The following is a 72,089-nucleotide window of genomic DNA, read 5'->3' as shown; positions in this document are numbered from 1 at the left end:
AACATGTTGTGTGTGTACCAGGAGTCCTCTGGCCCAGATGGAGGAGGAGAGGAGGGACCACGTGACCAAGATGAAGAAGATGGAGCTGGAGATGGAGCAGGTGTTTGAGATGAAGGTCAAGGAGAAGATCCAGAAGCTCCGAGACTCAGAGGCCGAGGTATTATTAGGTTTCGAGAGCCTATCAGGCTTCGAACCCTATTACATCTCTACACTTTCACTATTATTATTATTCTTCCGCCGTTTTTGCCAGTTCTGGCCTAACCGCCTGGTCACTTCTTATGAAATTCGGCAATATGGTAGAGGGCTATGCCAAACGGCGAAAACCCGAAACTCACAACCATTGGCCAAAGGGTGGCGCTGTAGCACTCAATTGAAAATGCCAACTTTGAACAGGTACAGCTCATGCCCTGTTCGACCTACAGCCATGAAACTTCGATACACACATGCGTCTCCTCATGCCTAACAACTTTCACTGTTTGACTTTTGACCTCTGACCTTTAGATCTCCCACCATTTCGAATTCTATGAAAAGCAGTAAAAAGCAGTAAAAATGTCACTTCTCCTGGGATTTATGAGCAATCTGTACGAAACTGTATACACATGAACTTTGGACCAATGCCGACAGACGTAACTTAGCGGATTTTCCATAAGTGAAAACGTTAAGCTTTTATAAGCCAATGAAAATTGCAGCTTTTTTTAAATTATTCATCTGCCCCTAACACATACATGCAGACTCACATTTGTTTGACACTTTGCAATATTGTAGAGGGTCCTTCCAAGTATCACTGAAACCAATCTTACTCCAATTGGTCAAAGGGGGGCGCTATAGCAATTTTTTGAAAATGCAAACTTTAAACAGGCAAAAGTCATGCCTCGTTTGGCCGACAGCCGTTAAACCTGCTTACACATGTGCCTTGACTCATGAGGAACACATGTATCACTTTGACCAGTAAGCTCTGCCCTTAGATTGTCTGCAATTTTGAGCAGTTTGAAAAACATTTAAATCCAGGATTTCTGAGCAATTTGCATGAAACTGTGTCAAATACATGTTTGAGGCCCTTTTTCACAGGTTCAGGTGTGTTGGTTCAATAGCTTGATCGCTTAATCATCTGCCTTGAAACCATAGGGTAGCCGGTTCGAATCCCACCTCAGGTAGACTTAATTATAATTGCATTGCACACAACATGACTATATCAATGAATACATGTGCAATTGTTAAAGATGACGAGAAATGCATACTTGAAAGTAGTTATTTTCAATGTATGACTTACTTCATTCGCGCTTTTGTTTTGTTTTGTTGGATTCTCCCTTTTCACTGTCTAAGGCTGTGTATTGGATAGCTCCACCAGTAGAGTGTGAGTCTCATGTGCCGAAGGTCCCTGGTTCGAATCCCACTTATTACAGTTCACATTTAAATTGCATTGTACAAAACATGACCCTGTTAATTCAGACAAGTGCAATGTTTAGACAATAACACGAAATGCTTTTGAGAGTAGTTTTTTTTTTATGTATGACATACTTTCTTGTGAAAATAGCTGATCTACAATCTCACACTGGAAGAACCTATAGGACGGAAAAACCTATAGATATCAACAGACACCATCAGGGAGGCCATATCTTTAGCTCAATGAGAAGAGAGGCAGCCTGTGAATCCATAGGTCGCTGGTTCAATCCCTGTCCCCAACAATGTGTTAAAGTGATCATTATTTGGAATTCTTTATTTTACAAATAGTGTTTCTTGAGGTTAGGTCGTTTTACTGAGGTTAAGGTCAGTCAGGGTGGGTATAGAAAAGAGCTAACTTTATTATTATTCTTCCGCCGTTTTTGCCAGTTCTGGCCTAACCGCGTGGTCACTTTTTATGAAATTCGGCAATATGGTAGAGGGCTATGCCAAACGGCGAAAACCCGAAACTCACAACCATTGGCCAAAGGGTGGCGCTGTAGCACTCAATTGAAAATGCCAACTTTGAACAGGTACAGCTCATGCCCTGTTCGACCTACAGCCATGAAACTTCGATACACACATGCGTCTCCTTATGCCTAACAACTTTCACTGTTTGACTTTTGACCTCTGACCTTTAGATCTCCCACCATTTCGAATTCTATGAAAAGCAGTAAAAAGCAGTAAAAAGCCTACTCCTCCTGGGATTTATGAGCAATCTGTACGAAACTGTATACACATGAACTTTGGACCAATGCCGACAGACGTAACCAAGCGGATTTTCCATAAGTGAAAACGTTAAGCTTTTATAAGCCAATGAAAATTGCAGCTTTTTTTAAATTATTCATCTGCCCCTAACACATACATGCAGACTCACATTTGTTTGACACTTTGCAATATTGTAGAGGGTCCTTCTAAGTATCACTGAAACCAATCTTACTCCAATTGGTCAAAGGGGGGCGCTATAGCAATTTTTTGAAAATGCAAACTTTAAACAGGCAAAAGTCATGCCTCGTTTGGCCGACAGCCGTTAAACCTGCTTACACATGTGCCTTGACTCATGAGGAACACATGTATCACTTTGACCAGTAAGCTCTGCCCTTAGATTGTCTGCAATTTTGAGCAGTTTGAAAAACATTTAAATCCAGGATTTCTGAGCAATTTGCATGAAACTGTGTCAAATACATGTTTGAGGCCCTTTTTCACAGGTTCAGGTGTGTTGGTTCAATAGCTTGATCGCTTAATCATCTGCCTTGAAACCATAGGGTAGCCGGTTCGAATCCCACCTCAGGTAGACTTAATTATAATTGCATTGCACACAACATGACTATATCAATGAATACATGTGCAATTGTTAAAGATGACGAGAAATGCATACTTGAAAGTAGTTATTTTCAATGTATGACTTACTTCATTCGCGCTTTTGTTTTGTTTTGTTGGATTCTCCCTTTTCACTGTCTAAGGCTGTGTATTGGATAGCTCCACCAGTAGAGTGTGAGTCTCATGTGCCGAAGGTCCCTGGTTCGAATTCCACTTATTACAGTTCACATTTAAATTGCATTGTACAAAACATGACCCTGTTAATTCAGACAAGTGCAATGTTTAGACAATAACACGAAATGCTTTTGAGAGTAGTTTTTTTTAATGTATGACATACTTTCTTGTGAAAATAGCCGATCTACAATCTCACACCTTTTTAGATAGCAACGCGTCGTGAGCTTGTAGATCGACTATTTTCCACTAGTTTCCATTCCGAAATATATTGAGCAGTTTGAAAAACATTTAAACCAAGGATTTCTGAGCAATTTGCGTGAAAGTGTGTCATGTGTGTGAACTCCCTTTTCACTAGTACAGGTCTGTTGGCCCAATGGCTTAATCATCTGCCTTGAAACCACAGGGTTCCTGGTTCGAATCCCACGTCATGTAGAATTCATTATAATTGCATTGTACACAACATGACTGTATCAATGAATGCATGTGCAATTGTTAACCAGTAAACTCCGCCCTTAGATTGTCTGCAATTTTGAGCAGTTTGAAAAACATTTAAATCCAGTATTTCTGAGCAATTTGCGTGAAAGTGTGTCATGTGTGTGAACTCCCTTTTCATCAGTTCGGGTCTGTTGGCCCAATGGCTTAATCATCTGCCTTGATACCAGAGCGTCGCCGGTTCAAATCTCACCTCATGCAGACCTCAACTCAATTGCATTGCACACAACATGACTGTATCAATGAATAAACATGCAATTGTTAAATGAAACGCTTATTGAGAGTAGTTGTTTTCAATGTATGATGTACTTCATTCCCTCTTTTGTTTTGTTTTGTTTTGTTGGATTCTCCCTTCTCACTGACCAAGGCTGTGGATTGAATAGCTTGATCAATACAGTGTTAGTCTCATGTGCCAAAGGTCCACGGCTCAAACCCCACTTGTCACAGTTTACATTTAAATTGCATTATGCAAAACATGACCCTGTTAATTCAGACATGTGCACTTTGCTCTCTCTCTCTCTCTCTCTCTCTCTCTCTCTCTCTCTCTCTCTCTCTCTCTCTCTCTCTCTCTCTCTCTCTCTCTCTCTCTCTCTCTCTCACTCTGTCACAGTCTGCCTGTCTGCCACTCTGTCACTGTCTGTCTGTCTGCCAGTCTGCCACTCTGTCACTGTCTGTCTGCCAGTCTGCCAGTCTGCCACTCTGTCACTCTGTCACTCTGTCACAGTCTGTCTGTCTGCCTGTCTGCCACTCTGTCACTGTCTGTCTGTCTGCCAGTCTGCCACTCTGTCACTGTCTGTCTGTCTGTCTGTCTGCCAGTCTGCCACTCTGTCACAGTCTGTCTGTCTGTCTGCCAGTCTGCCACTCTGTCACTGTCTGTCTGTCTGCCAGTCTGCCAGTCTGCCACAGTCTGTCTGTCTGCCAGTCTGCCACTCTGTCACTGTCTGTCTGTCTGCCAGTCTGCCACTCTGCCACTCTGTCACAGTCTGTCTGTTTGTCTGTCTGCCACTCTGTCACAGTCTGCCAGTCTGTCACAGTCTGCCAGTCTGCCACTCTGTCACTGTCTGTCTGTCTGTCTGCCAGTCTGCCAGTCTGCCAGTCTGCCAGTCTGCCACAGTCTGTCACAGTCTGCCAGTCTGCCAGTCTGCCAGTCTGTCACAGTCTGCCAGTCTGCCAGTCTGCCACTCTGTCACAGTCTGCCAGTCTGCCAGTCTGCCACTCTGTCACAGTCTGCCAGTCTGCCACTCTGTCAAAGTCTGCCAGTCTGCCAGTCTGCCAGTCTGCCACTCTGTCAAAGTCTGCCAGTCTGCCAGTCTGCCACTCTTGTCACAGTCTGCCAGTCTGCCATTATTCTTGAAACCGCTCATTGCTGCTTGCAGCTATATTTATTATTATTATTAACTTAATTCATGTTCACATTATTCATAACTAGTCCATATTATTAACATAATCCATGTTCACATTATTCATAACTAGTCCATATTATTAACATAATCCATGGTCACATTATTCATAACTAGTCCATATTATTAACATAATCCATGTTCACATTATTCATAACTAGTCCATATTATTAACATAATCCATGTTCACATTATTCATAACTAGTCCATATTATTAACACATCGAGTGCCATAAACGGTCGGGACTGTTTTTGACCCAATTCTATTTTTATACGTGGGGCGCTCAAACGAAACTTTGGGATCATCCAAGGAGTTTCTGAGAAGGAGAGGCCAGATGTGGCTCCATGTCAAAAATCCTTCCGGTCGGCGTTTCCAATGCTATCTCCTTGACTAAAAGCTTAATATCTCCATTTCTTTTTAACGTGGTGGAAGTGAGCCGTTTTCGATCGGCGATCACTCTGCAATGGAGGATCGCGTTGGAAATATTATTGTTCCAGGCGTTAGTCGGGACCCTCCACCGTCTCACACGCACGCTTTGTTTACATGCACGTCCTCGTCGGGGCTTCTACAGCACGAAACGTATCAACGTAAGTGGATGGAAGAAATGCAGGGACTGAACGTACCCTATTTTAATAAACCTCTGGCACCCAATGTGTTAACATAATTAATGTTCACATTCATTATAACGAGTGCATATCCAGCGATGTGCGCTGCCATAGCTGAATGGTTAGTGAGCCCGCCTAGAGAGCCAGAGGCCCTGGTTGCCCCAGGTACGATTCCAGGCCAGGTCAGCATATGTGTCGATGAAATGAAATGTGTCCCTGAACAAGACTCTTAACCCCTAATTGCTCACAGGTTCTCATTGGAAACAAGAGACCGCAAGGACTTTCATGAACGACCTGTTAAAAACAATTATCCTTATCCTTACAGCTGCAGAGGCGTCATGAGCAGATGAAGAAGAACCTGGACGCTCAGCACAAGGAGCTGGAGGAGAAGAGGCGTCAGCTTGAGGAGGAGAAGAACAACTGGGAGGGTCAGCAGAGGCTGCTGGAGCAGCAGAAACTAGACGCTTCCAGGTACAATTTATAGGCATTTATCACACTCTCTTTATCCAGAGTGACTCACAGGGAACAAGGTAAACGCATACATAGAATACAGAGAGACAGTGTAGTGTCTCAGTAAACTATAGGATCATAGAATACAGAGAGACAGTGTAGTGTCTCAGTAAACTATAGGATCATAGAATACAGAGACAGTGTAGTGTCTCAGTAAACTATAGGATCATAGAATACAGAGACAGTGTAGTGTCTCAGTAAACTATAGGATCATAGAATACAGAGAGACAGTGTAGTGTCTCAGTAAACTATAGGATCATAGAATACAGAGAGACAGTGTAGTGTCTCAGTAAACTATAGGATCATAGAATACAGAGAGACAGTGTAGTGTCTCAGTAAACTATAGGATCATAGAATACAGAGAGACAGTGTAGTGTCTCAGCAATACAATATCAAAATAATAATCTGTACATTGAAACTATAGAATGGCATTTTGTCATCTAAATTACATTTTTAATATTGTGGTCAAGAAAAACAAGTACAAAACCATGATAACAACATCATATCTATATGTTAAGTGCTACACGCCACGCTGTTTGTGCATCTTATTCATATTGTTGTATGGCGATCCCAGACTAAGTTTGAGGTGTCCCGATTATTAACGGACACCTGAGAGAGCCAATCAAAAGCAAGTATTTTCCATGGCTGATACCACACCAAATAGAAATACTAATCACCCTGTCTGTCCCCTTGTGTTCACAGGACTCTGGAAAAGAACAAAAAGAAGAAGATATTTTAAACGTTTCAGGGGGACCATCAGTTACAAGGAGGTACACAGCAAAATCTGCAGGTTGTTTTTTAAACAGGATTTTGCTGTGTACCAGTCAGTTTGCCAACCTGTGTACCAGTCAGTATGCCAACCTGTGTACCAGTCAGCGTGCCAACCTGTGTACCAGTCAGCGTGCCAACCTGCCAGCCTGGACGGTCATTTAGTCTGTGAACCAACTGGACTGTGTACTGTCAACCAACCTACGCCAGAGTGGCCTACCTGCATTGTCTGGACTGTTAATGACTGCCTCAACCCCCTGTCTCTTGTCCTTTCCTGTCTGTCTGTCTGTCTGTCTGTCTGTCTGTCTGTCTGTCTTGAAAGAACAGTTTTCCCTTCGGTTAGATGTTCATGAGAAAGGCTTGTTTTTTAGGACGGTTGTACAATCAAGATTGTGTCGTTGCTCACGGTTCAAAAAGCACAAAGACTTTGTTTGACTGTGTTTTCTGTGGCCTCATGGCTACAGGCACGTAAACCGCTTTCTGGGAACAGCTTTACCGTTTTGTTTTGTTTTCGCAAAGAGATCAGATCGGTTTGTCTTTTCTTGGTGGTGTGGTCGCTATAGAAACTGGTCGGATTAAAGACCAGTTTTCTCTTCTTTTTAACGCCAAATTGTCCAGACGAGGGAGAATGCCTTTTCTGCAGACCGACCACGTTGATTAACCACTCTAATATTTCTAAATTCTCCAAGAATAGCCGATCGACAAGCTCTCTAAAGCTTGTTGATCGGCTATTTTTTAGGAAAATAGAGCTTTAAGTGGTTGCCGTTGACTCTAACCTCAGGCAATGTTTTATAACTGTTTGTTCCAGTTAATTTTAGGTTGTTTTTTTATCCCTCTCACACCCAGGATGTGTAGTTTATGCTTTTCCTTCTCTTGTAATTTAAATTATATAGCCGTGGACAGCAGTGTTTTTTTTTTAAACTTCAATTCATGTAACATGTTTCTGATTTTTTTGTGCATTTTTTGTTTTTCTATATTATATCTGCCTCTCTATAGAATTTGTATCTTTGTATTTTTTCCCCCTCCCAATATTTTTCCAAACCGTTTGTTTTCAAAACCTTGCACTCAGAGACTGTTTCTAGTATCCCTGACTTCACTCACACTGAGTGTAACAACAACCGTAACGATGATAAGAAATAACACCTTTAACCCCATTGAGACCTGAAGCCGATCCTACATGTCTCCTAAATCCCAACAGTATTCTGAAAAAACGTATGTTTCTATATCACTGGTGCTCAATCTTTTTCATGTCAAGGACCCCTAAAATTATATGTATTTGGCCGCGGACCCCCATCAAAATATTTTGTTCCAGGGACCCCCCAGAAGCAAAGATTTGAGTTAAAAATGTTCGCTTTAAAAATATATATATTCAAAGATTTGCACACATTTTCACGATTTTTCAAAAATAGCAGATCTACAAGCTCGTAGCATAGCCCAATGTGTAAAATAAGGCTTTTTAGCTCAAATCAAAAAATGACACAGTTCCAGGTCTTAATGGGTTAAGCTTCTGTTCACAGAAAGACATTTAGTTTCTTTAGCCGTCAGCGTCTTCCTGCCTTTGCAGCGTCTCTAGTCCAGTGGTTCTCAAACCTTTTTCATGTCAAGGACCCCCAAATTGACACTTATTATTACCCCGCGGACCCCCATTTGAAAAGATAAGCCAGGGACCCCCCATAAGGGAAGGTTTTTACGGCTCTCTAGCAGTGATTCTCAATCATTTTGATTTCAAGGACCCCCAGTTTGACATGCATTAGGGCTACGGACCCCCATTTAATGGTATTTCTATCTCTGGGACCCCCATTCAAATTGTAAAAACAATGTTAATTTAACTCTGAGAGTGTGCAAATGGAACCAAATGGACCCGTTAGGGTCCATTTGGTTCCATTTGTTACACTCTCAGAGTTACAGACCTGTAAGGGTCCATTTGGTTCCTGTCCATCATTTAGCTGGGGACCCCCTGGAACCCCCTCAAGTACCCCTGGGGAACCAATGCTCTATATGGTAACCAGCCTGGAATCCACACTGACTAGCTCGCTCAGCGCTCGTCATTGCTGATTGGATAGTGCTCGACGAATCACAGTAGGAAGGGAAGTGAATTTTACATTGGAAGGCTCTGGTCCCCCCCCTCCCCCCCTCTGCCCACAGACCAATCAGAACCCTCGGCTCCTTGGCGTCCGAAACTAAACCGCCCCCTCGCGCGGGAAGACCAAAAGTGAAAGAACCGAACCGCTGAGCGAGATGAACTCTGTCTGGATTCCAGGCTGGTAAACACACTGTAGCTCCTCCTCCTCCTCCTCCTCCTCAGTGCAGAGTCACGTCGGTTTCAGCGTTCTCTGGGGGGGCGGACAAGTAGCAGTGAGCTTGTAGATCGGTTATTTTGGGGCAAAGACATTTGGGTGTAGACTGAAAAGAAAAGAGGTCCAACTACGGTTGCAACGCAGGTGGGTTTTACTGAGACCAGATGGAGGGTTGAAGTGCTTAAAGATGTAGAAGATGCCATAACAGCTCTTCAAGACCTCGCACACTCCGTGTTTAATAAAGCCTGATTTATATGTCGACTCCTATATGCGGCGCTGTTGCAGGCTGAAGATGGGCCGATCTACAAGCTCACAACGCGCAGCGCGTGAGCTTGTAGATCGGCCATTTTCTGGCGGGCTGCGCGGTCGCACGACGACTTAAGAATCAGGCTGGTTACAAGAGGTTCCTCTGAAGCCACAGTGGGTCCTTCGTCATCATCATCATCACTTTCCTCACATTTTAGCTCCGTTCATGTACTGCATCTGTATTGTTTAATTTTTATGTCTTTTATTGTTTTTATTATTGTACAAAGACATAATAAAATTGTGCTGGAAATAATTATAAATGTGTTTGTCTGGATTAAGTGATGGGTAAATGTTATGTTTATTGACAAATAACATACAGTTATGATAAGAAAAAACATACAATAGTCAAAAGGATAAACACAAGAGGATTGAGAGACAGAGATGAACAACTGTCCATAGAGCACCGAAGTCTGACATCATTTACACATCCTAGGTTTGTCTACCTGGTTCGCGGTTCCCCCCCCCCATTCTGAGTCCCCATAGACGTGTTTAATATCGCGTCAAATAAGAACTGTGTTCCAAAAATAAACAAATGACCCCGGTGGTTTGACTCTTATGGATATGAAGCATCAACTGACGATGAGAAAACAATAATGTCACTTCCGCCGAATTAGTTAAATTGTCTCCAGAAACAGACTGTATCAAATATAAGTGACTGACTATCATAAACGATACAGAACCTCCTCCCTGACAATATCACTGAGACAGTTTGTTTATGTTTGGATCACAATTCTTATATGATAAGATTCTAAGATGACCCAATGTTATTCTCCATAGAGAAATGACTTTACGAACCTGGGGATGAACGAGTGACGTCAGGACTTCTGTACTCTATTGAACTCAATAGTGAAAACAAATGGCTGACAATCACAGTCTTAACATCGAGTGGACAACAAGTGGTAAAAAAAAGCTTGTTCACACTCTGTTCACAGTGGCAAGGATTTCTTGTGTACACTCAACAAGTACCATCTTTTAAAGAAAAATAGAAAATACAACAAAAGCAGTAGCTCCTCAGGATTTGTTGACAAATAAAACAAATTCTCTTTTTGTTACTCTATCAAAAGCTCACTGTGAGTGATCTCCATATATGCCTATATATGGGCACATTGATCGGACTTTGGATTGGTGGTCTTAAATGTGTCTAAAAGAAGGGGAAAAAAGGAGCCAAATGACAGTAAGTCCAACTTTGTCAACATCATCTTTTTAAATAATGTTGGTTAGTTAAGTTTAAAAGCTAATCTGTGGAAAAACTTAAATGCTAAGAGGAGGACGCATAACATCCACCACAGAAGAAGCATCCCGAAGGACCAGGTGTGAGACAAATAAATACAGTTACTGGTCTGTGGGGCTGCTGGTGTTGGGTCGCCTTTCTAAATGATCCCTGGCTAATACGCCAAATATGCCTTAATTCTTAATACATTATAATTGCCCTCTATAACTACATTAAAAATACCTTAAAAATGTGGTATATTTGTCTTATTAGCTAGTGATCCTCAGTGACCGTAGAGCCAGAAGCTGGAGAGAAGTTCACCATTTAGAGGCGGTTAGGTAAGAGATACAGTGTGCCCTTTGTCTGAGGTTTATGAAGCAGATTGGATCCGATTGGATCACAGGTGCTGTTATTAGTGTGGTTCTGTTAGTGTGGTTGCCCTAATTATGCTATTGTCTTTGGCCTAGAGATTGTAGAGAGCGGTGACGCTCTTGTCATCGGGATGAAGTCACGACGAGTCGGTCATGCCCACATAATAGAACCCCCGGGTCAGATATGCCCAAATATGGGCTCTGTGATGTCAGACTGGCCTCCGAGTGATTAGCCAGAGTGACTGGGTAACCATGACGACATGACCTTAACAAACCTGGATGCCATGAAAGCCTTTTTATTGACGGCGCTTATGTATTTTGATCTTTGTTTAGAATTGAACCAATCGAGACATTGTCACAAAGACAACGACCAGCGGCCATGTGTGAAGAACTGAACACAAAGGTGTTTTCTCTTTTACCAGCGACCGCCAAGGACGATGGACCGTCTGCCCGGTGTCCTGAGGGCCAGCAGGACGACGGACCGTCTGTCCGGTGGCCTGAGGGCCAGCAGGACGACGGACCGTCTGTCCGGTGGCCTGAGGGTCAGCGGGACGACGGACCGTCTGTTCGGTGGCATGAGGGCCAGCCGGACGACGGCGCTGACATCCTGACCGCCACGGTGGAGGCTCTGAAGGCGGGCCACGTGGTGGCGCTGCCCACCGACACCGTCTACGGCCTGGCGTGTCTGGCCCAGAACTCGGAGGCCGTGAAGACGATGTACGACATCAAGGGACGGGACGGACGCAAGCCGCTGGCCGTCTGCGTGGGCGCAGCGCAGGACGTTCACACGTACTGTAAGGTGAGCGTTGAGGCGGAGCTTCTGGGCGAGCTGCTGCCCGGCCCGGTCACTCTGCTGTTTGAGCGCTCGGACGCTCTCAACCCGCTCCTTAACCCTTTCACCGCGCTGGTGGGCGTACGCGTGCCGGACCACGCCTTCCTGAGACGCCTCTGTCGGACGTGCGGCGAGCCGCTGGCGCTCACCAGCGCCAACGTGAGCGCGCGCCCCAGCGCCGTGGCCGCGCACCAGTTCCGGGACCTGTGGCCGAGGCTGGCGGTGGTGGTAGACGGCGGGCCGATAGGAGACCAGAGCCGGCTGGGGTCGACGGTGGTCGACCTGTCGGTGCGCGGCAGATACAGCATCGTCCGGCGTGGCCGTGCCTTCTCCTCCACGGTGGATCTGTTGGAGCGTAAATACGGACTACAGAGTGACGGCTGAACCCTTCCTACTGAAATAGTGAATGGTAAATGGAGCATTTATATAGCGCTTTTATACAAAGCACTCTACATAGATGCATTACATTCACCCATTCACACACACATTCACACACACGTTCACACACACGTTCACACACCGGTGGAGGAGGAAACCATGCAAGGCACCTCAAAGACGGACGCCTGGGGGTCCCTGGACCCCACACAGGCCCATGCTGCCAGGTCACTGTGTCAGATGGAGGCCTACCGGCAAAAAAGGCAGCCTGCTCACAGTCCCCCAGGATTGGCCGTGGTGGGAGCATAGGTGTAGGTGTAGAGGGGGAAAAAGATCAGACCAAGTAAACAAAAAAAAGTTGAATCTGAAACGCAATTTTATACAATATAGAGTAGGGGGTCCCTGCTTCATCTCTCTCTCAGCTAGGGGGTCCCTTGGCCTGAAAACGTTGAAGAGCCCTGATTTAGAGGTTTCCAGAATAAAGTCACATGAAAGTCAAAGTCAAATACATGGTCAACTAAATAGGATAAAAAAAAAAACAAGAAAGCCAATGTTTCAATTGGGGTCCTTATGTACTCAATTCATAGTGACATTAAATGACAGACACTACTATGCAGAACATCATATAAACAGTTTAGAGATGAAAAATCACACGAGTGAGTGTGAAGTGAGCGGTGCTATTTATGAGCGAGGTTTTAAGTTAATGTCATCATGTGTCTCGCTAGCCAATCACAGCACGTCCTGCAAAGATAAGTAAGTATTCAGACCCTTTGCTGTGACACTTGTATATTTGCACCACTCGGTGCTCAAAAACAACAGTGGTCATCACAGTGATGGAAGCTCACTTCAAAACATTTTTTTTTTGAAGTGAACTATTTTTAGGTTATTAATTTCATCATGGTCTCGCTAGCCAATCACAGTACCTCACAGCCAATCAGCCAATCACAGTTCATGGAAAGAAAAACTTTCGCCACTGATGGGTCCCAAACCCACTTTTAGGAGCGGCTACACCGCTCAAAAAATAAAAAATATGTAGGCTACAGTAAGAACTATGTGTCTGAAGAACAGCAGATCTACAAGCTCTGACTGAGCTTATAGATCGTCTGTTTTTGGCGCGCAACACCGTTATACGACGAAATATATATACACACGGGGGCTTTGATTGACAGGACGATGCCCCCCCCCCCCACCCCACCCCCACCCCCACGCTATGTGCCGCGCACTGCGCATGTCCGTTCTGGCCCGTCAGGTCAGGACCGGATGCGATTCACTTTTCAGATTACAGATCCGGTCTAGAGCGGATACGGAAACGACCCCTGTGCGCGTGCTTTTAAATGACCGGATACAGTAGGCGGGCTTTAGACCGGATGTGGGCACTGAACAGCCAATAGAAAGCAGGCCATGCATTGCACACAGCCTGCTGGTGACTGGAGGTTTAGATAAACAAAGCTGTAAGTCCATCTCTGTGTGAAGCTGGAACTAAGAAGCTGTTTACTCGGGTATTGTTGATATAAAAGCCTTTTATTTTATTGTAATCAATACGTTTGGCATCATTAATGAATGAGTGTATCGTGTTGTTTAGCTGCGTGTCTCCAGTAAACCGTTAATGTGTTTAATTTAAATACGTTGACTGTGTGTGTGACTGTGTGTGTCAGTGTGTGTGTGTGTGTGTGTGTGTGTGTGTGTGTGTGTGTGTGTGTGTGTGTGTGTGTGTGTGTGTGTGTGTGTGTGTGTTGTTGACAGTTAGCTCACGCTAGCTACGGTAGCTAACTAGCCAGCTAGCTTAAGTAGCTACATAGCTGCTGTTGTTGTTGTTGTTGATGACAGCTCGATTATTCGTTCATTTCAGTGTGATAGGTGGATTGGGCGATATATCGATGTTATATCGATGTTATATCGATGTTATATCGATGTTGTGACAGGAGACCAGCTGATATTATGTTGGATGAGTGTTGTGTTGTTTTCCTGCTGATGTAATTATCTGAATGTGACTGAATAGCTGCTCTGTTATTGTCCTTATGTAAAGCAGTGGTTCTCAAACTTTTTCATGTCAAGGACCCCCAAATTGACACTTATTAGCCCGCGGACCCCCATTTCAAAACATATGCCAGGGACCCCCATAAGAGACGATTTTTTTGCAGTGATTCTCAACCATTTTAATTTCAAGGACCCAGTTTGACATGCATTTTAGGCTACGGACCCCCATTTAATGGCATTCATATCTCTGGGACCCCAAGTCATACTGTAAAATCAATGTTAATGTAACTCTGAGAGTGTCCAAATGGAACCAAATGGACCCGTTAGGGTCCATTTGGTTCCATTTGGACACTCTCAGAGTTACAGACCCATAAGCGGTGGCCTAGTGGTTAGAGGGGCGGCCTTGATACCGGAAGGTCCCTAGTTCGATTCCCCAATTCATCACATCGATCATGAATCACCGCTGAATAGCCCTTGAGCAAGGCTTCCATGCAGGGTCTGGCTGGAAACAAGTTTCGTACTTAGTCCGACACCCTGGGTAAACAACAAACTTTGCTTTGCTTAGGGTCGATTTGGTTCCTATCCATCATTTAGCTGGGGACCCCCTGGAACCCCCTCAAGTACCCCTGGGGGTCCCCGGACCCCACTTTGAGAACCAATGATGTAAAGCCTTAGTAACTCTTAGATTCTATGTTTAATATCTGGCATCCCGCGTTACAATACCAACCTTTAAAGTCTGATCTGATTGTAAACAACGTTAAACTCAACATTTCAGCTGTAAGGAAAGCTTTACTGATTGATTTATTGATGTAATACTTTATTAACAGTTTGCAAAAACAAGTACAGAGGTAGTTCAATACAAAAGGATGCTAAAAGGATTAAACACAAGAATGCTTGTTTCCATTGGGGTCCTGTGTATTCAATTCATCGAAACATTTTAAGACAGACAATAGCACAAATATGCAAAAACATCATAGAAACGGGTAGTATTAAATCAAAAAGAAATTATCTCTACGAGCTCTTGTCTTATTGGATCTCGCTCATTTGATTTTCCTATGTGTCTCAGTAGGTAGCTGATATATTACACTTTTACCTTAGCGCTAGGTATACTCTTAGTTGCTTGTTTTAGAAGAGAATGCACTTCAGACTTCTGGTGATTAGTAGTTTCGTTCCCTACCTATGTTGAATGCACTAACTGTAAGTCGCTTTGGATAAAAGCGTCTGCTAAATGACTGTAATGTAATCCCTTTGAGCCAAATCTGGGTTGAACGCGATAAGCTTGTAGATCTGCTATTTTTATATTTGAAAATGTGTGAAAAACAATTCAACATGGAAACGATTATGCAAAAAGATTATCTCAAATAATTGTGATGAGACGATGATTATGTAATCATTGTGACAGGCCTACTTAGAAGTAGTAGAAGTGAAGTAGCTCATAACATATCTATGGTGTTTTTTTATTAAACTAAAACCTGTTTAAAAAAACGTTTAATGTTGATCAGATATTATTGGATGTATGGGCTCTTAAGGGTTGGTAAAAAGGATAATTCCTTTTAACAGGTCGTTCATGAAAGTCCTTGCGGTCTTGTTTCCAATGGTTTTGCAACTCTAGATGCCAGATAGCATTATATCATCTATAAGAGTTGCTTGCAGCTACCTCCCCTGGGTCGTAAAGTCATTTCTCTATGGAGAATAACATTGGGTCATCTTAGAATCGTCTCATATAAGAATTGTATCGTTTATGATAGTCAGTCACTTATATTTGATACAGTCTGTTTCTGGAGAAAATTTAACTAATTCGGCGGAAGTAACATTATCGTTTTCTCACCGTCAGTTGATGCTTCATATCCATAAGAGTCAAACCACCGGGGTCATTAGTTTATTTTTGGAACACAGTTCTTATTTGACGCGATATTAAACACGTCTATGGGGATTCAGAACGGGGGGGTGGGGGGACCGCGAACCAGGTAGGATGCGTAAATTACGTCAGACTTCGGTGCTCTATAGACGACCAGGGGTCTTCAACGTTTTCAGGCCAAGGACCCCCTAGCTAAGAGAGAGATGAAGCAGGGACCCCCTACTCTATATTGTATAAAATTGTGTTTCAGATTCAACTTTTTTGTTTACTTGGTCTGCTATTTTTCCCCCTCTACACCAAACACTTCTTTGCCAAAAAATAGCCGATCTACAAGCTCACAACGCCTCGCAGCGCGAGGCGTTGTGAGCTTGTAGATCGGCTATTTTTTGGCTAAAGTTCTCCTCAGAAAAGGGATGCTAGGGTTGAAGTGGTTAAAGGAGTAGTTCACCCAAAAAATACTTATTTTCTCTCAATTGCACACCACATGAAGCCTTGAATTCATGATTTTTAAAAAGTTTTTGTCACAAAGCTAATAATTTGATTCCTGTCTCCTACCGGCTAATGTATCCGGTAGGAGACACAAAGTAGATTATTTGTGTCTCCTACCGGAAATACACCCAGTCATCAAATTATTAGCTTAGGAATGCGACAAAAACAAAAACAAATCCATGAATTCAAGGCTTCATGGGGTGTGCAATTGATAGAAAATAAGTAATTTTTTGGGTGAACTCCTCCTTTAAGGTAAAAAAAACAACATATCACTTTGGCGGACCCCCTGTAGTAAACTTTGAGGACCCCCTAGGGGTCCCGGACCCCCTGTTGAAGACCCCTGCCATAGACATTAGTTATTATCACGCAGGCTGAACTTCTACCAAACGTGTAGAACAAACTGATTGAGTGTTTCCTCTGCTTCACGCTCTGTGTGTTTTCCTCGTAGGTGTGACTATGGGGAAGTCACTGTCCCGTCTTACCAAGCAGCCGTCCCACGACGACTGCCAGGACAGTCTGACGTCTCCTCTGGAGGGCGAGGATGGTAAAGCTGTGGGCGGGGGGGGAGGGGACGTGTCCCAGTTCCCCTACGTGGAGTTCACTGGACGAGACAGCGTGACCTGCCCCACCTGCCAGGGCACTGGGAGGATTCCTAGAGGTAAGCAGAGCATCATCACACAGCAGCTACTCTGGATGTAATAGTCCATATTCACGCGGCGGCCATTTTGGAATTTAACATTGCGTTGCTGTGGCAACTGGGGTGGCATTTCATTGACTTTTGGTCATTTTATCGTCTACTCAGGCCTTTGTGAGACCCCCAGACCGTTTTTAAGATGCTTTATTCAATATTTAAATATTTGATATTCATTTTATCAGACAACCCCACTTCTTATTCGAACCCATTGTAACTTCAAACTCCATTTTAACCATGTTAGATTCATCGAAAACACCCGTCCTTGGTTCTGGTGACTCACCCTGCCCTCCTAATGCGTGAGGGGGCCGTGGTTTTCCAATTCATTTTCTTTTCTTTTCTTTTCTTTTTTTATTGTATTTTATTTTTTTCATTTTCCCCAAAAAATATTAAAAATAAATGAAAAAGGTAATTGAAAAAACACGGCCTCCTCGCGTATTAGGGGGGCGGTATGACTCACCAGAACCCAGGACGGGTGTTTTTGATGAATCTAACATGGTTAAAATGGAGTTTGAAGTTATAATGGGTTTGTATAGGAAGGGGGCGTGTCTGATAAAATGAATATCAAATATCTAAATACTGAATCGAGCAACTTAAAAACTGTCTGGGGGGCTCACAAAGGCCTGAGTAGACGATAAAATGACCAAACGTTTTTTTGAAAGTGAAATAACCCTTTAATGGCAATATGACCGCCGTGTGAATATGGTCTATTATGCATTTTATCACCAATTATGTTACCGTACCTTTATCAATCCGGGAACCCCTTTTGGTGTAGTTGTTGCTGTAAACAGTATATACTGTAGAAACATACATTTTTGTAATTTATTTGAATAAGATTTTTTTTTTAAGGGGTGGGAGCAATAAGTTATGCTTCTTCCCTCTCCTTTTCAAATATGCATTTTTTTTTAATTTAACTGTTATTCTGAATTATTTGCTGTCATTTGTTATATTGTTTTAGTTAAAAATTACCTTATTCGAAATAAACTTTTCGATCAGTTTTTCAACAAACTTAGGTCAGGGTTTAGAAGGTGTTTTTAGATTCAGGTCTACATGGGTCATACTAGGGCTCCAACTAGTGATGATTTTCTTCTTAGCGATTATTATATTGATGACTTTTTAGATGAATTGAATAATAGAGAAGTCATTTATATTTTTACATTTGTTTTTGTCGCATTTCTAAGCCTGTAATAATTTGATGACTGGCGGAGTCTCCTACTGACCGATGACCCGCTCGTTATTACTGTCTCAGGAATCCAGCAAAAACAAAACAATCTCCATGAATTCAAGTCTTCACAGGGTGTGTAATCGATAGAAAATAGGTCATGTTTTGGGTGATCTACTCCTTTTTAAGCTCTATTTGTTTGACTTTGTGTCCTGCGAAAATAGACGATCTACAAGCTCACTGTGTATGCAAAGCACAGTGTAAACCTTGGTTTGGAAAGGTGTGGGACATAATATAGACCATTGGTTCTCAAAGTGGGGTCCGGGGACCCCCAGGGGTCCTTGAGGGAGTTCCAGGGGGTCCCCAGCTAGAGCCGTAAAAAAAACTTCTCTTATGGGGGTCCCTGGCATATCTTTTGAAATGGGGGTCCGCGGGCTAATATGTGTCAATTTAGGGGTCCTTGACATGAAAAAGTTTGAGAACCACTGATATAGACAGTCCCAGTATAAACAAGTAACACATTGACATACATGGGTTCATGTTTAAGTCCTAGTTGTTCAGTCAGAGCATTAAGACCTGAAGCCGATTCTACATGTCTCCTAAATTTCAACAGTTTTCTGAAAAACGTATGTTTCTATATCAGTGGTGCTCAATCTTTTTCATGTCAAGGACCCCCAAAATGATATGTATTTGGCCGCAGACCCCCATCAAAATATGTTGTTCCAGGGACCCCCCAGAAGCAAAGATTTGAGTTTAAAATGTTCGCTTTAAAAATATACATATTCAAAGATTTGCGCACATTTTCACGATTTTTCAAAAATAGCAGATCTACAAGCTCGTAGCGCGGCACTCGGTGCCGCGCTATGAGCTTGTAGATCTGCTATTTTTGAATAGCCCAAAGTGTAAAATAATGCTTTTTTAGCTCAAATCTAAAAATGACACAGTTCCAGGTCTTAATGGGTTAATGTTCAGTCAGAGCTGCAGACCCTACAGTAAACCTGCTCTTAACGTATACTGTATATATGATTGTTTTTCAGGTCAGGAAAATCAACTGGTGGCTCTGATTCCATACAGCGACCAAAGGCTCAGGCCCCGACGCACGTACGTTAAACATCTCAGCCCTGTGTGTGTGTGTGTGTGTGTGTGTGTGTGTGTGTGTGTGTGTGTGTGTGTGTGTGTCCTTTACAAATAGGACATGATGCATTTGTAAATAAATAATGCACCCGTTTATCTTAACATTGTTCATGGTGTTGTTATGTCATTTAAGGAAGTGTTTTTCTTGCTAGCCAGGAGCCAGGAAAGGTGACATACTACATTGTATAAGGTCTATGATGATAATAATAATAATAATAATAATAAACTTTATTTATATAGCACCTTTCATGACATAAATACAGCTCAAAGTGCTTTACAGGGTGAAATACAGAAAATAAAAATAAATAAAGCAAAAGTTCTTTACAGAAAAAGCAACACAAATCAACAACAAAGCAGAGAAAAAAACACATCAAAAGCAGTTTAACAATGGCATAAAAATAAAGGCAGGACATTAATAATAATAGCAATGGTATATGGACCATATGATATGCTCATTCACTAATCACTACACAATTTGCAATATTTGCATAAAAAAAAAATATCAGGTCAGGCCAGCCATCCACAGCCAGCGCGGCGCTTAAGTGATGCAGCAAAAAAAAATCTCTCCTAAGCTCAGGCCAGGCCAACCACAGTCAATTTCAATTCAATGCAGTCAGTGTTGCTTGCAGCTCAGTGCAGCTGCAGGCCTCCCCCCTACCTTTAACCCCCAAAAAGGCCCCCCTTTTGTAAGGCCCCCAAAAAAAAGGCCCCCCCAAAAAAAACGGCGCGCGCTGCGCGCGCGCAGGGTGGCCTGGGTGGGCGTGTATCTCCCGGCCAGATTTGGAGTCCCACTCCGGCCCTGCCTACACGTAACATCAGTAAACTATGCCTAACCCTAACCTTATGGCTTATTCCTAAACTTAACTCATTGATTGCCAGAATTGCCAGAATTATTTCAGAATGATGTTGTCCCAGGGCCAGTGTTTTTTTCACAGAAAACTAAAAGTGCTTAGGAAGTGAGATACAGCCTTTTTCAGTTCTAAGTTAAACAAGGAGTGGATGGAGCTGCAAATCTTCAGATGATGATGATATCTTGGGTTCTGAACATGGTTAAAAAAAAAAAAAAAAAAAAAAAAAAAACGTTTTGGGCCGAGTCCTCCGGTTACCCTGCGCCAGAGCCTTGCCCTGCGCGACACCGTCGCACAGTATGAACAAATTAATATATATGTTGGGCTTTACATCTCATTCAACCTTAATATGCAAAAGTAGGTTTTGTTTTGTTAACGTTAATTATATATGTCATGATATATGTGGACGCAAGGGAGGTTGATCACATGCCTCTAGTAGCCTGCTGCAATCGCTGTCATCAGCTTTCACCAACTTTCACCACTTTATCCATTACAGGCAGACAGTCACTGTGCACCACCCACACGTAATGGTTGTAGCCACAACTACTTTATCCTAATAATAATAATATTAATAATAGGCTTAAATGATAAAATAGCTTAATAACAGCATTTTCCCAACCGGCCACGGTGGCCGGTGGTCAGTGGCGTCGTTAGGGGTGGGCTTCGGTGGCTATAGCCACCAATGTTTTATCCAAAGCCACCAATAAAAAAAATTAAAAAAAATTAAAAGTTTTTTTTTTTTTTTTTAATTATATATCTATCACCCTAACCTAACCCTACCCCTAACCGAAATAAAGTAACAAAAAACGGGGGGGAAAGCACCCAAATCCGCGAAATCCGCGTTAAAAAACGCGCGCGCGGGAGGAGGGGCACATGCACGCGCAGCGCGCGTGCATGTGCCCATTGCCTGCGGGGCTAAGCCCCCGACCTAGTAGAGCCCTAGCGACGCGTCTGCCGGTGGTGTTTATAAATAACGGCCAATTAAACATTTTATCGGTCAGTGGCCGGTAAATACCGGTTAACGGAATCCCTGGTGCAGATACCCTGTGTACACTTATACTGTATGTTGGTTTGTTTACTGTTGAGTGAGAAAACATTGTTACACATTAAAGCTAATCATCCTCGGGGGTCCCGGCCCCCCAGTTTGTGAACCACTGGTCTGTTTCATCACAACGTTTGAATCCTCTCCCAGGAAGCTGTACGTGACGGCGTCCGTCATGCTGTGTCTGCTGCTGTCCAGCCTGGCCGTCTTCTTCCTCTTCCCTCGGACCATCGACGTCTCCTACGTGGGCGTCAAGTCCGTCTATGTCAGCTACGACCAGGAGAAACGCATCGTCTACCTGAATATCACGGTCAGCCTGTTAGCATGTTAGCATGTTAGCCTGTTAGCCTCATCGTCTATCTATCTGAACATCACAGTGAGCCTGTTAGCCTGTTAGCCTGTTAGCCTGTTAGCCTCATGGTCCATCTGAACATCACGGTGAGCCTGTTAGCCTGTTAGCCTGTTAGCATGTTAGCCTGTTAGCCTCATGGTCCATCTGAACATCACAGTGAGCCTGTTAGCCTGTTAGCCTGTTAGCCTGTTAGCCTCATGGTCCATCTGAACATCACGGTGAGCCTGTTAGCCTGTTAGCATGTTAGCCTGTTAGCCTCATGGTCCATCTGAACATCACAGTGAGCCTGTTAGCCTGTTAGCCTGTTAGCCTCATGGTCTACCTGAACATCGGGTGCATTTCTCCTTTCCGACATGTCGCCTTTCCGACGTTGACGAACCCTATACCTAACCCTAACCCTAACCCTAACCGCACGCGGAAGCCACTAGTCGGAGTGGTGAGATGTCGGAATGGAGAGTGAACACCCTGAACATCACGGTGAGCCTGTTAGCCTGTTAGCCTCATGGTCTATCTGAACATCACGGTGAGCCTGTTAGCCTGTTAGCCTGTTAGCCTCATGGTCTACCTGAACATCACGGTCAGCCTGTTAGCCTGTTAGCCTCATGGTCTACCTGAACATCACAGTGAGCCTGTTAGCCTGTTAGCATGTTAGCCTCATGGTCTATCTGAACATCACAGTGAGCCTGTTAGCCTGTTAGCCTGTTAGCATGTTAGCCTCATGGTCTATCTGAACATCACGGTGAGCCTGTTAGCCTGTTAGCCTGTTAGCCTCATGGTCTACCTGAACATCACGGTGAGCCTGTTAGCCTGTTAGCCTCATGGTCTATAAACATCACGTTGAGCCTGTTAGCCTGTTAGCCTGTTAGCTTCATGGTCTATCTGAACATCACGGTGAGCCTGTTAGCCTGTTAGCCTGTTAGCCTCATGGTCTACCTGAACATCACGGTGAGCTGCCTGTTAGCCTGTTAGCCTGTTAGCCTGTTAGCCTCATGGTCTATCTGAACATCACGGTGAGCTGCCTGTTAGCCTGTTAGCCTGTTAGCTTCATGGTCTATCTGAACATCACGGTGAGCCTGTTAGCCTGTTAGCTTCATGGTCTATCTGAACATCATGGTGAGCTGCACTTCTGTGGAACGTCCATAGAAGCCAGCATGTCTTCTATGGACACCTGTCTGAAGATAGCCGATCTACAAGCTCCACAACGCGTCTGAGCTTACAGATCGGCTATTTTAGGGTATTTGTTGTTTTAAGATTAGAATATTTGAAGTGTTCAAACTAGCAATACAATACGTTTTCAGCAGCATCTTCCACTAAAACTCTAATGGTCTTTGATACTCTTCTTAAATGCAAAGATTAACCCATTGAGACCTGAAGCCGATTCTACATGTCTCCTAAAAAACAATTCTGAAAAACGTATGTTTCTATATCAGTGGTGCTCAATCTTTTTCATGTCAAGGACCCCCAGAATTATATGTATTTGGCCGCGGACCCCCATCAAAATATTTTGTTCCAGGGACCCCCCAGAAGTAAAGATTTGATTAAAAAATGTTTGCTTTGAAAATATATATATTCAAAGATTTGCACACATTTTCACGATTTTTCAAAAATAGCAGATCTACAAGCTCGTAGCGCGGCACTCGGTGCCACGCTATGAGCTTGTAGATCTGCTATTTTTGAATAGCCCAAAGTGTAAAATAATGCTTTTTTAGCTCAAATCTAAAAATGACACAGTTTCAGGTCTCAATGGGTTAATGCCTCAATGTGCGATTTCTTCACCTGGTTGGCTGTGGAACAATCTGGGAACCCATCGCCAAATAAATAAGGAAAAACAGCGCCCTCTGCTGTTTTTAACTATTTTACTTAGCTCTGGGAGGAAGTCGACGTAGCACACGTGCACAAGGAAACCGGGGTTTTGGTCTGCCTTCAGCCTTTCACTACCGATGGTGCGACTATGTTTTCATTCCCACTAACAATATTTCTACACGGAACACTAACACCACTTCTCCCAGAGAACATGGATGGTTTTGGTTATAAACCCACTTGTTTCTATGATGAAAGAGCAAGTTAACTCATTGGCTGCCAGCTTTTTGAATTTTTACCTACAGCTGGCTGCCAGACTTTTTCAATGAGAAAAAAAAAGCACTTAGGAGCCGAGATACATCATTTCTAAGTTTTCAGTTATAAGGAAGTGTCTGGGAGCAAAACTCTTCGGAAAATCATATCTCCTTGGTCTTTGGGTTTTTTTGAAAAATTAAAAAAAAAAAAAAAAAAAAAAAAAAAAAAACTTTTATTTTGATTTTTTTTTTTTTTTGAAAGAACGCAGATCTGCGTCAATGGCAGCCAACGGGCTTTTGCGCAAATGAACGCAGATCTGCGTCAATGGCAGCCAATGTGTTAAAATGTGAATATCTTTCCGTGGTTTTGTCTGCTACGCGGACACTATTGTTAAATGAGTTTCGGTTTGTTTCTAGAGGGGAAGGATCGGCGGACACGTAATCCCGCCCACTACATTTGATTGGGTAAAGCGCGACCTGCTTCCTGATCTGACGGCACGCCCACTTGTAGGCCAGTGCGTACGCGATACGACGAACCCCCCCGACAGATTCAAATGCAGAGCAGAATCTGTTCTTGAGAGATTAGCTGTGGAACAACGCCCCACATAAAGGAGTGTAAATCCCTACTCTCCTTCAAAACCGCTCTAAAATAGCACTTACAGGTGGCTGCAATTCAAAACTAGCCCCTGCAAAAAGTCACTGCCTGCCCCCACCCTCCTAATTGCATATTAGGGCTTGGCCTAACAATATTATGTTGTGAGTATTTAGTTATTTCTTTAATCCATGAGCGCTGCCTTTCTTCACTGTTAGCCTACAGTCTTGTCTCCTTGTTGTGGTACAGGCTCTACTGTAGGGCCTCAATAGTTGGCTGTTGGGTTCACTATGGAGATATGTTGTTTGTGTGTGTTTGTTTTTTAGATGGAGATGTGTTTTCAGCTTCTATATTATCTATATAATATCTCAGATGGACCTGATGTATTTTTCTTAAATTATTCACACCCAACATTTTGGGAAATACCTTTTTTTCTGACTTACCCAGACTTTGATGTTCAACATAATGTTCAACTCTGTGTGTTTAGCGGCTCAGTTTCCATGTTACCATAACATGTTACCATAACATGTTGGCTTAACATGTTACCATAACATGTTACCATAACATGTTGGCTTAACATGTTACCATAACATGTTACCATAACATGTTACCATAACATATTGGCTTAACATGTTACCATAACATGTTACCATAACATGTTACCATAACATGTTGGCTTAACATGTTACCATAAAATGTTGGCTTAACATGTTACCATAACATGTTACCATACCATGTTACCATAACATGTTGGCTTAACATGTTACCATAACATGATACCGTAACATGTTGGCTTAACATTTTACCATAACATGTTACCATAACATGTTGGCTTAACATGTTACCATAACATGTTACCATACCATGTTACCTTAGTTAGTTAGTTTTATTTCAGTCATGATTTTTTTTTTTTTTTCATACAAAACAGTTGAACATACAGTACAACTTTTTAAACAAAACAGTTGAACATATAGTACAACTTAGTCAACAAGATGACTATTTGACCGAAAAGGTATGGGCTGAAGCCGAAGCTTATTTTGCCCACCTTTATACCATGTTACCATAACATGTTACCATAACATGTTACCATACCATGTTACCATAACATGTTACCATAACATAAAGACTGTAAGCTTACATGAGACTAACCTCGCATCACCAGTCTTTCCACCTCGGAGGAAAGCCTGGTGTGCGTTACAAAAGACCCATATGATCTGGTCTAGGCCACGCCTACTGAAAAAAAAAAGAAAAAATAATCCTCTTTTCGGATTCTGCCCATCCGGTTTTGCGGTGCCGCTTTGTTTTGGTTCCCCAATCACTATTTAAATGGAATAGAATTTCCCCGTGGGATAATACCGACGCTAAATAGTCTCCGGATAGTGCACGCACATTTACATTTAAAAAATAAGCTAAACTATGCCGTATCAAGGATTTTATTAGGACGGACCTATTTTGGGGTGAGACGTCTTTCCGGTTCTGCCCATCCGGCCACTTTTTATTTTTTTTACTTCCGTTCCCGACCGGATCATATACCCGAAAATGGAGTGCTGCCCAGGCTAACATGAGACAGCCCACATACAGCCTAGTTCTATAGGTTGTATCTTAAGTTGTATTGTAGGCATGTTCCTAGATGTGCTGACTTCCCCGTGTCTGTGCTCCTCCTCCTCCCAGAACACTCTAAACATCACTAACAACAACTACTACTCTGTGGAAGTGGCCAACATAACGGCTCAGGTCCAGTTCGCCAAGACGGTCATCGGCAAATCTCGCATCAGCAACTTCACAGCCATCAGTCCTCTGGACATGAAGCAGGTACAATGACCTTTAACCTCCTCCTGCTATGAGAGTGTGATACGTTACAACTTTAGATTCTTGACAATTTACAATGTAGTCATTTATCACTCTCTCTTTATCCAGAGAGACTTACTGTAAACAAGGTACACACATACATAGAATACAGAGACAGTGTAATGTCTCAGTAAACTATAGGATCATAGAATACAGAGACAGTGTAGTGTCTCAGTAAACTATAGGATCATAGAATACAGAGACAGTGTAGTGTCTCAGTAAACTATAGGATCATAGAATACACAGAGACAGTGTAATGTCTCAGTAAACTATAGGATCATAGAATACACAGAGACAGTGTAATGTCTCAGTAAACTATAGGATCATAGAATACAGAGACAGTGTAGTGTCTCAGTAAACTATAGGATCATAGAATACAGAGAGACAGTGTAGTGTCTCAGTAAACTATAGGATCATAGAATACACAGAGACAGTGTAATGTCTCAGTAAACTATAGGATCATAGAATACACAGAGACAGTGTAGTGTCTCAGTAAACTATAGGATCATAGAATACACAGAGACAGTGTAGTGTCTCAGTAAACTATAGGATCATAGAATACACAGAGACAGTGTAATGTCTCAGTAAACTATAGGATCATAGAATACACAGAGACAGTGTAATGTCTCAGTAAACTATAGGATCATAGAATACAGAGACAGTGTAGTGTCTCAGTAAACTATAGGATCATAGAATACAGAGACAGTGTAGTGTCTCAGTAAACTATAGGATCATAGAATACAGAGAGACAGTGTAGTGTCTCAGTAAACTATAGGATCATAGAATACACAGAGACAGTGTAATGTCTCAGTAAACTATAGGATCATAGAATACACAGAGACAGTGTAGTGTCTCAGTAAACTATAGGATCATAGAATACACAGAGACAGTGTAGTGTCTCAGTAAACTATAGGATCATAGAATACACAGAGACAGTGTAATGTCTCAGTAAACTATAGGATCATAGAATACAGAGACAGTGTAGTGTCTCAGTAAACTATAGGATCATAGAATACAGAGACAGTGTAGTGTCTCAGTAAACTATAGGATCATAGAATACAGAGAGACAGTGTAGTGTCTCAGTAAAGTATAGGATCATAGAATACAGAGAGACAGTGTAATGTCTCAGTAAACTATAGGATCATAGAATACAGAGAGACAGTGTAGTGTCTCAGTAAACTATAGGATCATAGAATACAGAGAGACAGTGTAATGTCTCAGTAAACTATAGGATCATAGAATACAGAGACAGTGTAATGTCTCAGTAAACTATAGGATCATAGAATACAGAGACAGTGTAATGTCTCAGTAAACTATAGGATCATAGAATACACAGAGACAGTGTAGTGTCTCAGTAAACTATAGGATCATAGAATACAGAGACAGTGTAATGTCTCAGTAAACTATAGGATCATAGAATACAGAGACAGTGTAATGTCTCAGTAAACTATAGGATCATAGAATACAGAGAGACAGTGTAGTGTCTCAATAAACTATAGGATCATAGAATACAGAGACAGTGTAATGTCTCAGTAAACTATAGGATCATAGAATACAGAGACAGTGTAATGTCTCAGTAAACTATAGGATCATAGAATACATAGAGACAGTGTAGTGTCTCAGTAAACTATAGGATCATAGAATACAGAGACAGTGTAGTGTCTCAGTAAACTATAGGATCATAGAATACAGAGACAGTGTAGTGTCTCAGTAAACTATAGGATCATAGAATACAGAGACAGTGTAGTGTCTCAGTAAACTATAGGATCATAGAATACAGAGACAGTGTAGTGTCTCAGTAAACTATAGGATCATAGAATACAGAGACAGTGTAATGTCTCAGTAAACTATAGCAGTGGTTCTCAAACTTTTTCATGTCAAGGACCCCCAAATTGACGCTTATTTGCCCGCGGACCCCCATTTGAAAAGATAAGCCAGGGACCCCCCATAAGAGAAGATTTGTACGGCTCTAGCAGAGATTCTCAACCATTTTAATTTCGAGGACCCCCAGTTTGACATGCATTAGGCTACGGACCCCCATATAATGGCATTTATATCTCTGGGACCCGAATTTATATTATAAAATCAATGTTAATTAACTCTCAGAGTTACAGACCCATAAGGGTCCATTTGGTTCCTATCCATCATTTAGCTGGGGACCCCTTGGAACCGCCTCAAGTACCCCTGGGGGTCCCCGTACCCCACTTTGAGAACCAATGAACTATAGGATCATAGAATACAGAGACAGTGTAGTGTCTCAGTAAACTATAGGATCATAGAATACAGAGACAGTGTAGTGTCTCAGTAAACTATAGGATCATAGAATACAGAGACAGTGTAATGTCTCAGTAAACTATAGGATCATAGAATACAGAGACAGTGTAGTGTCTCAGTAAACTATAGGATCATAGAATACAGAGACAGTGTAATGTCTCAGTAAACTATAGGATCATAGAATACAGAGACAGTGTAATGTCTCAGTAAACTATAGGATCACCTCGTTAAGTCTGTGTTTAATTGACTGACTGTTGTTTTCTCAGGTGGATTATACGGTTCCTACTGTCATAGCGGATGAGATGAGCTACATGTAGTAAGTACTGTACAGCCCACAGCAATGGTGGAAAGTAACTAAGTATATTTACTCAAGTATTGTACTTGTCTACAAACTTGAGGTATCGTTACTTTACTGGAGGATTTCCACATTTTCAGTACTTTTACTTCTACTCCACTACAGCTCAGAGGCAAATTTTAATCCACTACAATTATTTGAAAACGTTTGTTACTAGTTACTTTGTAGATTACGATTAAAAAACATGCATTAGCCACTTCAGCCCTGTATATATACTTTGGCTATGTGAAAACAACGCTTGTAGATCTGCTATTTTCAAAAGATTTTTATACATTCTAAAACTTCTGATGCAAATACATTTATATTTTTTTAATACCAGACTTTTACTGGTAACAGAGTGTTTCTACATTACTTTTACTTAAGTAACACATCTGAGTACTTCTTGCAGCATTGGCCCACAGCGCAGCCTGCAACACTTAGTCCAGGGGTCTTCAACGTTTTCAGGCCAAGGACCCCCTAGCTGAGAGAGAGATGAAGCAGGGACCCCCTACTCTATATTGCATGAAATTGTTTTGCAGATGAAACTTTTTTTTTTACTTGGTCTGCTCTTTTTTTCCCTCTACACCTATACCTCTTTGCCAAAAATAGCAGATCTAAAAGCTCACAACGCCTGCGAGGCGTTGTGAGCTTGTAGATCTGCTATTTTTGGCTAAAGTTCTCCTCAGGAAAAGGGATGCTAGGGGTCAAGTGGTTAAGGTTAAAAAAAAATCATATCACACAAAGATTTGGCGGACCCCCTTTAGTAACTCTGAGGACCCCCTAGGGGTCCCGGAGCCCCTGTTAAAGACCCCTGACTTAGTGGTTGTGTTGCTGCTCAGTTGTACAACATGTCTCGTGTGTTATTTTTCAGTGACTACTGCACCCTGCAGACCATCAAGGTGCACAACATCGTTGTCATGATGCAGTAAGTTGTATTTGATCACTCCTATCGTTTAGATGGACCTAATAAGGGGTATATCACACCCCTAACAGAGGTGTCACATAAAAATATATATTTTATATGCCATCAAACTCTGTCAGGTTTATGTCAACAACAGAGCCTGTGCAAAACAACATTGTTAGTCTGACGAGGAACTCATCACCAGTTTAAAGGTTCTATGACATTCATTTTCACTTGGAAAAAAAAAAAATTGGGGGGGTTTTTGACCTCAATTAATATTAGGCCTGTCAAAAAAAAATCGATTCATGAATAAATCGCGATTCTTAATGCCACGATTTTAAAATCGTTTCAAAATATTCAAAATCGATATTTTTTATTATAAGGTAGTACCTTTTTCACTGGCACTTTGTCTGAAATCAATGTCAGAAAGACTGACTGACATGATCCGGCCTTCATTGAAGTGTATGATTCAACTTTTCATGGTTTATATTGTTCAGAAAATCGCAATAAATCGCAGAATCGAATATCAATTAATCGCAGAATCGCAATTTTTATCGAATCGGCACCCTAGGAATCGATTTTGAATCGAATCGTGAGGTAAGTGAATCGTGACACCCCTAGAGTATATATGAGGCTTGATTTAGGCTCAAACCTTTTGAAAAACGTTTGAAGGGACATAAACAATATGCTATTAAATATTATTATTATTTTTTAAATTCATGGTGTAGACCCTTTTCAAGATCTTGTTGCAAGAGGTTCCAAGAAACCAGGAGCACCGACGCTGAAAGCAGTCTTTCCCAAAATCAGATCAGACACGAGGAACCTGAAGCCGGACTAAACCATTCAGTAGAGTTTAAAGTTTAAAGTGTGACTCTGGTTCCGGTGTAAAAAACGAAGTGTTCGCGGTCTCACGTTTGTCCCCGTTCCGCTGTCTCTCCCATAGGGTGACCGTCACCACGGCGTACTTCGGCCACGCGGAGCAGGTCTCTCAGGAGATGTACCAGTATGTGGACTGTGGAGGAAACACCACGGGGGTCAGAGGGATGACCAAACCCTCCAGCATCCTGCATCCTCTGGAGTGACCCCCCCCACCCCCACCCCCCCCCCCACACCTGAAAACCAGAGCGTTATGCTTCATTTATACCTTTAGTATGACGTTGCTGTCAGGTGGAAACCTGTACGGTTACAAAACTGTCACTTTTCAGGATTCCAACTCAAAAATAGCAGATCTACAAGCTCAAAACGCGTCGCAACGCGACGCGTTTTGAGCTTGTAGATCTGCTATTTTTGCTACTTTTTTTGCGTGACACTGTAGTTAGGGCTGGGACGATATGGGTACCTCACGATACGATATCTGTGGCGATATTAGGCCCACGATAACGATATATATCACGATATTCGATATATTGCGATATCACGATATTCGATATATATATATATATTGCAAGACATTTCACCAACGATGTATCACGATAGTCCTTGTATTCAATTCATAAACACATAAAATAGCAGCAAACAGTTAAGAATCATCATCACACAAAGAGTCGGAAAAACAACATATCACAAACAAAACAAAAAAAATAATTAAAGGAGTTCACCCAAAAAATGACTTATTTTCTATCAATTACACACCCCATGAACCCTTGATTTCATGGATTTATTTTTGTTTTTGTGGCATTCCTAAAACAATAATTTGATGACCATGTGTATTTCCGGTAGGAGACACAAATAATCTACTTTGTGTCCCCTACCGGATACATTAGCCGCTAGGAGACGGGAATCAAATTGTTAGCTTAGGAATGCGACAAAAACAAAAAAGAATCCATGGATTCAAGTCTTCATAGGGTGTGCAATTGATAGAAAATAAGTCATTTTTTCTCCTCCTTTAATATTGTTTTTTTTTTCATTAATATTGATTCTTTATCGTGGGAGAAAGTATCGCGATATCGATATATCGCCCCACCCCTAACTGTAGTAGGACATCCGTTTAGGAGAACACATACGAAGTTAAAGAGGTTTCTGCCCGACAACAACCAAACATTAGGGGTGCGTTCGGAAATACAGCACTGAGCTCTCTAATACAAACTACTAGGCCAGTGCGTTCTCCCGGTGCGCATTTCCGAACGCACCCCTCGGTATAGTTGTGCGCAGGTGACGCGCGCCGCCGGTATACGAGCTCACAAACCACGTGCTGCTGTTGTTGTTGTGGTGCTGACACACATGAGCTTGTACATCCGTTTTCATCGTTGCAGCGACACCTGCAGGCGACTGTCTAATCAGGCTTCAGTTTTCAGGCGTAGCTTAAGTTCACACAGAGGTTCTTCTTGCTTTGCATTGTGGGAGTTCTGGTGACGTGACGAAAAGGCCGGAACGACTGACGAGTCGATTTGGGACAGAAAGACACAGAATCCACTGAACGGTCAGCCTGATTAACGCATAGACCGGACCATCGGAGATCTCCGCCTGTCCGCTGATCTTTAAATTCACTGTAGGGCAGGGGTCTTCAACGTTTTCAGGCCAAGGACCCCCTAGCTGAGAGAGAGATAAAGCAGGGACCCCCTTACTCTATATTGTATAGAATTGTGTTTCAGATTAAAGTTTTTTTTTTTTTACTTAGTCTGCTCTTTTTTCCCTCTACACCGATAGCCTCTTTGCCAAAAAAGCTTGTAGATCTGCTATTTTCGGCTAATGTTCCCCTCAGAAAAGGAATTCTAGGGTTCAAGTGGTTAATGTAAAAAAAAACGAAATCATATCACGCAAATATTTGGCGGACCCCCTGTAGTAGCTCTGAGGACCCCCTAGGGGTCCCGGACCCCCTGTTGAAGACTCCTGCTGTAGGGACTAAAACCAGGTTTTAAAAATAATAATAATTTACTGCCTTGCAGAATACTGGGGACGGGGATATACTGTACGTGTGGATATGATTTTGTTTTGGAACCAGTGGGTGTGGTGGGGGTTTGTTAGCGGGCGTCCTAGCCGCTGTTCCAGCAGTTACCCTGACTTTAGATTTGACGTCACCACACATGTTGGTTGGTTGGTTGGTTGGTGGAGATCCTCCATGGCCTGGGTTAGAGGTTCTAGGATCCTTTAAGATTTTAACCATACCGGTTCGATTCCCCACTTAACGGTTTCCCAACGGGTTGCCTTTAACCATTCCTATATTTGACTAAATATATCATTTTGGCCTTGAGGGGGTTCCCTTACAGGTCTGTAACTCTGAGAGTGTAAAAATTTTGTAAAAATTTTTACACTCAGAGTTATGTTTGTCCTTGAAATGAGAAAGGTTTCAGCACCACATGTATTGCAATTGAAGTCCCACGTACCAGCTCTGACAGTGTGATAGAAAACGGTTCTGGAAAACGGTTCCTCCGGATCGCAACACCTAGTCTGGCTACAGGACAGTAATTGAAACGACTGAAAAGCAGAAGTCTCTGTGTGAACAACAGGCTCTTAGATGGTATACCGTGTTGTGTGTTTTTCCACTTCTCTTCCTCTTCATACATACAGTGTTTTAACAGCTAGATTCCACTGTCATTCATTTCTTTGTTAGTTTCACAGTGTTGGATGTTAAAGTCAGATGTACGGTCAGTGTCATGCTTTGATTCAGACTTGGTTGCACAACACTAATGTTGCACGCCGAACATAGCAGATCCTGCAAAGCTCTGTGGCAATGTTTGTGTGCACTACTCTGGTGCACAACAAACAACGTTTGGGTGCACAACTCTGGTGCACAACAAACAATGTTTGGGTACACAACTCTGGTGCACAACAACCAAGTATAAATCAGGCTCCATGCTTAAGCAAAAAGAAAAGTCTTGGGGAAGAGTTGGGCTTTTTGAAGAATAAGCTTTTTGTATTTATAAGACTCAGTTTCAACCCTTTCATATTTAAGTCACTACAGAACCATTTTTGCACTTTAATGGCTGATTTTGAAATGCGCATTTCATTGAAGAAATCCACCGTATCTCGGAGATGAGAAATGGTAAATCGTTTTTTTAAGGTCAAATTCTAAAAACGCATCATTGTTAAATGACAAGGGGGTTGAGATATTGTGTCTGAACCTGCATAATAAGATTATAATTGTATTGTTGTTCATCTTTGGGTGCACTTTAAGCTCAGTGTATACTACCATCCCCAAATAACAAAATGGACCCTTACAGGTCCGTAACTTCAAGATGATCATGTTGGCTTGAAGATCAGTTCTCTGCGGCAAGTGATGCTGCCGTCATGCAATGGGAGAATAAATTAGGGGTTAATATGCTGTACAGCGCTCTGCGCCAAGTTGTTGATTGATCTCTGTTAAGTGTTTATACACAGCTACTGAACTTGAGAAGAACTAGACATTTCCCCGGCGATGAAATGGTTTCTATTTGAAAGACCCAGAGATTAAAACCTACTTTGTGAGATCTGATGTTTGGTGGATTAATGGTTTTCAACACCGTTAGCCCTTTCTTCTGTAGCTGGGTGTTCTGTTACCATGCACATAACTAACTTATTTCAATGTTTTTGTTTCCTTTCATGTACATTCCACCTAACTTTTTCTTTAATTTATTTTCCTCGCATAACCGTTAAATGTTAAAGATTGTATAGTTTTCCTACTGTGTAATCATTCACACATCAAACCATTTTTGGACACTTCAGAGAACGTGATGGATTGTTAGACATTTGTTGAGGTTTTACATACCATTTTAGAATAATTGCCACCTGCACTGAGTGTTTTGAATCTTTCGAGATGATGTAAAACACAAAAGGCTATTTTTCATCATTATAAACACTTTGAAATGTCTAATACCTTCATTAAATCTGTTTTAATCATTATATGAAAGTAGACAATTGTAACATGTGTACTGTTTTTTTCCTAACCTCAATTATGAATGTGTGCAATGGGTGATTAGCCAATATACTCTTATTCCTTTTTCTTCTTTTTTTAAAATCTAAGATTATTTGCTGTGGTTTTGACTACTGGTCATCATATTTAACATTCAGAAAAGCAAAAGGTATTTTTTAGGCTCTTTACAAGTATTTGACATGTTAAAACCTTTGTTAAACTTGCTTCAGAGTGGTTCTCATTCATCTCATGTGTACCATGTCTGTGAAAGCATGAATAAAGTTTTTAAACCATGGCAGTTTATACTTTGAGTAGATTATGTCGAACAGTAAATATCAGTAAGCTATTAGCTTCGCCACAAGCTTAAAATGTAATTTAGCTCGACAGCTGCTAGATTCACTGATAACCTGTTGTACAGATTATTATTGTGATAGTATATTGTTTAGACTGATGCTAGGTTGTTTACCCGTGATCCTAGTTTACTGAGACACTACACTGTCTCTCTGTATTCTATGATCCTATATAGTCAGGGGATATTAAAAAAGTCTTGGAATAAATTCCTTACCAAAGAAAATCTTCACCAATGTGTTTGCAAAGGTGTCTAGTAACACATCTCACAAAGACTGAAATGCAGTATCCCTAGGAGAAGTTTTGACAGCTCCTTAAAGTTGGGGTACCCACCATAACCTTGGTTAAAAAAATCCCCCCAAAAAAATCAAAATTTAATTCTGTTTTAAGTAGCATGTGAGGTGTCAAACTAGGGTGTTTTTATGATTCTGAATCCATTGCAATCATTTGTTTTGCACCAAAACCACTCCTTGGGCTAAAAACGGCCCAATCTCAATGGGCTTTTTACACAAAAAGTATACATGGCTACGGCCGTTTTTAGCCCAAGGAGTGGTTTTGGTGCAAAACAAATGATTGCAATGGATTCAGAATCATAAAAACACCCTATTTTGACCCCTCATGCATGTATTTTTCTTTACATAATAACCTGGTGTTTTATTTATTATTATTTACAGTGGCTCTTCTAGCCCCCAATAACTCACATCTGGCCATCAAAGACCACAGGACCTTTTTTATTGTGTAAAAAAGGCATATTTAGCCACCGGACAGAATGCCTCCGCCCACTGTAAAAAATATCGCGAAAACTGCCAAAACTATAGAAAGCAGTAAATGAAAAAAAAAATAACACTCATCTTTTATTTACTTTAATTACAAGCTAAAATATAAACCTTGGTTGTAAAAAAACAAAGTTTCCTTTAAGAGATCAAATAGAAGCTGCTGTTACAGACTTTCGCCAGCAGGTGGCAATAAAGCATCAATTCCCCACCAGACTTTAACCCGGAACAGAAACAGATGTGATACATTGTTGCTCTGCTGGAGAAGAACGATACATTGTAGCTCTGATACATGTAGTTCTGATACATTGTATCTCTGATACATTGTAGTTCTGATACATTGTTTATTTAGTGGACTTCAAAGCATCAGTGGGTAAATGTCTGACATCCAGATGTTGAGGCTGTTCGTCAATGAACGGATCTCCTCTGTGGCTGAAGAGATATTAAATGTGTTTATTAAAACATTAGTACAGTATCAGCAACAGATAGACATACAGAGGAAACAGCTGGATCTGGTGGATCCTGTGGATCTACGGAGGAAACAGCTGGATCTGGTGGATCCTGTGGATCTACGGAGGAAACATCTGGATCTGGTGGATCCTCCTGATGTCAAAGCTCATCCATCAGGTTTGTGACACAATGACTGTGAAAGAGGAAAAACAGACATGTATGATTGATTGACTGATTTGATTGAATACTTTATTAACAGTTTGCACACAGTACAGTGGTAGGATTATCAGGAGAACACAGGCAGTGTCATGGTATTTGCGGCGAAGTATGGACACAACTTCAGAACAAGTAGAATAGATGAACTCCTTTATTGGTTGCAGTCACTCAGAGCACATACGCATCTATCTATATATACAATTTGAATCCTGCGCCATGTCGGTTGTCAGTATGTACGAACGTTGTATGTGGCCAGTGTGACGTAATCTGACATCACGCCAGTGTGACGTAATCTGACATCACGATGAGACGGTCATCCCGAATATGGACACAACGCCAGTGTGACGTAATCTCACGACAGCATGACATCACGCATGACATCACATCCTACCTATAAATTCTAGGATGCCGTCAGATCGCACCAGTTCGACGGCTTCCATAGTGGGTTTTGGTCATTGGAGAGGTGATGCACGTCACCTCTTTCTGAAGTGGGTACTTTCAAAGCCTGCCGTGGATTTAGGAGAGCACAAAACTCTCTCTCACACTGTGAGGTGCCTGTAAGGTGGCACTGCAAAGTGAACGACGCCGGCCCGAACTTCTAGTATATATACAATTTGAATCCTGCGCCATGTCGGTTGTCAGTATGTACGTTGTAACGTTGTATGTAGCCAGTGTGACATCACGCCAGTGTGACGTAATCTGACATCACGATGAGACGGTATATGACATCACATCCTACCTATAAATTCTAGGATGCCGTCAGATCGCACCAGTTCGACGGCTTCCATAGTGGGTTTTGGTCATTGGAGAGGTGATGCACGTCACCTCTTTCTGAAGTGGGTACTTTCAAAGCCTGCCGTGGATTTAGGAGAGCACAAAACTCTCTCTCACACTGTGAGGTGCCTGTAAGGTGGCACTGCAAAGTGAACGACGCGTCACGCTAGATGTTACTTCTAGTAGCTTACAAGGCAATGTTAGCATTGGATAGGACGCGTCCAGTCGTTGCGAGTTAGCTGGAGCTCTGGTTGTTGTCTTACTAAATAAAGTACATCAATCAATCAATCAACCCCTCCTGACCAGTCTATCATACCTTGCCTTTCTTGGGAGCCATGTATGCTCCTTGGTGCCAGGAATGAAGCAACCTAGTTGCCTTTAGCTGGGCTGTCCCATTTGTCCGAATCTATTTTGTGCTGTGTCACAAGTCATGCCCTTCGCAGCATGTGGTCAGCCTTTTCAGTAGGTGCATTATAATGAGTCTTTAAATAGCTTCAGGTGAGCTATTACTTCAACTTGTGACTTGGGGAGAGCAGTAGAGGTCAGCTTTACTGACCCTGTCTTCTTATTAATGTATCAATAATTCATTAACAGTAGGATTATACAGTATGGTGCTAAAAGGAGAACACAGGTAGGATTATACAGGATGATGCTAAAAGGAGAACACAAAAAAATCCTGAGGGTTCGTTTCCATTGTGGTCCTGTGTATTCAATTCATCAAGACATATAAAGACATACATTAATATAACAGACCTCATCAACAGTAGCAATCAAACATATATTATGTTCAGTAAACGGCATTAGCGTCATGATGTGACACATGGAGTGATGAGTCACACATTCATGCTGTTCATGGCCAAACTGGACATTTAATAATAATCGTCTTAATTAATGGTAACATAATGATAATCAATAAGTTGTCTGCCAGGATACAGGATAGGTGGGCACTAGGGACATCTGGGCACCTCCATGTAAAATTGGCTATTTTGTCCAATATGTTTTAAAAAAAAAGCACGGTACATCATTATAAGGGTAATAATAATAATAATAATAATAATAATAATAAAAATAATATACATATATTTTTTATCCTTCAACTTCTTGACAAAATGTCTAGTGTCGAATGTTTAAGCATGTTCTTCTTTACTTTACTTAAAAACATTTAACATTTTTGAAAATAATTCCAATTTAACACCGAGGTGCTGTGAGCTTGTAGATCTGCTATTTTCACAATATTAAAAGGTGGAACCGAGTCAAACTAAATGTAAAGCCTCAACGCCTACAATTCCAAGTGCTTGTCAGGGGTGGGGGGTCCCCAGTTTAAATATGATTATTTTGGGGGGGGGGTCACGGCCTGAAAAGGTTGAGGACCACTAGTCCAGGCCCCCTCCTGTTTTCTCTCTACACTAAATATCTTTGCCGAAAATAGCCGATCTACAAGCTCACACAACAGGTGGCAAGCTGATGGGAGTCCCCCAGGGATCTATACTAGGCACTGTTTTGAAAGATCGAATTATTAATCGTGTCAGTCATTTCTTTGTACATTTAAGTTATTTTGTCATATCTGTCCTGTGCAGCTGATGTAAACAGGGACGTGCACAGATAGACTCTAGGTGGTGCTAGAGCACCTGCCCTTTGCCCTCTTGACCAGAAGTGCCCTTTTGAAAAGAAAAAAAAAACTTTTTTTTTTTTCCCAGTTTACAGCAGGGGTCTTCAGGGACCCCTAGGGGGTCCTCAGAGTTACTACAGGGGGTCCGCCAAATCTTTACGTGATATGATTTTTCTTTTTACCACTCGAAACCTAGCATCCCTTTTCTGAGGAGAACTTTAGCCAAAAATAGCAGATCTACAAGCTCACAACGCCTCGCGCTGCGAGGCGTTGTGGGCTTGTAGATCTGCTATTTTTGGCAAAGAGGTATAGGTGTAGAGGGGAAAAAAGAACAGACCAAGTCAACAAAAAAAAGTATAATTTACTTGAGCACCTGCCCCTCAAAATGTCTGTGCACGCCACTGGATGTAAAGTAACGTTGTGCTGCTCCTTTTCTCCTTCTAGACTTCCATCACCTCCCTGTGGATGAGCAGGAGGAGGAGGAGGAGGAGGAGGAGGAGGAGGAGGTCCCACTTCCTCCAGAGCGCTGGGAGGAGAGGAGCTCCGGTCTGTCCCAGGAGAAGGACCCAAAGTGTCCTCCTCACAGGGAGGACACAGAGCCTCCTCTGGCCAGCTCCTCCACCGAAGGACGCGACGTGAGAGCGGAGCGTGGCGACGAGGAGGTGGAGCTCTGCGCAGCGTCGCAGCCGGCCGGCGATTTAGAATCCACGTTGGACGACCACCTCTTCTCCTCAGACTGCTCAGAAGCAGAGAGCGAAGAGGAGGACGATAACGACGGCAACTACGAGGACGACGGCGGCGAGGAACCAGCGGAGTCACGTCTGAACGCCGTGAAAACGAAGATGACGACGAGGTCGGAATCGCCCGTCGACGTCGGAATGCCCGTCGACGCTAAATGGGCGGGTGAAGCCGAATCCAGGTGTAAAGTGTGTCGACAGAGCTTTCCGGACGCGGTCTCCTTGCGGCGACACGTCAGGTTTCACGACAACGACTGCGGCCTGTGCGGAAAACACCTGGAGCCCGCCGAGAACCTGAAACTTCACCTTCAGGTTCACAGGACGTGCACCGCGTGCGGCAAGGCCTTCCCTACGAACTACGCCCTGGAGAAACACGCGAAGACCCACAGGGGAGAGAAGCCCTACACGTGCGCGGTCTGCCAGCTGAAATTCACCGAGAGCGGAGCGCTGAAGGTACACATGAGGTGCCACACGGCGGATGAGACCGAATCCAGGTGTAAAGTGTGTCGGCAGAGTTTTCCCGACCCGGTCTCCTTACGGAGACACGTCAGGTTTCACTACAACGACTGCGGCCTGTGCGGAAAACACCTGGAGCCGACCGAGAACCTGAAACTTCACCTTCAGGTCAGTGTTGATTACTAAAACTAGTCGACAAAACAAAACTAGTCGTTGACTACCTTTTTTCACTGACGAAAACTAAATAAAAAAACAATTATAGACTAAGCTACGATGACTAAAACTAAGACTAAATAAATTGACAATTTTGTCAACAAATAAAAACTAGACTAAAATGTCAGTGAGGGATCTAGTGGAGAAGAGATCCAGTAGAACTAAAAGACAAGTCATTTAATGTTTGGTTGCGCTCGGGTGTTAAGCTCTGAAAATAGCAGATCTACAAGCTCACAACTGCGACGCGTTGTGAGCTTGTAGATCTGCTATTTTCAGCATGCAACCAAGTGTAAAATCAGCCATTATGACACCAACAAGGCACTGCCAAAATAAATTCTAATAGACTAAATCAACTGTAGATTTATTTCGACTACAATCTTATGATATTTAGTCGACTAAAACTAGACTAATGGTAAAACATTTCAGATGACTAAAATATGACTAAAACTAATGGACTTGTATTCAAGAGACTATGACTAAAACTAAATCAAAACTTTCTGTCTAAATCAACACTGCTTCAGGTTCACCGGACGTGCACCGTGTGCGGCAAGGCCTTCCCGACGAACTCCGCCCTGGAGAAGCACACGAGGACGCACACGGGAGAGAAGCCGTACGCGTGCGCGGTCTGCCAGCAGAGGTTCACCGAGAGCGGAACGCTGAAGATACACATGCGGAGCCACACGGGGGAGAGGCCGTTCGACTGCAAGTTCTGCGGCAAAGGGTTCAGTCGCCAGGCGAACCTCAACGCGCACGTCAGGGTGCACACGGGGGAGAAGCCCTTCGCGTGCACGGTGTGCGACCAGCGCTTCTGTCGCAGCCAATACCTGAAGATACACATGAGGAGGCACATGGGGGAGAAGCCCTTCGGCTGCGCGGTCTGCGCCAAGCGATTCGCCAACAACGAGACGCTGAAGGGACACATGAGGAGTCACACGGGGGAGAAGCCCTTCGCGTGTGCGTTCTGCCAGAAGGGCTTCAGTCTGAGGGAGAACCTGAAGGTGCACATGAGGGTTCACACGGGGGAGAAGCCCTACGCTTGTACGCTGTGTCGCCAGAGCTTCAGGCGGAAGGAGAGCCTGAGGGCGCACGTGGCGGCGAGCCATGCGGAGGTCAAGGTTGAAGTCGGGTCGAGTCGAGGTGCAGAGGAGGAAGGAGGCCTGTAGGAGGCGCTGTGTGGGTCCGTGTGAGAAGCGGTTTACTGACGATGTAAAACTGATGGAACTAGAGACGCAGCGATACCGATTCCGATATCCATAACTTGCATATCGGTCGATACAGAGTACCGATCGTATACCATCGTGTAATTTAAAGAAATATGTGGTTCTCAAAGTGTGGTCCAGGGACCCTCAGGGTTCCTTGAGAGGGTTCCATATGGACCCTTACAGGTCTGCAACTCTGAGAGTGTGCAAATGGAACCAAATGGACACATAAGGGTCCATTTGGTTCCATTTGTACACTCTCAGAGTTATGGGGGTTCATGACATTTAACATTTTGAGAACCACTGAATGAATACAATAAAAAAATATATATATATTAAACAGTTGGAAAACATCAATTGAAGCATTCAAAATACAAAATAACTGATTACTGACCAGATCAAGTGTTTCAGATGATTATCTTAATGTGTAACATTGTTTTCTCACTCAACAGTAAACAAACCAACATGCAGGATCTAATTATTTGTTGACATGGAAGGACCAGCAGTATTTGACAATAAACGTACGCTCAGGTTCTTTTGCATTAAAATAAGCAGCGGAACACTTGCTATGTTTGCCAATTGGAGATTCGAGAGGATTATTTGTCAGTCAAAAAAAGTTGTAGTACATTTTATCGAGTTGTGACTTTTATCTACGAGAGTCTTAGCGACCACCCCTCCAGTTCGCCCTGGATTGTCACCAGTAAAGCCCGTATTCCTCCAAACCTGTACAAATGCAAAATATAATGTGCTTTCCCGCTTGCCTCAAATGTTAACTAAGTGTCTGGAGTATTTGTGCAATAAATTAGTCCATATTTTTCAATTAAGAAGTGCTTTAATCCCGTCTGTGACCGATTCTGTCGGAAGTTTCTAATGGGTGGTAGTGACGGGGCGCATCCGATGAAAGCCGGAATTACACTCAATGTAAACAGGAATTAAACTTGGGGGGGGGGGGGGTGGCGTTCGGCCACAGACTTATATTTTGCATTTGTACATGTTTGGAGAAATACGGCCTTTACTGGTGACATTCCAGGGCGAACTAGGGGGGTGGTCGATCTACAAGAGTCTTGATCTAAGGCAGTGGTTTTCAACCAGTGGTCCGGGGACCACCAGTGGTCCTTGAGGGGGTTCCAGGGGGTCCCCAGCCAAATTAATAGTTAGGAACCAAATTGACCCTCATCTGTCTGTAACTCTGAGAGCGTACAAATGGAACCAAATGGACCCTAACGGGTCCATTTGGTTCCATTTGTACGCTCTCAGAGTTAAATGAACACTAATCATGATGATACAGTGTAGATTGGGACCCCCAAGAAATCAAAATGGTTGAGTCCCTGGCATATCTTTTCAAATGGTGGGTCCGTGGGCTAATATGTGTGAATTTGGGGGTCCTTGACACGAAAAAGGTTGAAAACCACTGATCTAAGGCTAACAGGTGCCAATGCAAATACTCCGCTGCGCTGTTTCATTTGGGACGGTATCATGACAGGTTTTCAAAGCAGTAGGCGGAGGTTTATCGAGAGAAAATGAATTACATTACTCCCGCGTGTGGCCGCGGTCCAGTCGAGTGATTAAAGAAAGGTTCGGACGTGACTGCCGTTGAGAGCACAGTCAAAAATAAATGGATATGGGCTTGGCTGAATGAAAAAGTTGAAAAGGGAAAGCTGTTCAGGTCATGTTGCAAAAAGCTCAGAGAACCGGGAGCATGTTTTTGCTTTTTGTGTGTGTGTGTCGCGACGCGTAGTGAGCTTGTAGATCTGCTATTTTCAAACATTTTAGTACTTTTACTTTTGGTACTTTAAGTACATTTTGATACCAATGCTTTTGTACTTTTACTCAAGTAAAATTTGAATTCCGGACATTTACTTGTAATGGAGTACTTCTACATTGCAGTATCGATACTTTTACAAAACATTTGAGTACTTATTCCACCACTGGTACAGGCTGTTGCCACCTGGCCGTCATCTGGGTGCCCCTGGTGTCACTAATAGGGACTTTAAGCTTTCTGTTTTTCAGTACGGCGACGCCAGGCGGAGTGCGGCTGCTATGACGCAATCGCCGTAGCAGTCAAAATCGTTAAGCAAGCAGCCGTCGGCGACGGGTTCCCACCAGGGTTGCCAGATCTGCTTATTATAATTTCCCCGCAAGATTTTATTTGAAAATAGCAGATCTACAAGCTCACAACGCGTCGCATCGCGACGCGTTGTGAGCTTGTAGATCTGCTATTTTCAAATAGCTGATGTATATGTTAAAGTGCACATGTGGCCCATAGCCGCTTCTTTTGGGCTTCTTTTGGGCTGTTTTTTCTAGACCTGGTTGCTTGTTTCTCTCACAGAATCTGGCAACACTGGTTCCCACCCCTTTTTGGTTTCCATGGTGACGCGTCTATGTCTGTAGAAGGCTACTGAAAGGTTTTGAAGGCAAAAACTTGCTAAAAGTTGGCGCTTCTGTCAAGGAATTGAAATAACTTACTTTTGAACAGTTTGGTAACTGTTCCGTGAATTCGTTTAGACTAGAGTATAAAAAAAAAAAAAAAAAGACTAGAGTATAATTATCCATGCTCATACCTACAAACAACGCGTCAAAAGCACTAAAATCACTCACCTATTTTTGACGTTGTAGGCACTACGTGGAACGGTAGCTTCTGGCGTAGTAAAATAGGCTGCGGCGACGGCAGGTTTATCTATCGAGCGCTGATCATTTCCGGTTACCATAGTCCTCTGCCGTAGCAGTCCATTGCTTAAACTCCGTAATAACGGATATAATCACTCCTTTGTCCCTGCCTCAATTCATGCAGTCAACGCTGCCAGTAACAGGTAAACGATATGTTGCTGCTGATGATGATGATGATGTTGAAACAAGCACTTTATGCCGGCACTTTATATCCTGGCACTTTTGTCTGAATGTAGCCTTTTATTTTTATCTCTTGCACTAGATGCGCCGATAGACTTCTGTTTTATGCTATGGTGTTTCATGTCTGTTGTCGTCCTGTACTGTCTGTATGTTTTAAACCACTACTCTTGCTGTAAACCTAATTGCCCTTTTGGGACATTAATAAAGACCTCGAACTAGGACAATAATATGGTGACAGAATCCTAAAACCATAATATGTTCTACCAAAGGATGATATTTATATGTAACACACACACACACACACACGCACACACACACACACACACACACACACACACACACACACACACACACACACACACACACACACACACACACACACACACACACACACACACACACAGTGTTTAGGGGAGCCTTAGCCTCTATCTCCATGCTTTTATTGTTTAGTTTTGCTTAAAAATAAAAGCCTGGACCAGTGCATCGGTGTACCCGGTGTAGGAAGTGTTTCATTTCCCCAACCAACCAGAGTGCAGTGGGCGTCGCTCGTAATGTTGTGTTGACGGGGCGGGGGCTGACGGACAGATCGGTGAACCAATGGGATCAGGCGCATTCTCTCCGCGCTGATTTTAAACCTGCCCCTCTATACACAAAAGCAGGAAGGCTAGTGCAGCCTAGGGGAGCCTTAACACTGAGGCTGCCTCAGTGTTTAGGGGAGCCTTAACACTGAGGCTGCCGGTGTTTAGGGTAGAAACATTGAAGACATTTTCTGTAGTTTTGCTATATTTAGTTTGTTTTTCTCTGCTGTTCTTCTAGAATGTGATGTTAGTAAATTGAAGTTCTCTATGGCCACTCATCCTGCTCATATCATGCCCATCAATCGGTGGCTAATAGTCGGAATTTGAAATAGAATTTGTACTTGAACTGTTTGGCCGCCGTGTCAATCCTTCTAAACATTTGAGTTCATTAGTTGAAGGGGGTCCACCTAGCCCTGGTCCAGAGTGTTAGAGAGTCTCTGTAACACTCTGGACCAGGGCTAGGGGGTCCACCTAGCCCTGGTCCAGAGTGTTAGAGAGTCTCAGTAACACTCTGGACCAGGGCCAGGGCTGGACCAGGACCAGGGCTGGACCAGGGCCAGGGGGTCCGCTGGGCACCGACCGTGGTGAGAGAAAACGGCAGTAGCCGCGACTTGTAAGACCTGCTGTTATGGGGATGTGTTTGTTTGTTTGTTTGATTGTTTGTTTTGAAGCGATATAACATCAAGCTTTGCTAATAACACAAAGGAATCTCACGCTGTTTTTAAGAGATTGTAGGATTTGAAGATGGAAAAACAACAGCAAAAGAAAACACAGCTCACGGTAACTAAAGCTCCACTGGCTAAGAGAAACGATCCACAGATAGTATAAAACACTCACCCAAGGGTATCAACATCAAGACAATCCCTGAACTGCGATGGCATCTGTTCTGCAAACACAGGGCAAAAAGTGACAAGCTCCCTCCAACACCTGGAGCTCTGAAGCAGCATACTGTATCTTGAGAGTCCATGTCCAAAAAAGGGCATGGGCACAAGCAGCCATTGCTCTGCAGGATCCACAGCTGCAAAATGGGTACTTCAAACACTTGGATGGTATGCTAAAACCAACGACCACAGAGGTCCTCCCAGCCCCAAAGGCCATCCTTGAGATGGTTCAATGCAAGTGTAAATCTGACTGTTCTTCTGGCAGATGTTCTTGCAAAGCTAAGGACTTAGCCTGTACTGAAATGTGTCAGTGCAGCAGCCAGTGCCAGAACGATGACGATTCTCAAGCTGTGATGCACGAAAGTGATGATGATGATGATGATGATGATGATGATTATGATGATGCATAGAGACTGTCTATGATTACATGATGTTTAAGATGGTTACACAAACATCCAAAGTTCACAGTTAAAAGAAATAAAAAGAACACTTAGTTAGTATCTGACTGACTGCCTGGGCTCTGCTGTTTTTTACCCATATGGTGGATTATGTCAATGGGGTGATACAAAAAATGAAATGATAACTTGCACCATTGGATTCCTTGACCCTGAAAATGTAGGTTTAGCCATTAAAAACAATGTTCCATCTTATTTAGAAGCCAAGATATTACAAAACATACATTTTACGGCGGCCATTTTGTCAATTCCAATATGGCCGCCACAGACATCTGGGCAAATGCAAACATTGATTTTCTGATTCCTTAGACAATAACCTTTCCAAAAATGTATAGTTTTGCAAATCTTCATTATGAATTGATAAATGTTTTTTTATTACAAAGATATTGCAAGAAAACAGCCACATCTGGTCATTGTGGACTCAGTCATGCATCTAAGGGTTAATGTTGTAACGTTTTGTAGCTTTTTAACTACCACCATTGGATTCCTTGACACTGAAAATGTAGGTTTAGCACTTAAAATCAATGTTCCAGCTTATTTAGAGGCCGAGATATTAAAAAACGTACATTTCACGGTGGACATTTTGTAAATGCCAATATGGCTGCCATAAACACATTTGGGCAAATGCAAACATTGATTTTCTGATTCCTTAGACAATAACCTTTCCAAAAATGTATAGTTTTTCAAATCTTCAAGAAAATCCAACAAAATTACATAGTGAACCTGACTATGAGGCTGAGCTAGAAGAGAGAGAGAGAGAGAGAGAGAGAGAGAGAGAGAGAGAGAGAGAGAGAGAGAGAGAGAGAGAGAGAGAGAGAGACAGACTGATGTTGCCAGTTTTTTTTTAACAAGGAAAATCGATGGAAAAAGCGATGCATTTGCGCTTACATTGATTGATTGAATATGTCATTAGGCAGAAATGTAGAAACAGCACACGTACAGTTATAACACTTTGTCTAAAAGATCCGTCCAAAAATAGTCCTTGCTGTCTTGTTTCCATTGAGGTCCTTAGTATTCAATTCATAAACATATAATATTCATAGACCGGATTGCTTATTGTTCTCACGCAATACATGGCAACACTACAACTCACTGGGGAGAAAACACACCTGTGTGTTTATGATGAGACAGAAAACAGCATGTTATTGTTATCAACTATAAATGTAGGAGATGTTTGGACGTTATCTTCTATAAATGATGAATGTAGGAGTCTAGGAGATGTTTGGACGTTATCTTCTATAAATGATGGATGTAGGAGTCTAGGAGATGTTTGGACGTTATCTTCTATAAATGATGGATGTATGAGTCTAGGAGATGTTTGGACGTTATCTTCTATAAATGATGGATGTAGGAGTCTAGGAGATGTTTGGACGTTGTCTTCTATAAATGATGGATGTAGGAGTCTAGGAGATGTTTGGACGTTGTCTTCTATAAATGATGAATGTAGGAGTCTAGGAGATGTTTGGACGTTATCTTCTATAAATGATGGATGTAGGAGTCTAGGAGATGTTTGGACGTTATCTTCTATAAATGATGAATGTAGGAGTCTAGGAGATGTTTGGACGTTATCTTCTATAAATGATGAATGTAGGAGTCTAGGAGATGTTTGGACGTTATCTTCTATAAATGATGGATGTAGGAGTCTAGGAGATGTTTGGACGTTGGAGAGACATCTATGGTGAGTACAGAATGTTTAATGAGCACAATTGGCCGCCATGCCTACTTGAGTAAAAGTACAAAAGTATAAAATGGACTCATATCAAAAGTAAAAGTACTCATTGTGCAGAATGTCCCGTTTCAAGTTTTCAAATGTATAAGCAATCTTTTGAAAATAGCAGATCTACAAGCTCTGTGAACTTGTAGATCTCAGGCCTATTTACATTTCGGTCATTTGAAAATAGCCGATCTACAATGCACTGCGATGTAAATTGTGAGTATAAGTACTCACAAGGAGTACTTTTACTTAAGCACATTTTTTAATACCAATACTTTTGTACCTTTACTCAAATACATTTTGAATTCCTGACTTTTACTTGTAAGGGAGTTGAAGTATTTCTACATTGCAGTATTGATACTTTTACTTAAAGGGGAAATCCACCCATTTTCAATATTTAACTATGTCATTAATATAGCATAAAGGAGTTGTGTGGAAATAAGAAAAAAGTTCCCCCCTTTTCTTTTTGCCTTGAACTGGAGGATTGATTGTGAGTTTAACATTGCAAATTACAACGTGATGACTCATCATGTTGTAATTTGCAATGTTAAACCCACAATCAATCCTCCAGTTCAAGGCAACACAGAAAGGGGGGAACTTTTTTCTTATTTCCACACAACTCCTTTATGCTATATTAATGACATAGTTAAATATTGAAAATGGGTGGATTTCCCCTTTAAGTAAAACATGTGAGTACTTTTTCCACCACTGGTTAGGAACAGAACTGACTATATTGGCTTAATGTGGCCAAAGACTAGCCTGGTAAACCCTCCCTCCAGAAATCTCATTACGGGGCCAAGCTTCCAGCATGGACCCGTTTTGATATTGGCATTATTCCATTTCTTCTTCTTCTGCCACTTTTCACAGTTCTGGCTGAACCGTGCAGTCGCTTTTTACGAAACTCGGCCATATGGTAGATGGTCATGAAAAACTATCAAGAAATAATTCTCACAATCTTTCGTCAAAAGGTGGCGCTATAGCACTCAATTGAAAATGCCAACTTTGAACAGGTACAACTCATGCCCTGTTTGACCTACAGCCATGAAACTCCAATACACATATGCGTCTCCTCATGCTGAACAACTTTCACACTCTGACTTTTGACCTCTGACCTTCCCACCATTTTGAATTATATGAAAAACAGTTGAAACCTATCTCCTCCTGGGATTTTTGAGTAATCTGCACGAAACTTTTTACACATGAACTTTGGACCTATGCCGACTCAACGATGCAGCAGATTTTCCTTAAGTGAAAAAATGAAGCTTTAATGAGCCGATAAATATTGCAGTTTTATGACAATTATTCATCTGTCCCTATCACATACATGCAGACTCACATTTCTTTGAAACTTTGCGGTAATGTTGAGGGTCATTCCAAATATCACTGAAACCAATCTTACTCCAATTGGTCAAAGGGGGGCACTATAGCGATTTTTTTGAAAATGCAAACTTTAAACAGGCAAAAGTCATGCCTCGCTTGGCCGACAGCCGTTAAACCTGCTTACACATGTGCCTTGACTCATGAGGAACACATCTATCACGTTGACCAGTAAGCGCCGCCCTTAGATTGTCCGCAATTTTGAGCTTTTTGAAAAACACTTAAACCCAGGATTTTTTCAGCTATTTGCGTGAAACTGTATCATCTGTGTGATCTCCTTTTTCACAGGTTCTTGTCTGTTGGTCCAATGGCTTCTCGCCTAAACGTGTACCTGACAAACTGGAGATCGCCAGTTCAAACCTCCCTTGATGCGAACTTCATTAAAGTTGCATTGCACACAACATGATTGTGTCAATTAATACATGTGCAATTGTTAAAGATAACTTGAAATGCTTATTTGAGAGAGTATGTTTTTTCTATGTATGACATACTTCATTGTGAAAATAGCCGATCTACAATCAAACAACAGCTTGTAGATCGGCTACTTTCACTAGTTCGTTCTGAGGAGACAAAAAAAATCTTTATTGCTAAATGGTTTGTGAACCAGTTATCTAGAGTAGTTTAGGACACAGAGGCTTGGTTCATAATGGACGAAAAATAATTATAGATGTCAACAGACACTGTCAGGGAGGACATATCTTAACCGTGCTGTCGCTTTTTACGAAACTCGGCCATATGGTAGTTTGTCATGAAAAACTGTCAAGAAATTAATCTCACAGTCATGCGTCAAAGGGTGGCGCTATAGCACTCAATTGAAAGTGCCAACTTTGAACAGGTAAAACTCATGCCCTATTTGACCTACAGCCATGAAACTTCGATACACACATGCGTCTACTCGTGATAACAACTTTGATGGTCTGACTTTTTACCTCTGACTTTTAGATCTCCCACCATTTTGAATTATATGAAAAACAGTTCAATACTATCTCCTCCTGGAGTCTTTGAGTAATCTGCACGAAACTTTTTACCAAAAGTTAAAAAGTTAAACTTTTTAACTTTGGACCTATGCCGTCAAAACGTTAGTGGCGGATTTTTGAAGTGAAAAAATGAAGCCACTCCAATGGACCCTTCCCTAAACCCCACCCCAAAAGCGATTGTCCAATGCCAGCTTAGCAACCGTTGTTAGCCTGGCACAGGTCTGGCAAACTTTCGTCACCTGCCATAGCTGTCAATGTTATTTCGCCCACACACACACAATCATTTGCAACATAATAGCAAGAACAGGAATACCACGATAACGCAATGGTGACTATGAACCAGCAACAGATTCCACTTACCCACAACTGGAGGGTTCTTTTCCCAAGCTGAAATCTGCGCTTAAACTGGAAGGCTATGGCTGTGCCTGTGTTGTTGAACACAGTTTAATGTTGGGAAAGTATTACACGACTCACTCGCACAGGTGGTGTCAATGACACTAATCACCGTAATCGTAACACAATTCAGAATCCCAGCGCTGCCTGTTTCGAATTCCGCAAGTTAAAGTATAATCATTCATTTGTTCGTCTATTTATTAACTGCTACTTTAGTCTTACCCTGCGGTACATGAAAACTCCTGTTACAGTCATGGATCAACTTCAACCTGGTGTTTGCACTTTCTCCATTTACTGTCCGTACATCTATATAAACGTTCAGATTTCAAATATAAATTGCTTATGCTATGGCCACGGATGTTAAAATTATGCGCGGGACTCTCAAAAGTACCCGTATATTCTGTGTTGTTCAATAAAAAGCATTTTAATCCGATCGGTGGCCATTTTCTCATAGAGTTGTAATGTATCAGAGTGCAATACACCTACCAATAGGGTCGCTTAGTTGAACGCATATGGAGAAAATGGCCACCGATCAGATTAAAATGCGTTTTATTGAACAATACGGATGATACGGGTACTTTTGAGAACCCGTACATAAATGTAACATCCGTGGCCATGGGATAAGTACTTTATATTTGAAATATGAACGTTTCTGTAGATGTACGGGTACGGGCCGTAAATGGAGAAAGTGCAAACACCAGGTTGAAGTTCATCCATGACGGTCGAGACAGTCGACCGTCGTGGCTATTACTCCCTCTAACATTTCCCGTGTTTTTAGTTCATTGAAATAATGTCATGCACGTTTGTCCAGTGCATAGCCTACTGCAGGCCTTGTTGACTAGATTTAGAAGAGATTTTGAAGCTCTTGCTGCTGAAATGATCGATTATTTTTAAGGGGAAAAGCCGTCATTTAACATGCAAGTCAATGGGTGAGAAGCAAAGTTTGCCAGGCGCTGCCAGGCCTGGGTGTGACTAACTCAGCACCACCAGTCACAGAGTGGAGTGGGTAGGGCTTAGCGAAGGGTCCATTGGTCAAAGGGGGGCGCTATAGCAATTTTTTGAAAATGCTAACTTTAAACAAGCAAAAGTCATGCCTCGTTTGGCCCAAAGTCGTGAAACTTGCTTACACATGTGCCTTGACTCATGAGGAACACATCTATCGTTTTGACCAGTAAGCTCCACCCTTAGATTGACCGCAATTTTGAGCAGTTTGAAAGACACTTAAACCCAGGATTTGTGAGCAATTCGCCATATCAACAGACACTGACAGGGCTACCCATATGTCTAGCTCAATGAGAAGAAAGGCAGCCTATGAGTCTGGAAGTCACTAGTTCGATCCCTGTCACCGACAATGTGTCGGGTGATCATGATTTGGCATTCTTAGGTTTACGCATATTGTTTCTTGAGATTAGGGAAGGCATAGTTTTACTGAGGTTAGGGTTATTGAGGGTTTAAAATGCTTTAAGGTTTTAAATCAGGTTCAGTTCCCATTGTTCCTTTTAGCACACCTTACATCTCACCCACGCATGCTTTAAGACTCTCTCATCAACACAGAATACCTGTTCACATGAATGGCAACCACAGCTATTAAAGCTACCGTGACAAACACACATCTGGTCAAACCTGATCTCCTCTTGTCCTCAACTAACACTGTCCTCACGCTGTGCCATCCACACACCTGCTTTATTATGATTTATTATTATCCACACACCTGCTTTATTATTATTATTTATTATTATCCACAAACCTGCTTTATTATGATGTATTATTATCCACACACCTGCTTTACTATTATTATTTATTATTATCCAAACACCTGCTTTACTATTAGGATTTATTATTATCCACACACCTGCTTTATTGTCTCCGCCAGGCCGAAAGGCATGGCGAGAGAGTATGTTTTACCCTCCGTCCGTCCGTCCGTGTGTCCTGTCCTGTCTGTGTGTTACATTACATTACATTACAGTCATTTAGCAGACGCTTTTATCCAAAGCGACTTACAATAAGTGTATTCAACATAGGTAGGGAACGAAAACTACTAATCACCAGAAGTTTTAAGTACATTTCCTGCAAAAACAAGCAACCAAGAGTATACCTAGCGCTAAGGTAAAAGTGCAATATATCAGCTACCTACTTTCTTAAACAGATGAGACAAAAATGGCAAAATCAAATGAGCACGAGCTAAAACAAATAGTGTATCGACTAAACAAGATCCAATAAAACAATACAAAAATAAAACAAGAGTTCGTACAACTAGTTAACAACAAGTAGGCCAGGCAAAGAGGAAGGATAGTGTTTCCTGAAGAGGTGGGTTTTCAGCCTGCGGCGAAAGATGGGCAGTGACTCTGTTGTCCTGACATCAGTGGGAAGTTCATTCCACCACTGTGGGGCCAGAACAGAAAAAAGTCGTGACCGTGTCGATCGACCAGAAGGACCGTTGAGTGGCGAGGGAGTCAGTCGCCCCGAGGTGGCAGACCGGAGTGGTCGGGCAGGGGTGTGGGCATTGACCAAAACCCGGAGGTAAGAAGGAGCTGTTCCTTTCACTGCTCTATAGGCTAGCACCAGGGTTTTAAACTGAATGCGAGCTGCTACGGGGAGCCAGTGCAGAGAACGGAGAAGGATAGTTGTGTGGGAGAACTTGGGGCGGTTGAACACCAGACGAGCCGCAGCTTTCTGAACAAGCTCCAGAGGTCTGATGGCTGATGCCGGAGCACCAGCAAGGAGGGAGTTGCAGTAGTCCAGGCGGGAGATGACAAGAGCCTGGATGAGCACCTGGGCTGTTTTCTCCGTGAGGAAGGGGCGAATCCTCCTGATGTTGTAGAGGAGGAATCTGCAGGACCGTGTCACTGATGCGATGTTAGCCGAGAACGACAGTTGATCGTCCAGGGTCACACCCAGATTCTTCGCAGTCCGAGTTGACGTCACCACAGCATTCTCAATGGTGATGGCCATGTCTCGGTGAGGACAGCCCTTCCCCGGGAAAAAAATGGGTTTTGTTACCAGCTAATCTCCGGCACCGTTGGCCCGGTCGCTGCGAAACTGTGCACACCCACTCCCTGGATGCCAATTCAGAACCTCTGCCCCACATTTTTCACATGGGCCTGTTATAGCGCCACCAGGAGGCCGATTTGTGCAAAACCCATTTTTTTCCCATTACACCTACAGCTTTTAACCAAACGTCAGGCAAATCGGTACACAGTATCTCTATAGTCATGTGATCAACCCGGATCTGTCCCATTTCCCATATTGCATCCTCATTGGCTAAGGTTGGCTTCCAAAGTTTGCAGGATTGGTCCGTTTTGAACAAACTGCCTCCAATCATGAACGCAGCTTGCCATTTCCATAAAATTGCACCCGCACATTCCCACTAGGCCGAGGAAAAAATGCCACTTGAACATTTTCAAATCAGCCTCATGGTGGCGCTATAACTGGCCGATTTGCATTTTCAACTATAACTGCACCGATCTGCGTGAAACTTTGCACGCACACTCCCTAGAGGCCAAGGAAAAACATTGGACTGCAGTTTTCACATCTGCTTTTTACAGCGCCACCAGGAGGCCGACTTATGTAAAATACATTTTTGGAGATTATTCCTTCAGATTCTGTCCAAAAAACACGCAAATTGGTACACTGCATCTCCATAGTCATGTGATTCTGATGGATCTGTCCGATATTTCATATTCCATCCTATTTGGCTTACAGTGGCTTCCAAAGTTTGCAGGATTGGTCAGTTTTGAACAAAATGCCTCAAATCATGAACGCAGCTTGCGATTTCCGTGAAATTTCACAAACACATTCCCACTAGGCCAAGGAAGAAATGCCACCCTTTTTCACATTGGCCTGTTATAGCGCCACCAGCAGTTCTAATATAGCAAAACACATTTTTGGAACAAAATGCCTCAAATCATGAATGCAGTGTCCGATTGCCGTAAACGACCTATAAGAATAAATGGCACCCTTTTCACATTGGCCTATTATAGCGCCACCAGGAGGCCACAATAACGTACCTGACCTGGCGGAGACCTGTGCTCCGAGGAGCACTTTTTCTAGTTATTATTTATTATTATCCAAACACCTGCCTCATTTCTTTATTTTATTTTATTCCATTTTTGTCATATAAGCCAAGAGCCTAAAAAATAGCTGATCTACAAGGGCTTGTAGGTCAGCTATTTTTCGGTGCACAACACCAACTTGCAATAAAGTGTAAATGACACACACACACACACACACACACACACACACACACACACACACACACACACACACACACACACACACACACACACACAGTGCAAAACATAGTCTCGGCCTCACGCCTTCGGCTTGGAGGAGACAATAATAATAATCTGATGGCAGTTAGGAGGCCTGGCATCAAACCACTGACACTGCATTCCTTTAAAAGCTCTCATACCTTCATTCATGTGTTATCAGGTTCAGTATCTGTTCCCATTGTTCCTTTTAGCACACCTTACATCTCACCCACGCATGCTTTAAGACTCTCTCATCAACACAGAATACCTGTTCACATGAATGGAAACCACAGCTATTAAAGCTACCGTGACAAACACACATCTGGTCAAACCTGATCTCCTCTTGTCCTCAACTAACACTGTCCTCACGCTGTGCCATCCACACACCTGCTTTATTATGGGACCAGGCTCTGCAGAGCAAGGCTCCGTTTTGTTATTGGCATTATTCAGTATTTATGGGGCCAGGCTTCAAGCATGGCTCCGTTTTGATATTGGCATTATTCTGTTTCTTCTCCTTCTTCTGCCGTTTTTGGCGCGAACAGCCTTCTCCCTGGCTGTTGAAGGCAAAAGGAGAATTGGGCGGGCGCGCGCGCGGGGACTTCTTTCCTCTACAATAGAAGAGTTAGGACGTCACATTCTAATCCAGCCCTAATACCCAATCGCAACATCGGCCTCAATGGCGCACCTCGCTAATCATTGGACTACCGATCCACGACTTCTGGGAGCCTGGGTTCGACTCCCGCTTCGGACAATGCTTTTTCAAACAACCGCGGACTATTTTTTTCGCCGATATCGGCGGAGGCGCGCCGACTCAGCAGAGCTTGAGGCCGAGGAGTCGCGCCCGAGCGCCTCCAGGCGCGAGTGCCCGCGACGACCGGCCGATGGTCTGCTAGTCGACTAAGCGCCGTCCGAGTTATGTACCGATAGGCACAGAATCGTAAATGATGTTGTGGGGACTGCGTTTGCCCCAACTGCCACACTCACTCACTGCACTAACTTAGCCCGCCAGCCCCGCCCCCTTTTGTCTTCAACAGCCAGGGAGAAGGCTGTTCGCGTTTTTGGCAATTCTGGCTTAACCGTGCATACGCTTTTTACGAAACTCGGCCATATGGTAGATGGTCATGGAAAATCAAGAAATGAATCTCACAATCTTTCGTCAAAAGGTGGCGCTATAGCACTCAATTGAAAGTGCAAACTTTAAACAGGTACAACTCCTGCCCTTTTTGACCTAGAGCCATAAAACCTCGATAGGGTCATTCCAAATATCACTGAAACCAATCTTACTCCAATTGGTCCAATTAGCGCTATATATTTTTTGAAAATGCAAACTTTAAACAAGCAAAAGTCATGCCTCGTTTGGCCGACAGCCATTAAACCTGCTTACACATGTGCCTTGACTCTTTCTCTTTGTCTCAATTTCAATCTATTCCGTTTCCATGTGTTATTGTGCTATTATTGCACTTTGCTTTTTTGTCTGTCTGTCTCTCTGTCTGTCTGTGGGTCATTCCACTTTTTAATTGCATCGCACAAAACATGACTGCATCAAATAATGCATGTGCAATTTTTAAAGATAACATGAAATGCTTATTTGACAGTATGTTTTTACAATGTGTGACATACTTCATTGTGAAAATAGCCGATCTAAAATCACACAACTTTTCAGATAGCAACCCTTTGTGAGCTTGTAGATCGGATACTTTCACAAGTTTTCGTTCCGAGGAGACAAAAGAAATGAGGCGTGGTTCATAATGGACGGAAATAATTATAGATGTCAACAGATACTGTCAGGGAAGCCATATATCTAGCTCAATGAGAAGAGAGGCAGCCTGTGAGTCCGTAGGCCGCTGGTATGATCCCTGTCCCCGTCAATGTATTGAGGTGATCATGATTTGGCCTTATTAGGTTTAGACATGTTTCTTGAGGATAGGCTTAGGCGTTGTTTTACTGAGGTTAGTGTTAGTGAGGGTTTAAAATGCTCATTTATTAATTGCATCGTCTTCTTTCTCTCAAGTTCAGTCTTCTATGTTTCTATGGCTCTTTGTGCATATTACTTATCATTGCTTCTTTCATTTTTCTATCTGCATTCACTGGCCCCGTATTATTGCTGCTTGCAGCTATATTTTCCATTTGATTTCTGGAGTGAGTCTGGATGCTTGGCCGCTACCGGATTGACATAGCTGCCCTGAGCGAGACCAGAATCGCTGGTGAGACTCAGTTCGAGGAAGTCGGAGGAGGCTACACCTTCTATTGCATAGGTAAGCCTGAAGACGACGTGAGAACTTCAGGAGTTGGCTTTGCTATTCGCACAAACTTAGCAAGACAACTTGACAGCCTGCCTCGGGGCATCAGTGACCGTCTCATGACACTGCGCATCAGGATAGGAAAAGATCAATATGCAACCATCATCAGTGCCTATGCTCCCACCATGACCAATCCTGAGGATGCCAAAGAAGCCTTCTATGAAGAACTCAGCAGCCTCATCACTAAGGTTAGCCACAAGGACAAGCTCTTCTTAATCAGGGACTTCAATGCCCGAGTGGGATCAGACCGTGTTACCTGGCCAAACATCCTTGGTCGCCATGGCACCGGCAGTTGCAATTCCAATGGCTTACGTCTGCTGTCTCTATGTGCGCAGTATGAGCTGTCTATCACAAATACTCTCTTCCAACAAGCCCACAAATACAAGAACACCTGGATGCACCCCCGCTCCAAACAGTGGCACATGCTAGACTACGTCATAGTCCGCCAGAGAGACAGAGGTGACGTGCACATCACACGCTGCATGAGAGGTGCGGAATGCTGGTCAGACCATCGTTTACTCAGGAGCAAGATAAACATCCAGCTTGCCCAGAGGAGGAAGACAGCCCGAGACAAGCCCATTCGTAAGCTCAATGTTGGACGGTTAGTACATGACAACAATGCGCTAGAAGAAAACATCAATGAAGCGCTGCGCAGTCTTGACCCAGAGAATGAAGAAATGGAAGAACAGTGGAAGATCTTTAAGGAGAGTGTCTACACTGCTGCTGCTCACACTCTTGGTTTCGTCAAAAGGAAGCACAGAGACTGGTTTGACGAGAATGATACCGAGATTGACATCCTCATCAACAGGCTCCATGAAGCCCACAAACAACATCTTGATGATAAGGCTTGCAGCCAGAAGAAGCAGCAATACCAACAAGCCAAACAAAAGCTGCAGCAGAGGACTCGGCAGATGGAAAACAACTGGTGGGATAAGATTGCAGAAGAACTTCAGCTTGCTGCTGACATGAAGGACTTTGGGTCTTTCCATGCGGGCCTGCGTGCTGTCTATGGGCCCAAAACCACTGGTTCACTTCCAGTCCGCTCCTCTGACAAGTCTGCCTTGCTCACTGACAAGAGTGACATCCTGGCACGCTGGGCAGAGCACTTCAGCAAGCTCTTAAACAGAGAGTCTTGAATTTCTGAAGAGGCAATTGCCATAATACCTCAGCTGCCAGTGAAAGTCGAACTGGCTGACCCCCCTACCAGTGCAGAGACAGTGAAAACTATCCAACAGACCACTTCTGGAAAGGCACCGGGAGGTGATGGGTTGCCCATAGACATCTACAAGAGAGGAGGTATGGCACTAGTAGAGAAGCTAACGTCCCTGTACCACGTAATCTGGAAGAAGGGTGAAGTCCCTCAAGACTTCAAGGACGCATCCATAGTGCATATCTACAAGAGGAAAGGGGACAGGGCATCTTGCGATAACCATCGCGGTATAGCCCTCCTGAGCATCGCAGAAAAGATCTTGGCGAGAATCATCCTCAACCGGCTCATCAGCCATGTAGCTGAGAATGCTGTCCCTGAATCCCAATGTGGTTTCCGCGCAGGCAGAGGTACTTGTGACATGATCTTTGCCATCCGCCAGTTGCAAGAAAAGTGCAGAGAGCAGAACAAAGGCCTTTACATGGTGTTCGTCGACCTCACCAAGGCCTTTGACACAGTCAATCGTGAGGGCCTGTGGAAGATCCTTGGCAAGTTTGGCTGTCCAGATAAGTTACTCACATAAGCTTTCACAGACTGTGAAAGAGGTGTTTACATCCAGTTCCGCTTCAGTGGCAAACTATTCAACTTGCAGAGACTTCAGGCAAGGACCAAAGTGTTCGAGGCTCTAATGCGGGAATTCCTCTTTGCTGATGACTGTGCACTGACAGCTACCACTCCTGACGACATCCAGTACATCGTAAACCGCTTCTCAGCATCCTGTAGGCGCTTTGGTCTGACTATAAGCTTGGGGAAGACAGAGGCCATGTTTCAACCACCTCCATCAACTCGGAACCCTGCTGCGCTCACCCCACCACCAGTGACCATAGACAATACGGATCTCAAGACCGTAGAGAAGTTTTGCTACCTGGGCAGCACCATCTCTAGCAATGGATCTCTGGACAACGAGATCTCATTGCGCATCTCCAAAGCAAGCTCATCCTTTGGAAGACTGATAAAGAAGCTGTGGAAAAATCATGGTATAAAACTGAACACAAAAACTGCTGTCTACAGAGCAGTAGTTTTGAGTGCCCTACTCTACGGTTGTGAAACTTGGACAACCTACCGTCGTCACATCCAGCAACTGGAACGGTTTCACCAGAGGTGCCTGCGCTCAATATGCAACATCAAGTGGCAGGACAAGGTGTCAAATCTCAAGGTACTGCAGAAGTGTGGTCTACCCAGCGTTGAAAGCCTGATCATCAAGGCCCAGCTCCGGTGGGCAGGTCATGTTGTCCGAATGCCTGATAGCCGCATACCAAAGATGCTGCTCTACGGGCAGCTGAAGGAGGGGCAGCGTGGCCTGGGAAGACCCCTTCTCCGCTTCAGAGACACACTGAAGGCCAACCTCAGGAGCTGCAAAATTGATGCAGCAAACTGGGAGGATAAAGCTACCGACAGGCTAGGGTGGAGGCATCAAGTTACCCAAGGCATTGAGACTTTCGAACAGGCAAGAGCGGCATCAATACAAGACAAGAGAGACCGCAGGACACGTGGACCTCTCACCTCAACACAGGACAAAACTCCCTGCAGTATCTGTGGAAGACTGTGTGTCCCAGGGATAGGCCTACGCTCCCACATGAGGAGCCACGCTAAAAGGAAATAACTGCATGTCTACTCATCCGTCGGATCGACGGGAGACTCCACCACCACCACCACTTATCATTGCTTCTTTCATTTTTCTATCTGCATTCACTGGCCCCGTATTATTGCTGCTTGCAGCTATATTTTCCATTTGATTTCTGGAGTGAGTCTGGCCTGAACGCCCATTGTGGGGGTTTCTAGCCCGTTCACCAAATGGACGAGCCTATCAGCGTCGTCGCTCATCGTTCTGTGATTGACAGCGACAGTTGGCCAATCAGGTGGCGAGTTCGAGTGAGCCCGAATGAAGCCGAGTGCAGCCGACAAAAGACGAACGCCATTGTTGTTTCTGCGAGTGCCTTCACTTCTTACTTTCGTTTTTAAAACGGTCTCAAACTTCTTTTTTGAGGCACGGAATTTACTATTAAGATATCGTTTGGATAGAATTTAGTTGTTTAACTTCATATATGTGGTCAATTAATCATGACAGAGCCAATTTAAAAATATATTTTTTTTTACACGCATGTATCCCAATAAGGCAACCTATTTTGGGCATGGCCGTCTGAAAAGTCCCGTTGCGTCACATAGTCTGGAGGTGGTAAAAATGAACTGCTGATTGGCTGAAGGGGAAAAACGATCATTGGCTGAAGGGGTTGTCAGTCAACGGTATTACTCCCGCCCAACTCCAGCCCACAGCCAATATTGCAGAATGGGCGATCAGGCCAGACTCACTCCAGAAATCAAATGGAAATGAGATTTCTGGAGGGAGGGTTTACCAGGCTAGCCAAAGACACCCGTTTAATGTTTTGAGGGCAAAAAAATGTACACGGGCATCTCATGCATGCGCGCTGCGTTTCTCAAGGCTGTACACAAAACTAGGCGCCCCTGAGTAGCCCCCCACCATTGATTGATTGATTGATGTACTTTATTTAGTAAGACATGAGAACAACAGTACATGGAAGTACAAATTCACAATACAAGGTCTACTAAACTGGAAGACTCATTAAGCACTGAGCTTGTTTCAAATGAGATCCCCATGCACACAAATCATGATGACATATAAGAGACAGACAGATATACACACTACTATACAGAATGTCATACAATCAGTTTACAGGTTACTGGTATGAGACATAAGAAATATGTACAAGAGAAAGAAAAAGTTTGGGGGGCTGGTTAGGTTAAGACTTTGACAGGGACCAGTTTTGAATTGCAGCCTCCTGAAGGTGTTTCTTTAGGGCAGTTTTGAAAGTGAGTAGGGTTTTACACTCCTTTACTCCTTTTGGTAGGGCATTCCACATTTTTGTTGAATAGCATGAGAAAGAGTTCATTCCCTTTGTGGAGCCAAATCTGGGTTGAACATGATCAGTGGAGCTGATCCAATTTTTACTGCACATTTATTATTTTGGTACATTGTTTTAATGGTATCATATGTTTTCCCCCCCACACCACTTTTTAAGAGTTGGAATAGAAGGCCCTCGTGCCAAATTGAGTCAAATGCTTTTTCAAAATCTACAAAGCAGGCGGTTTGGGATCTTGGTCCTCCTGATTTGTTTTGATCTTCATATGTTTTTCTACAAGGGTGTGAAGTGTGTAAATGTGGTCGGTAGTTTGATGTTTTGGTAGGAATCCAATTTGACTTTTTCTCAGGACGCTATGATTACTGAGAAAGTTCTGTAATCGGTTGTTAATGATTGAACAGAAAATCTTCCCCAGGTTGCTGCTGACACAAATGCCTCTATAATTATTCGGGTCAAATCTGTCACCATTTTTAAAGATGGGTGTTATTAGTCCTTGGTTCCAGAAGTCAGAAATAACCCAAACTCAGAACCATGTTAAATAATCTCAACAAGGCAGTGTGAACTTTATGGCCAGCATGTTTAATCATTTCATTTAATATTCCATCTACACCACAAGCCTTTTTGGTTAGCAGGATCTGGATTTTGTCTAATAATTCTCTTTCTGTAATTGGGAAATCTAATGTGTTTTGCTGATCTTTAATGATGGATTCGAGTAGTTCAAGTTTGTTGTATGTGTTTTTTTGTGACAAATTAGATGTGATTTTAGCATATAAATTATCGAAGTGACTCTTCCATACGTCTCCATTTTGGATTGCCAATTCTTCTCTGTATGGTTTGTTCAAGTGGTTCCAATTATCCCAGAATTGATTTGTATCAATAGATTCCTCAAATACAGTGAGTTGACGTTTGATGTGTTGTGTTTTCTTTGATCTGATTCTGCGGTTCTCTGTGTTTTTGGTTGGATAGCGTCCTCAGTGCTTTCCGTAGATTTTTGAATTCAGAATCCCCGGGATTCGGGAATACCAGATATATTTACTGTCCCGGGAATTGAAATCGGTTCCTGGGATCCAGAAGGTTGTTTCTTCTTGTTAGAAATTACTACTAATTAGTAGAAAGGCCTATCTACAGCGCGAAGGAATTACTATTATAATTACCAAAGTTACTTGTCGCATTGCCGACCAGGGCAGGGTCCCATCGTCCCGTTTTGAACCAATATGGGACGCACTGAATGTAAAGGTAATGAACAAAATAACACGCAAGGAGAAGGCCAATAAGTTTGTCGTAGGAGTCGTAGGACCCAGGTTGAACCTCCTAACATTATGTTCAGTCTGCACCACTCTGTGCTGCTGCGCACTGTCGGGTAAACGGAAGACTTGCCCCAAAACACGTCACCCCCATTTATTTCGGAGACAAGCGGTCCTTGTATTCTTGTATTTGTTTTACTGAGGTTAAGGTTAGGAATATAGTTTTACTGAGGTTAAGTGTAGGAATAAAGTTAGGTGTTGGCACCATTTTACTGAGGTAACGTTTAGGAATAAGGTTAGGTTTAGGCATAGTTTACTGAGGTTACGTTTAGGAATACCAGGTGAATACCGCCGGATTTGCCCCGTGGGGACTGTGTTTTGGGGCAAGCATGTCCCGTAATGTCACGTCAGAAACACAGAACACAGCAGCAGCAGTGCCGGTGTCACACAGGTCATCTCCCGATATATATGGTATGGAACATCTTGTTCTACTGAATCTGATCAATCTTATCATTTTCTTGCATATTTAATATCAAATATATAGGTGTCAATGCTTACTAGGAATACAGGATAGGTGGGCACAATAGGGACATCTGGGCTTGTAGATCTGCTATGTTCGCTATTTTTGAATTGGAATCCTGATTATTATTTTTTGCTATTTTTGAATTGGAATCCTAAAAAGTTACATTTGTATTTAATTTCAAATGCATTTACTTATACTTATGTTAAAGGGACTACACCATGACCACTTTGAACTTTTCCTTCTTTTTTGTGTGTTTTTGGTCTCCCCTACCTCTCTTCTATCCCAAAAAATACCCCAGTTTGAACACTCAGGCTTTCACAGCATATCTGGCGTAAAAAAATATTCTGCATTTATGTATTTGTATTATGTAGTCAGGGGCAGAAGAATAATTTTCATGAAACTACAATATTAATTGGCTCACGGAGGCTTATTTTTTTCTTCTCTCCAACTGTGATTTTAGATATCGGTCCACAGTGTGTGTAGAAAGGTAAAAAATCCCAGGAGGAGTTCTAATTTATTTTTAAAATTTAAAATGTTCAAATTGTTCACATAATTCAAGTTCTAAAGGTCAGAGGTCAAAGGTCAAAGTGGCAATGTTGTTTCTCATAAGGAGACACGTGAAGTTTCATGGCTGTAGGTCAAACAGTTCATGAGCTACGGCTGCTCAAAGTTTACATTTTCATTGTGTGTGACACATGCATCCTGCAGTTTCAGTGGATATTTCAGCTTGGGGAAAATGGATTAAAAATTCCCCTTCCAACCGCTCTGGAAACGTAGAAATGAATATTGCAGATTCCGTAGGCAGCAATGTTTCACCTGGTATCCTATTTGTGTTATTAACGTTCTTAGCTATCGTGTTTGTGCGTGGTGGATTACTATTTACTGCTATCCAATCCAATCCAATCCACTTTATTTATAGAGCACATTTAAAAACAACAGTGTTGAACCAAAGTGCTGTACACTCAGTAAAATACTAAAATAAACAAGGGAAACACACACAATGAACAAGACAACGATTGACACAATGCCTGGGGGAAGCAGCAGCTTCTCAATCTGAATTTTCAAACGCCAAGGAGAACAAGTGAGTTTTCAAACGTGATTTAAACACAGGCAGGGTTTGAGACACTCTAACATGGGGTGGAAGCTGGTTCCACAGTGTAGGTGCTATGGAGGAAAAGGATCTATCTCCCAATGGTAGAGTATGGTACCATACTCCTATGGTAGAATGGTATTGTGGCATTGTGTAAGTATCAATTGTTGCTAAGCTATTATAGCGTATTATACTATACCACTATAATGTATGTATATTATCTTAACATTCTTATACTATACCACTATATCTACAAGCTCACAATGTGTTGCATTGCGACACATTGTGAGCTTGTAGATCTGCTATTTTCAAATAGCCCGAAATGTATATAGGGCTGAAGTTGTTTGAATGTATGTTTTCTAATAATAATCAAAATCTACAAAATAACTAGTAACTAAAGTTTTCAAATAATTGTAGTGGAGTAAAAATACAATATTTGCCTCAGATATGTAGTGGAGTAGAAGTAAAAGTACTGAAAATTGGAAATACTCTAGTAAAGTAAAAGTACCTCAAAATTGTAAAAGAAAAAGTACAGTACTTGAGTAAATGTACTTAGCTGCTTTACACCACTGGTGGGACAATGTCGGGTCTCTGCTCTACATGTAAAGTGTCTTGACAACTTGTTGTGATTTGACACTTTAATTAATAATACAATTGAATTGAATGGATCTCCTGGATCTATGTGAACCTAGGATGAAATGGTCACTCGGTTTTTAGCAAACAGCGCCATCTAGCATACAACCACTGGAAACACAAAATCTCATCATTCTCATCATTGGCTGTCCGTGCCTTAGCAAAACATGACTATCGTTCATTCCTGAATATACTGGTGTTGTGAACTAACAATCGTTCTCAGGGTTGCACACGTGTAGGTTGAAGATAATGTTTGACGTAACGGTTATACATAAAGCTATACATGAAGTTATAACCTAATACACATAGGTAGATATAGTTATATTGTTACACATAGACTCAGGCACTAAGATAGCTTGCAATTCATTTATTATAATTTATTGGATATTATGTTTTTTCATTTTTCAATTTCAGTAAACATCTAAAACAATCCCCTAGCACATACACATACACAGAAAAAATAATAATAGTGACAGTAATAATAATAAACAAAATCAACACAGTAAAACATGAATGACAAAACACTGCCATACATTGTATACATCTTTCATCTTATAATCATATTCATTTGACTTTTATGTTTTCACCAATCCTTTGAGGTGGTCTGTGAAGGGACTCTCAGTCATCTCATTAAGTTATGTCTTAAAACAAGGAGGAGAGAGTGACTTCCAGTCTAATAGAATGATTTTCTTAGCTGTAACCATTCCAAGCATCAAAGCCTTTTCATCCGTATACCTTATGGTATTTAATAGACTCTGAAAATCATTCAAATATCTTTGACCATAAATCATGAAAAAGTGGACAGAGCCAAAAAAGATGTGTTAAAGTACCTTCTTCTATTTAGCATCTATCACACATGGGGAAAGTTGTACATGTAGGATAGATTCTGTGTAGGTTTGTCTTGGAATAGTGCATTATGTGCATAACTTTATAATAGAACATGTAAGTATTCTTAACAAAGCCTCCTTCCAGACTCATCTCCATTCCTAGTTCAGAAAGCCATGCTTCTCTCAAACGGTTGGTGGAAACAGGAGGAATAAAAAGAGAAACAGAACGAGAGATCATTTGCTTAGAGTCAGGGGAAAGATGTATAGTCAGGTGGCTTAGCAAAATTACCGTTACAAAGCGGATAAAGGCGCCAAATTTGTCATGAGGCTTCTTTATGACATACTGATGGATTCTGGCCTAGAAGCCCCAAAAAGAATTGAATTAAAAACAGACCGATTCACTTTTTGGCCATAACTTTTGAACCGTGGGTCATGTTTCAGGGAGAGCGTTTGCCCCAACTTTCATCAACCCACAGAATAACGACAAAACACCTACTGAGCCCCGTGGGTAGGTCAGCGGTATCTGACCAATCAAAGGTCTGATTAAACGTGATAATGTCCCATTCAGTGCATTAGCAGCATCCGAAGCCAGTGGGAATCCAGTGAAAAAAGATTTTTGGAAAAGAGCATGGCAGAAAGAGATTTAATTACTGCTGTTAATTCCATCTCAAGCCATTAATTTTCCCTGGGAATCCCCTGGATCCTCCTGGATTTTGCGATCACGTGATCCCGCATAGGTTAGCGAACAGCGCCATCTTGCGTAAAACCACTGAAAACACAAAATCTTGTCATTCTCGTCATTGGCAGTCTGAGCCATAGCAAAATATGACGAGAAATCTGGCCTCGTGAATCAAATTGAAAGGGAACATTCTTAGGGATAAGGATGGCTACACCTCTGGCTTTGGATGAAAAGGGTGATTGATTTACATGAGATCCAATGGGCTCTCAGTCACCACTGTTCGGTGGGTTTGATTATGTGTTTTTTGCAAAAATGTATTATCAGCTTTTAACAATTTTAAATGTGACAATACTTCACCTTTTTGACTGCATTGCCTAAACCACGTACGTTCCAGGAGACCAAGGTCACATTACTCATATTCACAGAAATAGGCATTTGTTATGGATAGTTGAGTAAGAAAAGCCATTTGAAAATGAGAGAACATAAAAATTCAACATTATGACTGGCACCATAGAAAATAAAATAAAAAAAACATTGCACAGAAACAATAACAATAGCCCCCCCCCCTTTAAATACGTTTCTCTTTATATGAACGTAGAACTGCTAAACGTATATAAGTAGGCGCTGGTGTCTTCTGGCCAAATCTAGTAAACAATAAACAAAGCCTCCCCACAGCTCAAACATCGTCTATAATTATTGAAACATTAACATTACATTTTGCGTCCCTTGGAAATAAGATAGCAGTGCTATTGTTAGAGAAAAAGAAAGACAATAATAATAATAGTATTAATAATAATAATGATGATAGTAATAATGCATCCACAATCCCTTTGTGTGCACATCTTCTCCCTCTCAAAAAATCTGTATACAAAAAAAAAAAAACAGTTCCTCTTCATAGTTTAATCTCAAAGATTTGGAATAGTAAAACAAGGGTTACTGTCTCTTGAAAAATGAAATGGTGGTATTATTGTCAAAAAGGGAAACGAGAAAAAGAAAGAGAGAGAAAAGGGGGACATTTTTGTTTTGTCCTTTACAGGCTATCCCTTGTTCTTAAGTTCATCGACAAATGTACCGGCTTCCTCAGGAGATGTGTAGAGCTCATTCTCTCCTCCATGGTGGATATGCAGTCTAGCCGGGTAGCGTAGACTGAACTTGACCTGATCTTGACCCATTTCTCTCAGGGTCTGGGTCGCGGCTCGGAATCTGCTCCTCTTCTCCATTACGTCTGCTGAATAGTCTGGATAGATGTAGACTGGCTTGCCTTTAAATACTCCAGTGTTTGCCGTTCCCGTCTGAGCAGAAGAATGCTTTCTTTTAAGTAGTGCATTCTGACCATCAGTGTACGGGGTCTGGGAGATTTATTAGAAAAGTTGCGTTGCTGGATTCTATGTGAGAGGTCGATGACGACAGGTACTGAGAAATTCCCCTCACCCGGCAGTTTTGGAATAAGCTTGGAGAAAAATTATGTCCCATTTTCTGTGCCTTCAGATATGCCAACAATCTTGATGTTATTGCGGCGAGAACGACTCTCCGGGTAGTTCACTTTGGACCGGATAACAATGTTTTCATCTTGCAATTTGGTGATTAAGTTCTGCAATACTGTGGTGTGGGATTCTTGTTCACTCACCACACTTTCCATGTCATCCACTCTGCTCGCCACTTATTTTTAATTTTTTTTATTTAAAGGTTTCATGACTTTCAGATTTACAAAACATTAAAAGTCTTTAAGTCCTTCAAACGTGTATTAAAATGTTTTAACTGCAAAATCCACTACAGTGAGCCATGGCAGGTTTTTTCTCTCTGTGTTCTGAGGCCTTTTCAGCTGCAATGAAAACAAAACTATTTGCCTGTGGGTGCCCCCCAAAGGATAGGGGAGGGGAGGGGCGGGGAGGAGAGGGGGCAGGATTAATGGACTATGACGTTAAAGTCCAGGGGCCAATTACAGCACTTTTTTTTAGCCTAATTATTCAGAAAACCCCAGACCACAGAAAATCCACTGAATGTTCAAAGTTCATTTTTTTGGGGTGTAATTGAGGTCATAAAACAAAACAGAAAAATTAAAAGAAATGAAAAAATGAAAATGAATGTCATGAAACCTTTATCTCCAGCTATGGTTTGTAGGACAGCGTCTGTCATTTCTTTAATTGTGCATCTCGTAGCAGCAGTAACGTCTTGGTCACTATCAGACTCAGCAGGGCATTTGTTTGCAGTGTCTTGTCTTGTTTGCAGTGTTTCCTCTAACTCTTTCATCTCTCTGTCCTTCTTCTCCAGTTGTCTCTCAAACTCTCTCTTCATCTTTGTCTTTGAGGTCATGATGTTGCTGAAGATCTCAGGCAGGATTATCTTCATCAGGTGTTTTTCTGCTTTCGCCATGGTGTCTCCTTCATAGATCTTTCTCATCTCCTCTATTTCCTGTCTGTGTCTCTCCTCCATCTCTCTCTTCTCTCTCCCCTCTTTACACTTCTCCAGTTTTCCCTCCATCTCCTCTCTCCTCTCAGACGCCTGCCTCAGCTCTTCTTCCAGCTCTGTTTTCTTCTCTTCATCCTTCTCCTCCCTCATTTGTTTCTCCAGTTTAGCCAGTTTATCCTCAAGCTCACTGATCTTTGCCTTAAGCTCTTGGATGGTTTTGTCTTTCTCCCTCTGACATTCCTCAAGCTCCTTCTCAAACCTTTCCCTCATCTCCTGCTCTTCCTTGTGTTTCATATCCTCACTGTCCCTCTGAATCATCTCTTTGGCCTGGGCTTCTGTCTTCTGGTAGTTGCTGTAATATCCATGCAGCTGTTCACTGAGGTTAGGGTCCAGCTGTTGAAGCATGTCAATCATTTCTGAACTTGCCTTGTTTCCCTTTTTCCTCACCATGTCAATCATATCCCGTGCCTTTTCTGCCTTCTCTAATTTCACTCTGACTGAATCCATTTCTTGCTCATTGATTACTTTCTTATTGAAAAGTCTGTCCATTAGAGAATTCAGGTTGGTCACTGAGACTCTGTCAATGAACTCACACCTCACAGTCGTCAGCCATTTCTCTGCTTCCTCGCTCTTTATCTTTGTCAGAATTTGCTGAGTCGTGGAAGACTCAGCAGATTCTACTTGGCTGCTCAGATCCTGCTGGTCTTGTGTCAGTTGCTGTTGATATCTCCCGTTCTTCTCCGCCTCTTTGGTAGTGTTCTGCAGTTCCCTCTCTCTTTGCTTCAGTAGTTGGTCTTTCTCTCCTATTGTCCTATCTCTGTCTATCAGTGTCTGGTTGATCTTCTCCAGTTCTCTCTCTCTTTCCTGCAGTTGATCTGTGAGCTTCTCTACTTGGTTTCTCAAGTCCTCCAGGTCCTGTGTCAGGTTATGTTGCTGACTGTTGCTCTTCTCCAACTGTTTGATCGTGTTCCCCAGTTCACTCTCTCGTTCCTTCAGTTGAACTGTAAGCGTATGTACTTGGGTGCGTAGGTCCTTCTGGTCCTGGATCAGTTTATTTTGATGTATCTTTCTCTCCTCCACCTCTTTGGTAGTGTTCTGCAGTTCTCCCTCTCTTCTCTCTCTTTCCCTCAGTAGGTCCTGCTTCTGGATCAGTTTCTGTTGCAGTTGTCTCTCTTTTACAGAACAAAGAGATAGAACATATACGTTTATTAGACAACTGTAATACCACACACACACACACACACACACACACACACACACACACACACACACACACACACACACACACACACACACACACACACACACACACACACACACACACACACACACACACATGTGTGTGCATGCGTGAGTGTTCCAGACATCAATGGGTGACGGCTAGGGACATATTTGACCATATGGCACTATTTGAGACACCACTGAGTCACCTGAAGTGGACTTTGCAACGCTCTGTAAGGCGACTCGCTCGGTGAACCACAATAGGTTACTGGGCAAGCTTGAGGCCCTGGGGGCAGACAGGGCATCATACAGGTGGTTTAATTCCTACCTGACGGGGCACAAACAGAGGATAGAGGTAAATGGTGTTTTGTCTGACCCTAACATCATGGAATGTGGAGTTCCTCAAGGAAGCATTCTAGACCCAGCCCTGTTTCTAGTGTACGTGAATGATATGACATTGATTGATTGATTGATTGACAGACGCCTGTAACTGTGATTTGTTCTTGTACGCTGATGATTCTGCTCTGCTCATGTCCCATAAGGAACAAGCCACACTGGAGAGTTCTCTGAGTGAGGAATTGGCTTATTGATAACAAGTTATCTCTACACTCTGGGAAGAATTTTGGTTTGGCTCCAAAATCTAATTAGGAAAGAGCCCTGAACTCAAGGTTAAATTAAATTCAGACTTCATAGCAGTCATAGCACTTATTCTGTACTTCTTGGTTCGAGGTCTTAAAGGACAACTTTGTTTTTTTACAACCAAGGTTTATATTTTAGCTTGTAATTAAAGTAAATAAAAGATGAGTGTTATTTTATTTATTTTTTCATTTACTGCTTTCTATAGTTTTAGCAATTTTAGTTATATTTTTACAGTGGGCGGGGGAATTCTGTCCGGTGGCTAAATATGTCTTTTACACAATAAAAAAGGTCCTGTGGTCTTTGATGGCCAGATGTGAGTTATTGGGGTCTAGAAGAGCTACTGTAAATAATAATAAAGAAAACACCAGGTTAATGTGTAAAAAAAGACATATTTAGCCACCGGACAGAATGCCCCCGCCCACTGTAAAAAAAGGATTGCGAAAATTGCTAAAACTATAGAAAGCAGTAAATATACACATTTTAACACTCATCTTTTATTTACTGTAATTACAATCTAAAACATAAACCTTGGTTGTAAAAAAACAAAGTTGTCCTTTAATGAAATCCCCCAAAAGTAAGCTACAGTTAGCTCAGAATAACTGATCAGGGTCATTCTGGGGATGGGACCCAGAACACATATAGATAGGAACTTAACTGGCTCCCAGTAGAATCCAGTGGAACCATGGCCAGATTGACCATGGTTCATAAGATCATATATGGCGAGGTCCCCATATTTTATGTCTTACTAAACAAAGTACACCATGTTTTCACCAGAGCCAGTGTAGCAGATGTGAGCCATCCTGCTTTTAGAAGTAAAGTGGGAAAGGGTTCATTTACTTACATAGGAGCCACACAGTGGAACTGCCTCCAAACCGACAACCAATCTTTGTTTGGTCTTTTAAGCAGAGGACAAAAGCATGTCTATTAGAAAAGGTTTCCCATAGAGGGTCATTAGTCTAGGGAAAGATAAGGGAGCACTTGGCTGTATGTATGAACTGTATGTGTTATTGTAATTGTTACAGGGACTACACCATGAACACTCAGGCTTTCACAGCAAATCTGGGGTTTTCTGTAAATTGGTCTCAAAACAGACCAAACTGCTTTTCACACAGACGTGACGTCACGTCTGGTAAAATCCCTCCCGTTTTTCAGTTACAACTACAAAAAAAAAAAAAAAAAAAAAAAATATATATATATATATATATATATATATATATATATATATATATATATATATATATATATATATATATATATATATATGTATATATGTTTTTTTTTCTTACTTCTTCCACACAGAACCAGGAGATAACATGCATACAAACTGGCTCAATAGCGCCCCGTGCCAAACAGGACAATGTGGTATTGCAGGTGAAAGTGCTTTATAAGCCAGAGAGAAGTTTAGTTGGAATGAGTATATATATATATATATATATATATATATATATATATATATATATATATATATATAATATATATCTGAGGCTTGATTTAGGCTCAAACCTTTTGAAAAACGTTTGAGGGACATAAACAATATGATATTAAATATATATATATATATATATATATATATATATATATATATATATATATATATATATATATATATATATATATATATATATATATATATATATATTTTTTTTTTTTTTTTTTTTTTTTTTTTAATTCATGGTGTAGATCCTTTAACTTATTGACTGTTAAATG

The 72,089-nt window shown here is 42.3% G+C and overlaps 4 protein-coding genes across 4 annotated transcripts in view; all 4 read left to right on the top strand.

Moving 5' to 3' along the window:
- Positions 1-6,809, top strand: part of LOC311062417 (septin-7-like) — a 65,603-nt gene extending 58,794 nt beyond the window's left edge. The window contains 3 exon segments of the mRNA XM_084081442.1: positions 22-157; positions 5,757-5,902; positions 6,644-6,809. Of these exon segments, the coding sequence (XP_083937568.1) occupies positions 22-157; positions 5,757-5,902; positions 6,644-6,680 (319 nt within the window). The 3' untranslated portion in view covers positions 6,681-6,809.
- Positions 6,810-11,272: 4,463 nt separating this feature from the next.
- On the top strand, positions 11,273-12,109 carry LOC311061833 (threonylcarbamoyl-AMP synthase-like; the record flags this gene model as incomplete). The annotated part of the gene is made up of 1 exon (XM_084080530.1): positions 11,273-12,109. One exon carries the CDS (start codon positions 11,273-11,275, stop codon positions 12,107-12,109), a length of 837 nt encoding a protein of 278 aa, XP_083936656.1.
- Positions 12,110-13,548: 1,439 nt separating this feature from the next.
- On the top strand, positions 13,549-30,878 carry tmem106bb (transmembrane protein 106Bb). The gene is made up of 8 exons (XM_084079944.1): positions 13,549-13,599; positions 16,873-17,082; positions 19,315-19,378; positions 21,452-21,611; positions 25,971-26,111; positions 28,688-28,737; positions 29,627-29,680; positions 30,600-30,878. Exons 2-8 carry the CDS (start codon positions 16,881-16,883, stop codon positions 30,736-30,738), a joined length of 810 nt encoding a protein of 269 aa, XP_083936070.1. The 5' UTR covers positions 13,549-13,599; positions 16,873-16,880; the 3' UTR covers positions 30,739-30,878.
- A 5,051-nt stretch (positions 30,879-35,929) lies between these two features.
- LOC311062033 (uncharacterized protein) lies at positions 35,930-41,404 on the top strand. Its single transcript, XM_084080792.1, has 3 exons — positions 35,930-36,232; positions 39,099-40,015; positions 40,582-41,404. The coding sequence occupies exons 1-3, from the start codon at positions 35,983-35,985 to the stop codon at positions 41,221-41,223; spliced, it is 1,809 nt and encodes a 602-aa protein (XP_083936918.1). The 5' UTR covers positions 35,930-35,982; the 3' UTR covers positions 41,224-41,404.
- Positions 41,405-72,089: the final 30,685 nt, after the last annotated feature.

The sequence above is a fragment of the Gymnoscopelus microlampas genome (genome assembly GCF_963454915.1).
Source record: "Gymnoscopelus microlampas genome assembly, chromosome: 15".
Taxonomy (NCBI): Eukaryota; Metazoa; Chordata; class Actinopteri; order Myctophiformes; family Myctophidae; genus Gymnoscopelus; species Gymnoscopelus microlampas.
Note: the sequence above shows the minus strand (reverse complement) of the source record. Positions and strands in the feature narration are given on the sequence as shown.

Coding starts and splice junctions, on each gene's coding strand:
- LOC311062033 (XM_084080792.1), top strand. CDS start 35,983: ATGTCTGACATCCAGATGTTGAGGCTGTTCGTCAATGAACGGATCTCC. Junction 36,233..39,098: donor TGTCAAAGCTCATCCATCAG/GTTTGTGACACA, acceptor TTCTCCTTCTAG/ACTTCCATCACCTCCCTGTG. Junction 40,016..40,581: donor ACCTGAAACTTCACCTTCAG/GTCAGTGTTGAT, acceptor ACACTGCTTCAG/GTTCACCGGACGTGCACCGT.
- tmem106bb (XM_084079944.1), top strand. CDS start 16,881: ATGGGGAAGTCACTGTCCCGTCTTACCAAGCAGCCGTCCCACGACGAC. Junction 17,083..19,314: donor CACTGGGAGGATTCCTAGAG/GTAAGCAGAGCA, acceptor ATTGTTTTTCAG/GTCAGGAAAATCAACTGGTG. Junction 21,612..25,970: donor TCGTCTACCTGAATATCACG/GTCAGCCTGTTA, acceptor TCCTCCTCCCAG/AACACTCTAAACATCACTAA.